This window comes from Elgaria multicarinata, chromosome 4 (assembly GCF_023053635.1).
Source record: "Elgaria multicarinata webbii isolate HBS135686 ecotype San Diego chromosome 4, rElgMul1.1.pri, whole genome shotgun sequence".
Lineage (NCBI taxonomy): Eukaryota > Metazoa > Chordata > Lepidosauria > Squamata > Anguidae > Elgaria > Elgaria multicarinata.
In genome coordinates this window covers 129,202,919-129,275,007 of record NC_086174.1, presented here as the reverse complement: position 1 = coordinate 129,275,007, position 72,089 = coordinate 129,202,919, and positions in this window count along the sequence as shown.

Sequence of the window (72,089 nt, the reverse complement as noted above, 5' to 3'; positions counted from 1 at the left end):
TGTATAGGAGGCAGGGAGAGGCCATAGCTAGACCTAAGGTTTATCCCAGGATCATCCCAGGTCCGTCCCTGCCTGAGCGCTGGATGCCCTGTGTGGCGCTTAGATTAACAGGTTTGACCCCAGGACAATTCTGGGATAAACCTTAGGTCTAGCCACGGCCAGAGAGAGAGAGAGAGAGAGAGAGAGAGAGAGAGAGAGAGAGAGAGAGAGAGAGAGAGAGAGAGAGAGATTGAATCCAACTTCAGAATATCTCCAGTTAAGGAGAAAGCTACAATGCAAGGCTCAGTTCTGATTGGATGGATGAAACCGTGAAGACAGTTCTCAAAGAGTGTATTTCCTGTGCAGATTTAGCATTACTGATTCTTGTCATTCCCTTGCTGGTAAAGGTTCCTTTACACCTTGTACACCACTCCAAAATTTTTCAATGGGGAGCGGTATATAAATATTTTAAATAAATAAATAATAACGGTTCTATGAGGTCAATCTAGAAGAGAGTTCAATGAGGACGACCCTCTCAATTAAGCAATCACTCTGTTGTCACAAATATGTCTATTGAGAAATGTTCCTACTCCATTTCAAGGTGGGTCGGTGGGACAGCTCCCTCCTTTCTTAAACTCCACGCCCCATTGAACTTGTGTGTGCATTATGCTGATGCCTTCCAAAGTACATGCATGCTGTCTCGGCTGGGAAAAGTGCAGGTATGGAAGGTTTGCCACTTGCTTTCCAAACACATGGCAGCAGGAGCTTGATCTCTTCCCAGTCACTGCCTTGGCACATTTGAAATGAATGAGTAGTGAATAATGCGTGCGTGCATATGCCCTTCCCAACTGATGCTGTGACGCATGACTTTGTACTTGGGTATCTATATCTGAATATACAACATTACATGATAAAGTGCCCTTGGGTGTTGGCCTGCTCCAAAATTCTATGAGAACATTTTTCGCCTGCTAGCTGCTCTCCAGGATCTGGTGAATGCTGCTTTTCTAGAGAGGGTAAAGGATCACAAGATCAGCAAGCAATAAGCACTTGTTCAATATTGCTATAGCTGATATATGCAAGTGCAGTACCAAAAAGTAAACAAACCCCAACTCTTCAAAAACCACTAGCTGCTTACTTAAAATAAGGACTATTAGAAGATGGAGTAACACACACACACACCCAAAAAAAGACCCACATATTTTCCAATTACAGCAGCCCTCAGGAAAACCACATCTTGCATGAACCCATGGCATCTCTGCCCTGGAACACCATTACCCAACGTGCCGTGGAGTTGGAGAGAGAGCAGGAAGTAAAGGGAAATCATCCCTCCAGAGCTTCTCTTCCTGTAATTTTCTACTGCTGCTGCTGTCACCGCATCTTGTACTTGAAAGGGAAGGGAAGGGAAGGGGGAGTGTGTTTTGCAGCGGGAGAGACTGGAAGGGAGGGGTTTGGGTAGGGTGACCATATGATATCTTTAACAGTTGTATTGAAAAGGGAATTTCAGCAGGTGTCATTTGTATGGAGAACCTGGTGAATTTCCCTCTTCATCACAACAAAGCTGCAGGTGCCTTGCCCTCTTTTAAATCCGGTCACTCTAGTATAGCTCCTGCAGCTTTAACTGTCATGATGAAGAGGGAATTTCTCCAGGTGCTGCATGCATACAAATAACACTGGCTGAAATTCCCTTGTCTATGCAACTGTTAAAGGTACAGGAGCCCTGTCCTCCTTTTCATATGGTCACCCTAGCTTTGGAGGATTGCAAGTGCTGGCAGGAGCGTTTCTTCACCTTTGAACTGGTTTGGAGAAATTATATCTAAGCTCTTTTCCCCACTTCCCAAATTGGATAAGATCTCAGCTCACCCATTTCTAGTGGCACACTCTGGACTGACCATATCTTCTCTCAGTTCAGCTGATCCTCCCCAGATCTAATTTGAGGTGCACTGGTAACTCTCCCTACAATTTCAAACGTTTAAAATTGTAAGGAGATTTAGAAGAAATATAAGTGACAGCCATGATGTGCTTTATTTCAAATAGCTGGACCTTATTGCCTAACATGAATAATTATTAATTTATATTTTCTTAATTTTTAATCTCACTTTTGTTCCACTGTGGAACTCAAGGTGGCATTCACTGATTAGGTTCCTGGCAGTCCCATCCAAATACAGACCAGAGCCAGGCTTACTTAGCTTCAGCAAGGTGCTTGCATTACTTATCTTCGGACCATGCTCCAGCACTAACCGCTATATCAAGTTAATAATTGTTAACTGATCACTGCAACAAGTACTGGCAGCAGTTTTGAAAACTGCCATCTCAAAAACAGTAGTTTACAGTGAGATGAGGTCATCACATGGATTAACATTCCCCCATTTATTGGAAATTGTACTGCAGAGACAATGGGCCTGTTCAGACAACACACTAAACCATGGTTAGGGTCGCTAACCCTTTTGCAGCAAATGTTTAGTGAGCATGGTTAAAACATGGTTATTTAGCCACCATGGTTAGGAAAAACACCACTCACATGATATGCTAAGCTATCATGGTTAGCTCAAAATGCTTAACCATCATGGTTTAGTATGTTGTCTGAACAGGGCCAATATTGTCAAAGGTGGAGATGTTCCTCCTGGCCATGCAGTAGGGCTTGAGGAATTCAGTCTTTGCAAATTCCTTCATGAAATAACCTGATCCACACCACTTGGACAAAGCCATTGACCAGATCCTACTATGCTGATTGGAACTAAGTTATGCCCTAGGTGGTGCACTTCACTAAATATTGTAGCACAATAATCAACCATTTAAAGGTATCAAAATCTGTATTTTGACAGACAATGCACATTTCAATATGTATATAAATACACATTTCAATATATATTGGGAGAGGATTTGCATGTGTATCTGCACACAAACATTTTCCTGAGAGTCGTCGACTGTAGTTAGGGGCACAGGATGAAAATGGGCATATCGTTGAGAAGCCATGCCTGAGAAAAGTAAACGATTACAAGCAAAGCTGGGATATTCACATGTATCCAGGGAGTCTTGAAATAAAATGCCAGATCAGTGCAGCTTGCTGAGTTTCTGCTACATTTCCTTATTCCAAATAGAAATAAACACAGAAATTGCATGCATGGTACAACAAGGAATTTATCCAGTCATTTATCGAGAGCCATTTTCTGGCCCATCAACTTGGTGTAATTGAAGCACGTATAGTCCATGACCTGTGGACTATAGCATCAGTGGGTGATGCTATTCAGGCATGCTATACACAGAGTTTTAAACCTCCCCACCCAGCAGCCCAGGATTGGGATGAAATTGACCACTTGACCGGTCAATTTTCATCGCCATCACAGTGCACTGGGTAGTGAGGTTAAAAAACTCTCAGTCCAGCACTCCACAATGGGGATGAAGATTGGGCCCACTCTGTTCCTCAGCTGATTAGTATGGATTGGCTGATGGGCAGAGAGGGCACAATTCTCATCTCCATCACAGGAGTGGGAAGGTTTAAGTCTCTATCAAAGTGTCAGGATCTCATCGAGCAGAGATCCTGGGGAGGCTCTTTCAGAGGAAAACAGTTTCGAATCCACTGGAACACTTTCCCTCTTGGAAGACCCTGAGGAACTGCCTTGCTGGGGACCTCCAATAAATTCTGGCCCTATTACATACTCTGCCTCAATCCCTCACTGATTTCCCTCTTCCCCCTGGGTCTCCACAATTCAAAGGCAACAGTAGATATGGTGGCAAATGCTAAACTGCTGGACATGGGATGGCTATATCACTAGGTAACCCAAGAGGAGGGGGATACTGGGGAGCTGGGGCTTACTCAGGAGTAGGGATGTGTGAATCAGCAAAACCCAAACTTGCCAAACTTTTCTGAATATCAATTTGAAGCGTGTTACGACTCAAGTCCATGTCAGATTGTGAGCATTGGTTTTTGCCCTTTTCATAGGAAGATCCATTCACATTTTTGTGTGTATTTTTTCCAAATTTATGCATCAATTGTGTGTATCTTTTAAATGCATTCTTCTCCCATTGATTAACACACATCTGCACATATTTTTCAAAAAGGAGACTTTTCTCATTTTTCAAATGTATGCATGCTGTCAAATAGGGGTTTTTTGTTGTTGTTGTTGCGAACCACATTGCAGGCTCAGGAATGTATGGACTTCATCCACAGATGGCTTCTGAGTCCATGTTTGGTCTGGACTCAGGGTCAATCCTGATCAAATACTAACTGAAACAAATTCCTCATACATTTCTACTCAGGAGGAGGACACATATTGAGCTGTGAATGATGAACCAGCAAAGGCCCAGGAAGAATAAGAGCTGTTAACAGTTCTTCTTCTACCTTTGCTAGGGTGAGTCATGGACTCCAGTGTACTGCGATGGGGATGCTGTTCATGTATGCGTGTATGAGAGAGAGAAAGAGAGACAGACAGACAGTCTATGAGTGAATGGAGTGTCTGTCTTTGTGAATAGTATGTGAAGGAGTAGGGTGACCCACTTTAGACACTGGCCATCTCCATTTGGTCCCTGAGAGCTTTCCTGGCTAACTATCTGTCCCCCAAACACAGGCTAAAAAAAGATTCCCCACTCTTGCTCTAAGGCAGCCTTTCCCAACCTGGTGTCTTCCAGATGTTTTGGACTACAAGTCCCAGTGTTCTTGACCATTGGCCACACTAGGTGGGGATTGATGGAAGTTGAAGTTCAAAACAATTAAAGGGCATTAAGTGGGGAGAAAGCTGTTTTAAAGTAACAACGATGTATTTTTTTTACCACGCAGAGATGTGGGGAGCACTTAGCCATATGTCCACATGTAGACCACTTGATGTCTATTTGATCATGTTCTCATTCCTTTCTAAATCAGGGAAATGGGCCAGTTCAAGTCAAGGAAACACTTGATTGCTAATATTATTTCAGAACTGGAAGATATGCATTAAGACTTCCTGCTGATAACGCCAGTCAATGCTCTCTTACTCTGAACTTCCTCATCTCTGATGCATCATCATCATCATCAACTTGAAAGGCCTAAGGCTTCTTTATCTTTATCAGTGCCTGCGTACAGTACTGTCTGGGGTATTTCGGATGATAATTACAAATGTGGAAAGTGTCCCCAAGGTAAATACTCTATTACTTATTGCAAATTACCCTGTGCGTGTGTTTTATTTTAGGCTTCCTTGTTTTGGTTGATCCACAGGTTAAAGGCATTTTTGAATAATTACCAATGCCATCGAAACAGAGCAGTTTGAGTGTCTTAAGTGCTTTACAGCACGTCTGATTTTTTAATTATTATTTTTAGAAGGAAGTTCTATAAGGGGGAAAGATGATTAGACTTACTACTGCTAAAATATGTTAAACGTGCCACATTATTTAAAATAAAAAGATGAAGCTAAATTAACTTTGTCACCTGATTAATGTCTAAGAGGGATGTAACGGGGAATTTGTAACCCTTGAGAGAAATACAGTTGGTTCTGATAAGAATCATATTTGTACATGCTGTTGTATGTCTAAGAAGGATCATAACGTCAAGTGTGCTTACATCTGATGAGTGCTCCATGAAACTGCCTCCCCACCCCCCCACGTATGTCAAGCCCACATTGGCTCTTGAACTGATGACTTGATGGATGTCAGGTGTGCATTACACCTGTGCACAGCCCATGCTGATCTAGTCAAATGCGGGGACTGCTAGGTGGGAATGCAGGAGAAAATGGCTGGATTTACAAATTCATATCTACTTACTCTGGCCTTAGCTAGACCTAAGGTTTATCCCGGGGCATCCTGGATCATATACATGAACAGGAATGACCCCGGGACAATCCCAGGATAAACCTTAGGTCTAGCTAAGGCCTCTGTTCACAGGCCCTGTAGATGCAGACCCAAATGCAGACCCAAACACAGTTTGGGATCAGAAATCTATACATTGGCGACTTCGTATCTAATCCATTCACAAAAAATAAAATGCACAGGAAAAACTGTGTACGTTTGAAAACAAAAATGTGCATGACAAAACATTTGAAAAAGCCCTCAAAGACACTTTAGTCAATGGAAGAAAAACAAGTACATTTTTATAATGTGCACCAAAAATGCATTCATTTAAGGGGGGGGGGGGAATACATTCAGAAATATATGCAGAGTTTAAAAAAAACCAGACACAATATCTAAATCTGATACAGACCCAAGTTAGAATAAGCTTCATAGTAGAGATTTCGAATTAAAGGAGAACTTTCACCTGGGCTCACATGGATGAAATTGTTACTTTCTGAAGACACAACAAATTCACTTGGGCTAACTTCACCGATTACTGCTTATTACTGCCCTTCCTGCAAGGTACCAAGAGGAGTGTGTCCCCCATCTAGTTACTGACAAAACCTAGACCTGGGGTAACTTCTGAAATGGAATTACACTAGGGACATTCAAATAATTCTGTGGTCTTCAGAGTCTGACAGTGAAGTGAGAAAAAGTCACTTGATTTGTTCCCATTCTGTTAAATTAAGGCATTTGAGGAATGACTCTCTGGTCCAATGCATTGCGCTTATAATTAAAGTTGCACCTGTTTGCTTTTGTGTTCTGGATTTCTCATCCTGAATACAAGCTCTTTATATCCCTGGTAAACTCTTCTGCTGACTAGGGTCAGTGCTTAGAATGTCACATGTCCAAATAGGCCTCCACAAATCCTCGCGCAAGTAAGTCACTCTAGACTACCCAACCAGTGAGTGCCTATATATCCAGTTACTGCAGTACATCTTGGCTGGTGTTGGCTATGATTCTAGGCATGCATGAAATGGAGGTGGCAAGTGTTCTGGAGAATTCCTGATTGTATATCCATTATCTCTACTTTCAATCCATCTTCCTCTGTTATCTCATGTGACAGGTTTAACCATTTGAAGGTGGCCCCTAAAGACCACTGTATTTTTTTTCAATTGGAGATGGTTCCTAAAAACATCCAATAATTTCCTATGGCCCTTCAGAAGGAATTCGCTCATTAAAATGGCTATCGAGTCTCCTTCTTTTATTATTATTATTATTATTATTATTATTATTTATTTATTTATATAGCACCATCAATGTACATGGTGCTGTACAGAGTAAAACAGTAAATAGCAAGACTCTGCTGCATAGGCTTACAATCTAATAAGTACAGCCCCTCTCTGGAGATCTGCCGCCCCCAGACTGTGGAATGGCCTACTGGGGGAGATTCGTCAGCTTTGTACTCTTTCTGAGTTTAAGACAGTCATAAAGACTAGTCTCTTCCAGCAGGCCTACCCAGATGAATTTTAAACCTAAGAATTTTAAGATGTTGTGATTGTTATTTTAATGTTGTATTGGCTTTATAGCCTCTTTTAACTAATTTTATGTATTATATTTTATTTAGTGTTGTTCCCTGCCTTGATCCAGAGGGAGAGGCAGTTAATAAATAAATTTATTATTAGTATTAGTACGTATTAGTACTATTAGTAGTATTAGTACTCCAGGAAATAAAGCCAGACTGCTCACTTGAGGGAATGGTATTAAAGGCAAAACTGAAGTACTTTGGCCACATAATGAGAAGACAGGATACCCTGGAGAAGAGGCTGATGCTAGGGAAAGTGGAAGGCAAAAGGAAGAGGGGCCGACCAAGGGCAAGATGGATGGATGATATTCTGGAGGTGACAAACTTGACCTTGGGGGAGCTAGGGGTGGCGACAGCCGACAGAAAGCTCTGGCGTGGGCTGGTCCATGAAGTCACGAAGAGTCAGAAACGACTGAACGAATAAACAACAATTAGTACGTTAGATGAAGGAAAGAAAAATGGGAATGTGCCAATCAGAGGGAAAAGAAAGAAAAAATCTCCAGGGGGCTGTCTTCACAGGGCTGTGTTGGTGCCGTTCCGCCACCAAACCTCATGGTTTCGCTGGTGTGGGAGAGTAACAAGCAGGAGCTATACTAGAGTGACCAGATACCAAAGAGGGCAGGGATCCTGCAGCTTTACCTGTTGTGATGAAGAGGAAATTTCACCAGGTGCTGCATGCATACAAACAACACCTGCTGAAATTCCCTTCTCTATACAACTGTTAAAGATACAGGAGCCCTGTCTTCATTTTCATATGGTCACCCTAGACAAAAAAACCACCCTTTTCTTATGGACCTTGAGGTTTCCTCCCTTCCTTTACCTATTTTAGATGAGATGGAAAAATGGAGACAGGAAGCACAAAATATGTGTGATGCCTGCTTCAGTATCATGTCTAGAACTGCTTATGGTCTCCTCTTTTTATTCCAGCACAAGCATTTACCACATTGTAATGGATCTTGTTTGCTCGTTTCTGAGCTATTGAATTGGGTAATGCTCAATAAAGTGTAAAATTCTTCAGGGACTCGGGAAAATGCAGATAATTCTTCTTGGCGGACTTTGGTTTAATTAAAGCAACTTTACTATGAAGAAGTACTTAGAGTGAAACCTATCCAACTCTTCCATGGCTGCTTTAGCATGTCTACTTGAGAGAGAGAGAGAGAGAGAGAGAGAGAGAGAGAGAGAGAGAGAGAGAGAGAGAGAGAGAGAGTTTTAAGCAAAACCTTGAAAGGAATTCCCCTATATTATTATAACTGCTAGAGAACCAGATTTGACTTCTAAGCGTTACACCTTCCAGTAGTTCTTCACTTCTAATACATATTGGGAAATGATCCAGTTGTAGAGTTGCTAAAATCTATGACTTAGATTTCTGACAAAATGTTAAGGGAGGCATTTTAACAGCCTAAATTCATGTGGAAGTTTTTAATTGAGAATCTGGGCCAGATCTTGATAAGGAATACCAGACATGGAGGGAAACAATGTGGAAATCTCCTCTATACATGTCATTGCTCCTGAGAAGGACAATGTGGAACTATGAGGAGGGTGTGTGTGAGGGAAGGGGCGCCATAAAAGGCAAAGCCAGCTTATTTGTCCTTATAAGTTTATATTTCATATCATTTGAAGGCAGAGAAATGCCTTCAGTGAACAACACACATGTGCACGCACGCACGCACACACACACACACACACACACACATATACACACACACACTTCATTTGGACAAATTGAGAAAAAATGGACCCAACTGTTCTTCATTTCTTTGCATTGCAACTAGTGCTATGATTACCTAAAGTACAGGAACTCTTCATTTTTTCCCAATACCTGTGTAGGCAGCCATTGGTGATACAAACCAACGAACAAGACTACAGATAATGGATAAAGAAAGTGGTGCAAAGTCAGGGGAATAATTCCCTCACACTAGTTCATCTTCCTCAGACACGTATGGTCCAGAGGACAAAGAAATGTTAAAGCTTAGAGCCAGCCGCCGTTCCTTGGCAGATAAAAGGAGCTGAGAGACTCCGTTACAAACAGCTGCATTTTAATGGTGTTCGATTTGTATAGCTTCTCCCTTCTACAATCTGACTTTTTATCTAGCATGAGCTGCCAAAGAAGAATTAAAAGGATTAGGGAGTCTGTGGCAACTCTATCAAAAAGTAAGCAATTACTCACTATGAAGATTATTTTAACCAGGACAAGAATAGAAATGTTTTATCATCTTTGATTAAATGAAACAGTGCATCTATTAGAGGGTGGTGGAACAAAGGAAACAAAACAGAGTGAGAAAAGAAATTATTTCCAGGGAGCTGAGTGCAACCAATTCACATGACATGGCTGTAGGTCATTGTGTCTACTGCTGTTCAACCAGAACACCTAGATAAGGTTGTCAAGTTTATACCTATCAGATAATATTTCACTCCAGTTTGAAAGATGATTCAACGCAGTTGGAACTAGGAGTACATCCAGGAATTTTCAGCTACTTAGATTCTCTTGAATTGTTCGTAAGTAACTGTATTTTTCTATGGAACTGCAACTTCCTTCTATATGTTATAACAAGCTTGGTAGTGTTTTCATTGATAGTTTTCAAACTGTGTTCTGGGAAACGCCATGGTTCCTTGGAAGGGATTCCTTGGAAGCTTAGTATGGAACATCAGTAATGGCAGGTGAGTTTCTCTAAAATATAGCTTACCCATCACTAGCATTTTCCCCTGCAATATGCAAATGTGGGGGGAATATTGAATAATGTAGGGTGGCCATGTGTCCTCTTTTACAGAAGATAGTCCTTTATTTGAAGGGCTGCCAGAGGATGGTCCTCTATTTTGAAGGTGTCCCCTGCAGCGACGGTGGCAGAGTCAGGTAAGTGGGGGGGCCTTACCTGGCTCCATTGTGGTCCAGGCAGCGGCTTCATCTCTAGTAAAGGGACCTAGATAAAATAGGGACACAGTCTGATTAGGTTACGATACATCTATCCCTGTTTATTTTATTATCATATTGCCCGTGTGTGTGTGTGTGTGTGTGTGTGTGTGTCACTTCAGATGTTAAAAACCTTTTTCCTATCAACTTTTTTCTTCAGTAAAATTTTAAACTTTGTAGTTTGAAGCTTTGTGGTGTCTTCTCTTTTTTGGTGTATCCACTCGACATGTTATATCCACCCCCTACACTACCTCACGTAGATACCTGAGACCCAGAGAGTTTGGTGGTTTGCTGGAGACAGCCAGAGAGAAACAAGGTTTCCACCTGGTCGCAATGGGAAAAGGTCACCGGAAAAGAAAGGCAAGAAGGAGTAAGGGCAAACCATTTTGCCTCTTTCCCCTTCCACTAACAGAACTAGGAGTTGGTAGCCCATGACAATCTCTGTAAAAAACTCTGGGGCTTCTAGTTAGATGCACACACTCTCCAAAGTACATCAGAGTTATGTAAATAATACTTCCCACTCTAGATCATCAGGATTTTCAGGTTATCTATAAACACCATTTTAAAATGTCAGATTCTCCCCCTGGTCTCTGATGTGGTAAAGATTTGCTTCTAATACCTAATTATTTTTGATTGCCCAGGCTTAATCCTTGGCACATAGCTCATTAATTGATTCAAGGCTGCATTCTTGCATGCAGACACTATAATCATCAGTCAGGCCTTGAGATGTGTGACTTGACTTTGTTTCCAGTGCACAGCATGAACATCTGCAGGGAAAGGAGATGCAAACCCCCCCTCCCCATGTACAAAAATAAAAAATAAAAAATAGGCAAGGTCTTCCCATAATGAATTCCGCATGTCAACAATGTTAGTTGCAAGGCAACATTTATCTTTGGATGTCAAATGTTGACTTTATCCACCAAGAAGGTCAAACAATAATGTATATGTGTATTCCTACCCAAATGTAGGTCGAAGACAAGGAAAAGTACAACAATTAGATTGTTGAGGCCACAGTTTATCTGCTTAAGAACATAAGAACATAAAAAGTGTCATGCTGAATCAGACCAAGGGTCCATCTAGTCCAGCACTCTGTTCACACAGTGGCCAACCAGCCATTGGCCAGGGACAAACAAGGCAGGACATGGTGCAATAGCACCCTCCCACCCATGTTCCCCAGAAATTGGTGCACACAGGCTTACTGCCTCGAATACTGGAGATAGCACACAACCATCAGGGCTAGTAGCTATTGATAGCTCCAGGAATTTATCCAACCCCCTTTTAAAGCCATCCAAATTGGTGGCTATCACTACATTTTGTGGTAGTGAGTTCTATAATTTAACTATGCACTGTGTGAAGAAATACTTCCTCTTATTTCTCCTGGGGCCCGTCTACACTTGTCTAGATGAAACGTAACAACTTGGCAGAGATGACGTCAGCAGTCACGTGATGCTGTTGTTGTTACATTTCTTCTGACTTTTAAAACCGTTCCACTTTCTGTTAAAATCGTTTTAAAACTAACAATGTGCCCCAACCTTTCGTTGTTTTTAATTGCATTTTAATTACAAAATGCAATTAAAACCCCCGTGTTTTGAGAGAGAGAGAAAAGTTTTAAAAAATATTATGTAAATATTTATTTAAATGTAAATATTTGTGCAGCTTTCAAAAAATAATCTCCAGATTGATGTTTAAACCAAACAGACCACATGGAAGTGATACACACCAAAATAATAATAATAACAATAAACTGATTCATCCATTGCTATCAGGCTGATCCACAGAAATGTAGGCACATTATTAAAGTGACACCTAGGTCAAAAGCAATAGAAGTACTAGAGCAAGCAAACCGAAATGGCAGGTAACCATATTACTTTTTTGGGGAGGGGTGTCTAAAAGCAACAAAATAATACCTTTATTAGGTCAAACTAAGCATGTTATGTTACCTTTGCTGACATATATCAGCATGTCCAATAGATGAATCTTTCCAATGCACCACTTTTGATGCAGTGATCTTCTATAATGCAATAATGTGATACTTTTAACAGCAACAGTAGAAGGTACACGCAGCAGTTCTAACATCCAGAGTAGTGGCAATTTTGTTGAAATATTTATTCAAATACTACAGATCCCATTATGTGTGCATTGAGATTTTAATTAACCCCTTTGTTGCTTGACTGAAACACTGAAATATTTCATTAGAGTTCGAGGATGGCTAAGCAAATAATAGCTGTAGCAGTCATCAGAATCATTTACATCTCAAGAGTGTCACAAAGTACTCCTTTCTCTGCAGTGGCTAAGAAGTCCTCCATGCAAAAGGAAGCAGCCAATGAGCTCTTTATTTGGAAGATGTCATCATTCATGTCATTGGATAGTCGCCGTCACTCTAGCATTTGTTCATTCATTTCATGGTGGCATTGCAAGAGAGTAGTCAAGCTCTCGCCTTCCTGACGTAGATAGCTCCTCAAGTGGAAAGCAGGCCAACCAGTTGAGCACACAATCACATATAGGCTCCTTCACATTTTTCTCCCCCTCAAATAGACAGAGGAATCTCAGCCTGGTTCACACTATGAACTCTCTGCATGGAATATGGAGGCCTCTACCATTGCATTACATAGCAGCCATCAGCCATCTTGGAGTAATTGTATGAATCAGGGTACCAATCTGGGTAATATAATGTATGGGGATACAAGATTTTGACTAGTCTTGTCCACATGGTATAACCCGATGTGAACAGAGCATTGCATGGGCAGAGTTAAAATTCGAAATTAGTACCCAAGACAGGATTAATCTCCACTTATACTCAGGACCTGGGCATCAGCTCTTCCTTCACTGTTGAACAGAGAAACCTTGCCCATTTCTGACGAATGGAATAATCTGTCCGTTTCAGTTTAGGTGAGTTTCTCATTTTCCCAACCATAAGTTCATTTTAGCCTGTTTTTGTATCAGTTTGTATATTTGCCCCCCTCCCCCCCACACACACCCCAACAATAATTCATATGCATTTTCAGGCATATTTCTCCAAATATATGATTTTTTGCACACAACTTTCCTAAGTGATTCCCCCCACCCTTCATTATATTTATATCTAGACCTGGCCTCCTGACCACACTGTGGCCACAGCTAGACCTAAGGTTTATCCTGGGATCATCCAGGATTCGCCCCTACCTGTTTACTGGATCCCCTGTGTGTCACCTAGATGAACAGGTTTGACCCCTGGATGATCCAGGGATAAACCTTAGGTCTAGCTATGGCCTCAGTCAAACCATAAGAAGCCTTTTAAAGATGACTAACTAGGTTACATGAGATGCCTGCAGGACAGCTACCCACATGGTATTGTTCTTTGGATCATGTCAATAATACACCATGGCAAATGTAGATGATACAGAATAGTGCTGTGAGTAGCCCTGATTGCAATGGAGACCATTTTTTCAGCCCCTGCCCATGGTGGGGGAAGGAATTTCAGGACGAAAATAGGGAGGAGCGTAAGCTCTCCTCTCCCAAAGCATCATTGTCCCAATCCGAATCACAGCCACACAGGCTTGCAGGAGAGTTAATAAAAGTAGCTCACATAGCGGCACTAAAGAACATTTCGTTTGGCCTTCTGTACTGCATAGAATGGCTTTCACCGATAAAGAAGCCTCCATCCAATATGCAAGAAACTTTTTTTCTGTTCTGAAAAATTCACTGCAATTTAACCAAGACCTTTAATAATTTAAAACTAACTTCCTAGGACATTTCTGAATAATGAGTAAACTTTATTATGAAGCCAATGCAGCCAGAGGAGATTGCTTTAAATGCCTATAGCATATGACATTTATTTTAACCTTTAACCTTCTACCTAGCTGTTCTGTCATAGTGCACATTTCCCAAATGCACTAGAAATTGCTATATCCATTACCTATTCCAAGTAAAGCAACACACACACACACACACCACATACGCACTGGTGGATAAAGTCAACACTGTTATTAAACTGGAATCCATTTTGATTTGCAAGATACAATTTAAGAAGTGTCAGGGCAATTTCCACTGTTAACTTGCTGGTCAGCCTCAATGCTCATAAAAGACTGGAGAATTTAGGGATTGCAAACAACATGAAAACTCTTCTGAGAAGAGGTGTTTCTCAAAGTACTTGGATGGTTGCTTTATTTTTATAGGTAGTACATGGTCAGTTGGAGTCAGCCTTATGCTTCCTCTCAAATTTAGAGTTATTCTGCAAATTATCCCCAACTCATGGAAGAAAGTGTTTGTTTTGTAGCTTGCTGGAGGGGAGAGCAGAGAAGGCCATGTCTCTGAAAATGCTATCTAAAAATTAGTTCCAGGGGATGGATAGATTTTTTGCATAATGGATGAAGGGCTTGTTCTCTAACTCTTGTTCTGCTATGTTCAGCTTTAGTCATTTATTTTTCAATTTGCATTTACCTTCCACTCCTTTGGGGTAGGCATTTAAACTGAATCACAGCAAACAGATTTTTGTGTACTTTTTATTTGACCTCGACGTAAGCAGTTAACTGTACGCCATTCCCTAATGTTGCTTATTTTTTCACAATAACTAATGTAAACTTCATAAACGTGGCATATTCTACACTAGTTTATGGTGCCACCACATAAAGTGTTCTTGTAGAACTGAATCCAGGCCATCTAGACGGATTCTGGTGCCCTAGGCAAGGTGGTATTTTGGTCCCCACATGCCCTCTCTTCTCTCTTGCGATCACCCGTGGTGGCAGCTGCTGCCACTACCACCACCACTACTCTCCTCTTCCTTGTCTTCTCCCCACCAGTCACCATTACCACCACCAGCCACCTCCTTCCTACTCACCTACCTCCTGGCCGCCACAGCCACTGTTGCCTTCTCCACCTCACCACCTCTTTGTTTTCCCATTCCCCCGTGGCTGCTTCCTCCTTGTCTCTTTCCAGTCTCCTCTTTCCTGCTTCCCACCCCCACCCCCAGACGCTGCCTGAGTGCCATGGAGTCCTTCTTAGTGAGGCATTCTGGGTGACGGTGGTCCTGGAGTATGCTGGTGCAATCTCCAAGACCACCTCCATGCCTCATTGTGAAGAAGGAGCCCTCACAGTGAGGCATTTGGGCTAATGCTGCCTGGCGACCTCTCTGAAGAGCTTCATGGGCTACTCTTCTGCTATGGAAATTTCCACAACAGGGAAGCAGCCAGTAGAGCTCCCCAAAGAGATTACTCTGTCCCACACCTAGCTTTGATGGGTTCTCAGAGTTAGGCATTTATTTATTTATTTATTTATTACATTTTTATACCACCCTATAGCTGAAGCTCTCTGGGGTTAGTGGTGCCCTGGAGAACACTGCTGGCCATTCTTCAGCAGGAGAGTGTCCTGCACAGCCCCCCAGAGGACCCAGCATGCCAATGCCTCACCTGAGAACTTCTCACAGCTACACATTGGCCTGCTGCTCCATGCATAGTCCTCCCGGCCACAGATAGGCATGGGGCTGTGGCTCCCAGTGCTTACCAGAAGGACCTGGAATGCTGCGCTGTAGATTGCACCACCCACCATCTCCACCACTGTCACTTTCAGGGGGTCATTTGCCACCCCCTTGAATTGGGCTCCCAAAACGGTTGTCCGATTCAAATCCCCACCTCAAAGACATGGTCCTGAACTCAACAATACAGGGGAAAACAAATTGGGAACATATACATAAAGGGTTGGAACCACTGAAATTAAGTATGACAAGCTCTGGATCTCTGGATCCAATCCACGGAGAAACAATGTGTAGGGTTGCTTTCTTTTCACCCAGGTACTTCAGTGACATACAGCTTGCAACCATCAAGTTCAGTTTTTTTTAGATTTGATTTTTAAAAAATGCCAATGGCCCTGCCTTCATAGTGTCAAGTTGGCACCACTCTGCTGCCCAAACCTGTGGTATCTCTGCTGCAGGGTGACAGTGAGTTATCTAGATGAAGGGAGGCAGCTGGTGGCCATTTAGCTTGCTGGGCCTGCCCCCTCCCCCTCTCCTGGATTTCATCAATCAATGGGAGGTTGCCTTCCACCAGGAGCACCTCCCAGCATGGTGCTGAAGTGAGGAAAGATGGCAGAAGTGCTGTGCTGACCTCTCTCCAGCAGGAAAAATCAGGGTAAGTAATCAATTTATTTTATTATAATTTTCAGCAAAACAAATGAACAAAACGCAAGTGTAACCACATACTCTAAACGCCCGAGTTTCAAATATTACAACATGAACAAAAAGGGGAAAGGGGGGGAAAGGAAGAGAGATTAAATTACTCATAGGCCCTTTCTACACCTAAGGATTATCCCAGGAAAATTGATAAACCTAAGGGATAATCCTTAGGTGTAGAAAGGGCCTATGAGTAATTTAATCCCTCTTCCTTTTTTCCCTTTACCCTTTTTGTTAATGTTGTAATAACCCTGCCTGCTCCCGGGATCCCCTGTGTGTCATTTCAATGCACAGGGATAATTCCGGGACGATCCCAGGAAAAAAGGCAGGTGTAGAAACAGCTATAAACTTCAGTAAATAAAGACTCAAATATCCAAATATAAGTGCATTCATGAATGGTGCCTGTATACCATTCTTTCAAATGTTGCTAGTGCTGATGTTAAGCCTTCAACTCATTGCATTATAGGCGGTTATAGTACTTACATATAACACTTTATGCGTTATAGTGCTTACATATAAGAGCACACTTGGCTCAGTCCATACCGCAAGTGACTGAGCAACTGTCACATGACATCTAACAATGCACAAATGTTCCTCTTCCCACCTCACTCAACTTCAAACAAGACTTGTAGAAGGTCACTAAAAATATCAATATGTATTTATTTATTCATTTATTTATTCAAAGGTAAGTGTTGCATTCTCTGCCATGTTATATGAGCAGCTTATATCAACACAACAAAAATACAGTTGAAAGAAACCAATAATTTCTTAATCAACAACCAACAAAGAGAATTACTAGCACAGGAAAATTCTATCAAAATTAAAAAAGTATGACCCATAGAAATTATAGGTCATCATAACCTAAAGTCCACCAAGCACTTCAGCTAGATTCTAACTACATGGGCCATTTCTACACCTGCCTTTTTCCCCAGGGCCATCCCAGGATCATCCCTGTGCATCCAAATGACACACAGAGGATCCTGGGAGCAGGCAGGGACGATCCCTCCATTTTCCTGGGATAATCCTTAGGTGTAGAAAGGGCCTCAGGGAGCAGAAACAGCTAGGTTAAGATTAAGGCTTCAGCCAAACACACATACTAAAGAGTAACTCCCACTGAACTTACTTCTGAGTAAACACACTTTGACTTGAGCTTGAAGTACCATAAAATGCATTTTTTTATATATATATAAAAAAGTTTTAAGATAAAGATGTGTCCAGGCAGATTTTCCACCATAAAGGATGAAGATGCCACCACTGAAAAGACCCTCTTCCAGGGGCAGGGAACCTCAGGCCTGGGAGTCAAATCTGCTTTTCTTGGAGTACCAATTCCACTCCTGGTCTTACTTTCCTCCAAAAATGAATTTTTGGTGGTTTCCCAGCTTTTGTGCAACTCTTTTCCCCAATCTAAAAGGTTGAAATGCTTCTTCTAATTAGTGACAGTAAGAGCTTTAAGCTAAAATAAGCTCGGGTGGGTGGGTTATTTTAAGCTCCACCCCTTTTTTGGTTGGGCCTGACCCTTTAGCCCTATGCCCCACTGAAATATGCCCCCCTAGAGCTTCTCTGAAATGGAATTCAGCCCTTGGGGTGAAAGAGGTTCCCCATCCCTGTACTACAATGCAACATGGCGGGTGAGAGGGGTGGGGTGAGGGATACCATTCCAAAACCCATATTGTAACCTGGGAGGATACTATAGCCCATGCTGGCACCATTTTGCTTCCTTTTTGAGCTCAGATGGTGATGTTCACAGTTTAAGAGATTGGGCATGATGAACGTGTCCCACAAAGGCACAAGAAGCTCTCACTCATAGGCCTTAAATCCAATGCCACATGCATGGACCTCCACTAAGACTACAAGAATTTCCCATCCTCTCTTCCCTGCTGATGTCCCTTGCACACACGCACACACACACCAAATCTGCTGTCAGGTTCCCCCAACTCTCTGGAGCTGATTTGGGGAGGGGGGAGTACAGTGGTCTGCAGGGGGGAAGGAAATCCCTTCTGCTAACAGTGTCTGTTCTGCTGGAAGAACTGTTGGATTCAAACTATGGGCTGTTGATTTATCTTATAATGGAAACGGAACCATTTCCAGAATTGAGCAATTGTTTTCGTTACATAAGGGCACTTGTCTTTCCCTTTAAAAGAAAAATAAACACAGCATCAAAAGATGCCGTGATATTTCCTTTTAACCTCTGAGGATTTTTATTTTATTTTTTTGCCGAAATAAAGCACAACTGAAAATTCACTGAGCATTCTACTTCTATGGCATGCCACATTGGTGCGATTAAGATTCTCAAGGCAAAATCCAATTCTGTAATTCCTAATTCTGTTTTCTAAGCCTCATCATCATTCAAGCGTCTTGGTATATCTCCCTCATGAAAATTAAATCAATTTCTCTAATCTTTCTCATCTTATGAAAAGCTATTAAAATATTCTCATTTCTCTCCCATCACTCATTCTCCATGTCATTCTGTGACATGTCTGCCCCAGCGCTCTTCCATGATTTCTATTTTCAGACCAAAGAGAAAATCAAAAATCAAACTTCTTTCACAATGTACTTTGCTCTTATTCCAGTACTTTAAATCCCATTGATACTGGCATTTAAAAATGTATATAATCTATATAATGAAACATACATCAACAGAAAGACCCTCACCCAATATTCATACCAAAGTGTTTCCAATAGCATTCAGTTTTTCAAATGACCTCTCTGACTTCCTGCCATGGGAGGAAGTAGAACAGGTTAAGTCAGGAGCACAGTAGCTGAGGAGGAAAGACATGGAGCTGTGCAAGACATCTGAACTTCCACCAAATGCTGTTCATATATTTTCAAGATTTAATTTGGAGAGCTTATGCCAAAGGCTCTTTGAAGAAGAAAAAACTCCTAAATTTATGAGGAGTTCTTTAAAGGAAAAGAGAGCAGTAACTCCACATGGGTGCTCTGGGAAGGAGCATAAGGGATGTCAAAAATGAACTGATGATGCTATTTAAGAGAGCAGGAGACCTTCTGAAGGCTGAGGAAGTTAAACTTGGAGAAGGTCAAGGGTTCATGATCAAGAGTACCATGGGAAATAACATTAGAAAGATATGGTTGGATGAGGCCATGGAGACCTGTAAAAGTAAAGTGGAAGGGGATAGGAAGGTGGAGGAGGAATCTGAGGGAGGCTTTCAGATGATTTGAACAAGAAAACTAAGGATGATGGAAGAAGTGTTTTAGGTAGACTATCGCATATATTATGGGTGTCAGACGAATCCGACTGAAGGAGGTGGAGATCGATGAACTTTTCTGGGCTCGGCCACTAGACTCCATTCCATTTGAGTAATGAGTTGGGCCAGCTGGTGGGATTTCCTGGGGTGGGGGGTTCTGTTGGGAGGGGGAAATTGCTCAAATTACGACATAATTTGTGCGATTTGTGTCCGGAATTTGTGCAAATGCTGCCTGTGGATGCCATCTGTGGGATTGAATTTACACAAGTGGTGCTCATGTTGGGAAAACAGAGCTTTTCAGAGGGGAGGGAGGAATGGAAAAGTTCCCAAATTTCAGGAAAAGCCTATAGCTTGGCTTGCAAAAGCAGGCTGAGCTGGGGGTTCCATGGAAATCCCATGTGCCACAAAAGGGTCAGATATCCCTGCACCAGCCATCCCCTATAGATCCCCTATCTATCCCCAATAGATAGATAGATAGATAGATAGATAGATAGATAGATAGATAGATAGATAGATAGATGATAGATAGATATCTTTGGAATAATTCAGTCCCTATTATATTCAAGGATGCCATATAGGGGGTCGGAATTGTAGCCGTCATTCCCCTCCACCATTTCCCGCCACATGTGATTATTCATGGTGGGGTGGGAAGATCTTAAATCATTGACAATTTTGCAGTATTAAAAAAGCTACCACTACAAATGCTCTTAACACTGCCTTTTCTTTTCTTTTCTTTTCATTTTTTTACAGCAGACTCTTGAATAGAACAATATAGGTATAGTGATAAATGCTTTGGAAAAACACACAAAATTGGCCTTTCATCCTTGCTTTGAATCTTGCCTACACAAACATGTACACACACACACACACACACACACACACACACACAAATAAACAATGAACCCCCAAAGCATTGCTGATTATGTTTGCAAGCCCATCTGTGAAGGAAACACAAGGAAAGAAGAAGAAATGCAGCAGTACTAGAAGTGGACATAAGGCAGTATGTTCTTTTTCTTCATTTTTTTTTTTTTGTAACATTCCTGTTTTCCATAGTTAAAGCTTAGCCTTGGAGGGAAGCCTTAGTGAAATATGTAATGATATCGTTCCATTCAACAAGACTGCAAACAAACCATTAAAATCCTATGTGAGTAAATAATCAGGCTTTGCAGTGATACACTTGGGAAATGAGCTGATACCAAAGTTCAAGCCATTGAGCTTTCTTTTTCTTTTTCTCTTCAGCAGTGGGATCACTGTTATATGCAGAGAAATGAGATGCAACCGTCTTCCATTTTCTGCTATAATTGAACTTCTGACTCTCATCAAGGACTCGGCTCTGTAGAGTATGTATCTAATATTATATCTCAATTACGGGGAAACCAGAACTGTGAAGACGGGGTGCCTGAGGGAGAATACAGATGGAGTGTCTGACCCTGTAAAGCAACGGTGGGGAAACTGTGGTCTTCCAGGTGTTGTTGGACTGCAACTCCCATCATCACTGCTAGCTGGGGCTAATGGGATCTGAAGTCCAAAAATATCTGAAAGGGCCACATGTTCTTCACCCCTACTGTAATCATGGGTTGCTTTAAGTATATCAAAAACAAGTAAGTATCTCTCCTGTTGAGCAATGACAAATCTTGATAAAATAGTTAAGAGTAGGGGTGTGCACGGACCCCCCACTCCGCTTCACTTTAAGATCCGCCATTTTCGGATCGGCCCGCTCCGCCCCGCCCCCACTCTGCCTGTGCCCACTCCGCTCCGCTCGGAGCTCCGGATCTGGATCGGAGCTCCGGTCCCCCCCCATAGGGGGGGTTACCGGGCCCTGCCGCCATCGCCGCCCATGGGCGACAGTGACAGCGGCAGGGCCCGGTAAACCCCACTTACCTTTCCTGCGGAGCTCCGGATCGAGGCGAAGGATCCGCCTTCACCTCGATCCTCTTCGCCACACTCCGCCGGCCCCCCAATCCTCTTCGCCTCCACCTTAAGGGCAGGCGAAGCCCCCCGCTCCGCTACTGCTTCTCCGGTCCGATTAGAAGCGGAGCACATCCCTAGTTAAGAGCAGAGACACCACACTGACAACAAAGGTCCGCATAGTTAAAGCAATGGTATTCCCCGTAGTAACCTATGGCTGTGAGAGCTGGACCATAAGGAAAGCTGAGCGAAGGAAGATAGATGCTTTTGAACTGTGGTGTTGGAGGAAAATTCTGAGAGTGCCTTGGACTGCAAGAAGATCAAACCAGTCCATACTCCAGGAAATAAAGCCAGACTGCTCACTTGAGGGAATGGTATTAAAGGCAAAACTGAAGTACTTTGGCCACATAATGAGAAGACAGGATACCCTGGAGAAGAGGCTGATGCTAGGGAAAGTGGAAGGCAAAAGGAAGAGGGGGCCGACCAAGGGCAAGATGGATGGATGATATTCTGGAGGTGACAGACTTGACCGTGGGGGAGCTAGGGGTGGCAACGGCCGACAAAAAGCTCTGGCGTGGGCTGGTCCATGAAGTCACGAAGAGTCGGAAATGACTGAACGAATAAACAACAACAATCTCTCCTGTTGGAGCCACAATGCTCATCCCCTCAAAACAAAGGATTTCCTCAAATTCATAAGGCAACTAGATGATGATGATGATGATGATGATGATGATGATGATGATGATTAACATTTATATACCGCCCCATAGCTGAAGCTCTCTGGGTGGTTTACAAAGATTACATATCATCCAATACTTGATACAGCCCACTTCATGGGCTTTTCTTGGCTAGGAAACAGAGTATATTTGTACGTAATATTTTAAATAAGTACGCTCAAATGTTAACACCATTTTACGTCAGTAGATAATGGCTTTACTAAAGAACATCACTCTACAAAGTATAATCTTCATCTGCAACTCATAATTCAGTTTCTTGCAAACCCTTTTCTCCACTTTGAAAGGTTCCCCAGTTTGACAATTGTTGCTCAAAAGTGAGGGGAAGTGTGTTCCCTTTGTGTGGGGGACAGCTAGAGGTCAGAGGCAATTACAGGCCAATATCTTACTGGAGGTAGAAAACTTATGACATGAACAGCAAAGATGCAGGAGATGTGGCCATCATAGCATGTGTAGCCACCACTGTGGTGTGGTGGCAGTACGCCCCTAGCACCCATTTAGGGTGCAGCCATTCTCCCCCTGCCATTCAGAATGCTTCCTGCTGCCCTGAATCTCAGTGGGCTTTGTGACATTGTCACTTAGTGAAATTTGGCTGGCTACACAGCATTGTGAAGTAATCTTGGTCACAGCATGAACAACAATTGGCTGATATGAAACTGTGAGGAAGAAGTAGCCCTGATGAAAGAGGAGGAGGAGGAGGAGGAGGAGGAAGAGGAAGAGGAGTCTCTGAAGTAGCTGCCAAGATCAAGCTGGTGAGAAAAACTAGAACTTTCAGGTACAGCTGAGCCCAAACAAATCATGAGATACTTCTCCGGAAATAAAAAATACACAGTTGCTGTTTTTGCCACTTTCAGGAATGGGGGGAGTTTTTTGTGTTTTTTTAAAGCATGAGGGGGAAATAACCTCATGGGGAAAAGATTGAATCTGTGCTGCTGCTGCTGCTGCTGCCTGCTATTGTTAATAATAAGCCCACTTTTTGGGAATTCCTCCTCCCATTAGAGAAATGGTATTTCTCCCTTCACCCATTTCCCTTGCCACAAATAGGGCAGGGAACTTTGAAAGGTCATTTGTGCACAATTCTACTCTTTCTCAGGTAACATTTGAGCCCACCTATTTGCACAAAAAGTATTGACCCCAAAACAGCTAGCCCTTCCTCATGAGTCTTTTTAAAACTGCAGTAGCATCTGCTTTTTTTATTCTTCATGTAGACTAGTAGAAAAAACCCTGCCTCATAGCTTTTCACCTTTTACACAGACGCTTCATCCTGGGGTAGCTTCAGAATAGCGGCAGGTGAGTTACATGACACAGCCGCCACTCCGAAGGGATCCCGGGGCAAAGACCCAAAGCTCCGTGCTAAAAAACTCAGGGACTTACCCCAACTTCTTTAGCTCAGAGCCAGGCTCTGCACCTCTGCGGAAGCTTTTTAAGGGAAAAAAATTAAAGGGGGCAGATGGGAGGTGGGGAGAGGAACGGAACAGCCAGAGTGAGCTCACAGGTAGCAGAGCTGGCTGCCCTGTTCCTCCCCCCTCCCTGGTGCTCCCAGCAGCATTAACTGGGGAGAGAGGAACGGGGCAGCATGGAGTCAGCTGTCGCTGCCGGGAGCACCGGAGAGGGAGGAGGAACAGGGCAGCTGGCTCCCCTACGTCTGAGCTCGCTCTGGCTGCCCTGTTCTTCTCCCCCATCCCCATTTTTTTATTTTTAATCTTTAGATGCGAAGAAACGAAACTCCCCTCCTTTTCCCTCAGTTAGCTGTAAATGTGATCCTTTGCATTTACAGCTAAACAAACTTTTCCCATTAAAAAAGCCACTTACCATATTATTTATTTATATAGCACCAACAGTGTACTTGGTGTTGTACAGAATATACAAATAAAACAGCAATACCCTGCCTAGAGGCTTACAGTCTAAAATCACATTAAAACATATGAAGAGGGGAAGGGGTTACACAAAAACAGAAATAAGGGAATAATCATAGCAATATGCACAGTAAATCAGGCTAAAATACCAAAAGCTATGGAAAACAGATGAGTTTTCCATAGAGGAGGGGGCGCAGACGCTCTGCGAGCTCAGCCACGGCGGCTGTGAACCCACATCTGCGCTCCTTCCCATTTAGACACTGGGAAGGAGTGTCAATGCAGCTGTGCCCCGGCTCGCTCTGCTGGGCACAGCAAAACCACCATCATATAGACGAGAGCCATCCCCTGCCCTAGTAATTCAACAACTGCCAAAGTTTGCTGAAGTTCAATGTTATCAGAGGAAGGCACTTTTCTTCAATCTTTTCCCCGGGTTTACTAATCTTCAGCTCTACTGTTTATGTCATAATGTATGGGGTTATTTTTATTTTTAAAATGGTAACTAGGGAGCCTAAAATAAAATATTTTCAGCTAGGGAAGCATTATTAGAACCTCAGAGGATCACTGAGAAAATGCCGGCTGTAAGTTCCCATTTGCGGATTTCTTATGCGAAATGTATCGCAATGGATGTTGTACAGAGCTTTGGCAATCAAGTCGATAACTATTGACTGCTAACGTAAGAGTTAAAGCTGGTTTACATATAACAATGCAGTCTTTTTGCCATCTTAAGAGCAGCAGGACGAAAAAGATATACAATGAACTTGGTCGGAATGCTGAACAACGCTTTAACTATAAAAATAGGTTACAAAGGTGTACTCAGCGCAGCCTCTAATAGGAGACATATTTCTATGCTGGGCAAGTAAGAACACCAGAGAAAGGGGATGTGGGAATAAAAAATGAGACAAATGAAGAGAGGATGAGAAGTGAGAATCTTTGGATATATAAGTAAAAAGAGGGGCAGTTTCTCTTACTGCAGCATGTGTGGATCTGCACACTTTGATTATGATTGCCCTTTCATTATTTGTTCTTTTCTGTTTTTTTAATGGTGAAATAATGCACCATTAAATGTGCTATGTCACAATTAAAAATGAAGGCTGGGTGGGGGCAGGAAGCAAAGCAAAGAACTTCGTATTTAAAGCCCCTTCCCCTGTGGAAAGAAAAACTGATACTGGAACAATTCCGAGAGGTTATTCAACGGGGCAAATCAGAGGCTACTAATCATTGCCGCCACCACCCCATACATACACAGAGACAGAGAGAGGGGTGTGTGTGTGGGGGGGGTGTCAACAGGAATTAATAAACTGCGCTGAGATTGCAAACAAGAGATTTTCCATTTGCATTAGAGAGGATCTTTGGTGAGTTGAACTAATTTGTGAGAGACATGAGGGATGTCGCAAGCATCTGACAGGGTCTGTGAAGGTGGCAGACCCACCCACCCCACATTCATTCATTCATTCATTCATTCCATTTATACCCCACCTTTTTTCCTCCAAGGAACCAAAGGCAGCATACATAATCATCCTCCTCTCCATTTTTATCCTCACAACAACCCTGTGAGGTAGGTTGGGCTGAGAGTCTGTGACTGGCCCAAAGTCACCCAGTGAGCTTCCATGGCCGAGCAGGGACTAGAACCCAGATCTCCCGATGCCCAGTCCAACGCTCTAGCCACTACATCACATCCGGCCCTCATGGACCCAGTTGGCAGTTCTAGGGCTCACCCGCATCAAAGTGCTTGTGAGCCCCCTGTGAGCTCTCAGCCGTGGACCTGCCCTGGCTACCAGCATTACACCCTTTCCCCCACTGTGTGAATGGCAGCTGTCATTAACAGAGCAGGGGGAAATGCATACTTTCGGTGGCTCCGGAAATTGTGTGTTTCCCAACCCCTGCTCCAATGTGGGCCTTAACGGTTTACCCTTGCATTAGACTCCCATTGGTGCGGGCAATGGAGAAACGTGACTTCCAGAGCCCCCGGAAAGTGCACACTTTCCCCCATTGCATTAATGGCAGCTGCAATTAATGCTAGAAGCTGGGGCGGGTGGTTCCCAAATGCTCATGAGCTTTGCAAGTGCTTGGTGGTGGCTCGCGTGACCCATCTTGCAGGGCTGGGCACCAGCAGCTGTAGGGAGAGTGCCCACAGGGTGAGTGCTCACTGATTTCATCCTGCCCCAATGACAGAAGGACCATGGACATGGCGAATGTCATTGTTGGATAATATAGTACTAGGGTGACCATATGAAAAGGAGGACAGGGCTCCTGTATCTTTAACAGTTGCATAGAAAAGGGAATTTCAGCAGGTGTCATTTGTATATATGGAGAACCTGGTGAAATTCCCTCTTCATCACAACGGTTAAAGTTACAGGAGCTATACTAGAGTGACCAGATTTAAAAGAAGGCAGGGCACCTGCAGCTTTAACTCCTGTGATGAAGAGGGAAATTTCACCAGGTTCCCCATATATACAAATGACACCTGCTGAAATTCCCTTTTCTATGCATCTGTTAAAGATACAGGAGCCCTGTCCTCCTTTTCATATGGTCACCCTATATAGTACAGCGGTGGGGAAGTTGTGGCTGTCTAGATGTTGGACCTCAATGCCCATCCTTTCTTGCCATTGAAAATTCTGGCTGGGGATGATGGGATCTGAAGTCCAATTACATTTAGATGGCCAGAGGTTACCCATTCCTAAATATAGGTATATTAAGTGCTTAATTTAAAATGGTTGAAATTTTAAAATTTTAAAATTTTAAATATTTAAAATGATTTTAGGATGTTTTAACAATGTATATTATGTTTTAATTCAGTTTTAAGTATTTTATATTTACTGTTGTTCCCCGCCTTGATGAGAATGGAGAGATGGGTAAGAAATAAATTAGTAGTAGTAGTAGTAGTAGTAGTAGTATTAGGGTACGGCATATTTTATGAATAAAACCTAGTTTCTGAATAATAATAATAATAATAATAATAATAATAATAATAATAATAATAATATGCATAGCGATTTCTAAAACCTAAGGATCTGCAGCTTAAATAGAGAGATGTTATGAAGGAACCTGACAGAGCTAGGCTCTTTGCTTTAAAATAGCTATATTCTTTTTCTGGTAGTATTTGGAAGACAAAGAATTAGACATGTAAATTCTTCATCATACTTACACCAGGGTTCTTCCCACCTCAACTCTACAAAAGATTATATGTAGTAAAGACCAAGGAATATTTTCAGCATAATAACAACCACTGATGCATGAACATTCTCTTCTCATGCACATTACTATGCTCATCCGCATACAAATAACCTCATTTTTTTAACCCAGGGAGGTTGACGATTTTATACATTTTACCATAATAATAAAAAAGAACATTCTCTCTTTTCCCCCCTATTTTTTCTGGCTGTGTTTACACACTGTAGCTTTATGTGCTCCCAAACACCAAGGGAAAATTGTTGTATTGAGGAAGAAGCATAGAATCAAGTGGCTTATGTCTGACATGAAAATTTGAGAAGTGCAAATCCGAAAGGCATTGCATAAATGTGACAAATATTTCAGGGGACAAGGAGAGGATAAAAGGAGGGACATGGAAATTCAGAGATGAGCAATCAAATACCAGACTGATAAATCTCTTATGCATGCAAACAAATTACAATGGTCATTAAATCTCAGCGACGCTCAGTAGATTGAAAACATTTCCAGGGGGCAGCATGGTGAAAATGGGATGAGATGGCCATATTCATCTAGGGAATGTAACACTAACAGGTTGTCTGTAGGCAGTGGCAGAAGAAAGAAGTAACCCACTAGGTGGTGCATTGGAACTTGGCTGAGGGATTGGCTACTTTCTGGCTACCCTAAATCAGCACATCACCTGGCCTTTGCTTGTTGCTGCAGTTCTTCCAAAGCAAGGCTATGCAACCTGGTACCTTCTGTTTTTTATATATATTATTTATTTATTTATTTATTTATTTATTACATTTCTATACTGCCCAATAGCCGGAGCTCTCTGGGCGGTTCACAATTTTTTTAAAAAAAACCTCTAGATGTTTAGTGCTACAGCTTCCACAATCCCTGGCCATTGACCATGCTGTCTGGGACTTATGGGAGTTGTAGACCAAAATATCTGGAGTGCACCAAGTTGCCGACCCCTGAACTAAAGAATGTTGAACTAGTTAGAAAAAGATCTGATACCATAAGGCTATCGATGACCACCCGCCATGAAGGCTATTCTATTACCTCCAGTATCAGAGGTAGTATGCCTCTGTACACCAGTTCCTGGGAACATGATTAGGAAGGTGTTATTGTGTTCATGTCCTACTTGTGGGCTTTCCATAAGCATCTGGTAGCCAGTGTAGGAAGAGAATGCTGGTCTACATAGGCCTTTGATCCATCATAGCTCTTCTTTCCATCTTATGCCAGACACTTCTTAAGTTCTTAGGCAAGAGAGCATCCTGAGGATGACTTAATGCAGATGAGTTACACTGTAACGATATCCTGAATATCAACTCTTGCTTTATAAAGTTCAAATACATTGCTAGACCATGACGATTCTATATAAAAAAGCAAAGTGTAATATACAAGAGACTGAAATTTAGCTTCTACACTTCTCCGAACCACGCCACACCAAAAGGGAAATGGGGCCACTTTTGATGTAGATGCTGTCTAATCTGGAATCCACTGCATAGCTACCTTTTCACACCAGGTCCCAGGGCACACATCATTTAACAACCTTGCAGAAGATAAGCAGGAGGGTTTTTTTTTTCTCTTTTAAACAAATCAAAACAAAAATCAGGGCTGGCAAAACAGTGTTGTTCTTCTAACATATCAGCATTGTTAGTTGTGTGTTTCATACTGAAGTAATAAATGTCCAACTAAAGGCCCCCCCCCATTACATAAGTTCATTATGTCCAGAGTCCAAAATTAACCAGCCGCATCCCTGATGGTACAATGTGTTGAGTTACATGGAAGAGAGGCAGACTCTAAATTTTATAAATCAATAAATTCTGGGAATAGCTTTTCCCAGCCTGCAGAAGAAAGCTAACTTCACACTCATCCATTCCTTCTTAACATAACATGAATAATAATATTCAGGAGATGCTCACACTTGATGCTGCATTTTCATGCTTTTTAAGCTGACATTGTTTTTTCACTTGCTTCTGAAGCTTTCACACCAAGACTTCTTCTTTTCAAAAGTGCTTTCATAAGAACATAAGAAAAGTCATACTGGATCAGACCAATAGTCCATCTAGTTCAGCACTCTGTTCAAACAGTGGCCAACCTGTTGTCAACCAGGGACCTACAAGCAAGACATGGTGCAACAGCATTCTCCCGCCCATGTCCACACCAACTAGTGTATATAGGCTTACTGCCTCTGATCCTGGAGCTAGCACCTAGGCACCAGGAGTTGTAGCCATTTCCTCAAGGAATTTATCCAACCCCCTTTTAAAACCATCCAAATTAGTGGCCATCACTACATCCTGTGGTAGCAAATTCTGTAGTTTAACTATGCACTGTGTGAAGAAGTACTTCCTTTAATCTGTCCTGAATCTCCCACCAATCAGCTTCATGGGATGACCCCAAGTTCTAGTATTATGGGAAAGGGGAACATCTTTCCCTTTCCACATTCTCCACACTGTGCATAATTTTATATACCTCTATCATGTCTCCCTTTACCCTCCATTTTTCCAAGATAAACAATCCCAGCTGTTGTAACCTTCCCTCATAGGGGAGATGCTCCAGTCCCTTGATCACTTTAGTTACACTTTTCTGTACTTTTTCCAACTCTTCAATCTCTCTCTCTCTCTCTCTCTCTCTCTCTCTCTCTCTCTCTCTCTCTCTCTCTCTCTCTCTCTCTTTTCTTTTTTTTAGGTGTAGTGACCAGAAGTGTACACATTATTATAAGTGTGCTTGAACCATAGATTTGTATAAAGCCAGTATGATACTAGCTGTTTTATTCTCAATTCCTTTTCTAATCATGCCTAACATGGAGTTTGTCTTCTTTACAGTGGCCACACACAATGGGTTGGCATTTTCATTGAGTTGGCCACCACAACCCCAAGATCTCTTTCTTGGTTGGTCACCACCAGCTCAGATCCCATCAGGTTATACTTGAAGTTGGGAATTTTTTTTTGGTCACTTTATACTTGCTTATATTGAACCGCACCTGCCATTTGGATGCCCACTTTTCCAGCTTGGAGAGATCTTTCTGGAGTTCTCACAATATCTTTTTGTTTTTACCACCCTAAATAATTTGGTGTCATATGCAAACTTGGCCACTTCAGTGCTCACTCCTAATTCCAGAACATTTATGAGCAAGTTGAATAGAATTGGTTCCAGTACTGATCCCTGTGGGATCCTACTATTTACTTCCCTCCAGTGGAAGAATTTATTTATTCCTACTCTCTGCTTTCTGTTCTTCAAGCAGTTACTGATCTATAAGAGGACTCTCCTCTTATTCCTATCATAAAGAGAAGTTACTTTCAAGAATTAAACAAGGATCTGACAAAATGGCAAGTGATCTAAAACTTGGCCTGTGTTCCCTTAGACCTGTGTTGTGTTGGCCACATGAACACTAGCTACAGATTTATTGCCACCTCTCCTGCAACACCAGGGATGCTGTCAGGTTTCCTGTGCTAGAGTTGCTTACCACCCAATGTCACCTGAGTCACTCAGGCAAGACACCTGTACAAATTCTAAGGGATGATTATAATCTTTGATCTAAATGTTGATATTTCACAGGGGTACATTGCAAAGTTCTTTTGTCGGTGCCTTTAGCAAGGCAGAAATTCAAGAGGCGTAGGTTTTTTCTCCCCCTCAGCCTCAAGAGGCAGTGCTGAGAACAGCTCCACATATTGAATTCCTGCCTATTTTAAACAGCTAGTATAGAGAGGGATGTTTCTCTAAGGGGAAAAAATTGGCCAACCTAATAATGCATAAGCTTGTGAACAAGTGCCTTTTCAATAGATCATGGAAATTGTGAAGTGTGTCAGCCAGCTTCAACATCCACTGGTATAGTATCATTGTTGAACTCTCATTCTGTGGATATGCATGAGAAAGAAAATGTCAAGCATGCCACCCATTCAAGGATGCAGTTCACAAAAAGGATATCTTTAGCTCATTGTTTGTCATCCTTTCCAAACTGCATTCTGTTACATCCCCATAAAGCAATGGTTCCCAAGGTGTGCTTGGGGGAACAGGTGGGTCATTGAGAAACCGATCAGAGGTTACACAAAGACAGGATTAGTAAAAGCAAACAAGAGGCCTTGAAAGTCAGTGTCTGTGCTATTATTGAGCTTCCCTTCCAAAGTGCAGCGGCAAGGGACTATCGCCTGCATTCCAATTTGAGTCTTCATTGAGTTGGGCCAGTGCTGAAAACACTGTAAAGTGGCCACTGACCAGCCGAAAAAAGGGGGAATGCATCACCGAAAAAGAGAACAAAAGAGAATGCCTATTTACATAAAACTGTGTGCTAATTTAGATGGATAGATGCACATTTAGATGATGATGATGATTTCAATAGAGATACAGTACATCTCACTGCAGTGTAAATGATTGTGACCAGGTGACCTGTGTTACCTGCCTTTCAGTCTGCTGTCCAGGTGCTGTTGATGGGCTCCTTCAAGGCCCAGCTCTTCCTTCTGATGGCTTTTTTTTAATGTTCAAGTAGCTCTTCCAATAGAAGATGCCTTCAAAATAGAGGACAGTAATAAGAACATAAGAACTGCCATGTTGGATCAGACCAAGGATCCATTTAGTCCAGCACTCTGTTCACACAGTGGCCAACCAGCTGTCAACCAAAGACCCACAAGCAGGATATGGGTGCAAGAGCAGGATATGGGTGCAACAGCACCCTCCCACCCATGTTACCCAGCAACTGGTGTGTATAGGTTTACTGCCTCAGATACTGGAGTAGCACATAACTATCAAGATTAGTAGCCATTGATAGCCTTCTCCTCCAGGAATTTATGCACCCCCCCCTTTAAAGCCATCTAAATTGGTGTCCATCACAACATCTTGTGATAGTGAATTCCGTAATTTTACTATGCACTGTGTGAAGAAGTACTTCCTTTTGTTTGTCCTGAGTCTCCCACCAATCAGTTTCATGGAATGACCCCAGGTTCTAGTATTTTGAGAGAGAGAGAGAGAGAGAGAGAGAGAGAGAGAGAGAGAGAGAGAAGGGGGAAGACTGTAAAAGAGGACACCTGGGCACCCATTAGGCCTAAACATAGTAACCCCTTTAGTTTTGCTTTTCCACATGACAAAGACTGTGTGGAGGCAGCGAGGGACTTCCGATCCTGGCTCCACATTCCCTGCCAGCCCTACTTCCTGTTGTCCATAGCAGTCTAAGGACATACTAGAGCCCTGTAGGCCAAGACTGATTGGATCTTTCAAATCAAGATTCAACTGCTCCCCATGCATATCTGGACTCCCTGATTGTTTATCCACCCCACTGACTCTCTGCGAAACTAACTAACAATCTCTCTCTCTCTCTCTCTCTCTCTCTCTCTCTCTCCCCCTCTCCCACACCTTTTCTCAACCACCACTTCTCTTGTAGATCCTGGAAGAGAATTAAATGGCCTGTGATAAAACTCTTCCATAAGAGGCTTGTACAAGAATGCTTATTTATTAATTTATTACATTTCTATACTGCTCAATAGCCAAAGCTCTCTGAAAATATGCTTATAAACATATGTGATGCTCTGAAGACTAGATTAGACAACTCTTTCAAGCTTTATCTCATTTTTCCTACATTAAGTTGGCTCCATCTGTTTCCTCATGAGTTTGCAAATTTGATTTTTTTAAGTTTGCACAAACATTCACACATATATTTATCTAAATGTATGCATTTTAAAAATGCACTTTTCAAAATACATGCATTTTGTTTGGATTTCTCTTATTATACACTTTCTTTGTGAGTTCCCTTGATGTATGGTTTTGTGCATTCTTGTGTGCACTTTTCTCTAGTATGTACATTTTACATGCACTTTTCTCTAATATGTGAATTTTTATATGCACTTCCCATATAATGCACATTTTTGTGTTTATTATTTTATTTATGAACTGCACTACAAACTTCAGAAAAGCATGAATATCACCATATCACTGCATTCCAGATCATTGGTAAGTTCAAGGAGCATGAATTTCTTATGCCTGCTCCCGGAATCCCCTGTGTGGCATTTGGATGCACAGGAACAATCCTGGGACGATCCCAGGATATAGGGCTGTTGTACACATGCCCAATGTTTAATTTCCTTTGCTGGATCTTATCTTGCACACAGGGAGAAAGTTTGTATGTATTAACCTTCCTTCCCTACCTCACCCCCCATGGGATTCTCAATTTAAATGTTAATAGGCATTGTTACCTGGCAAAAGTGTGATTACCCACGTTCCTGTACCTGATGTCATTCAAGACTTATTTAGCTGTAATTGGCCTCTGGCCCTGGGAATTTGAAAGACTGATCTGGTTACAAAGGTGGAATGTTTGAGGTTTATTAAAGAGGCAGAACAGTTATACAAAGTTTTGTGCACTCCCTTCTAAGGACGTGGACCATAAAGTTATCAAGCCAGACATGCCTTCTTCAAGGACGCTCTATTCCATTTTCCCTCCCCACAACAATCAAGTCAGCATTCAGCAGCCAGTGGGCAAGCTCAGATTTTATTGGACTGTATGGAAGTTTCTCCCCCACCCCTTAGGGATTCTTTTAAGGCTCCAGTCCTATGCCCACTTCCCTGGGAGTTATCTTAATGGGACTTACGTCTGAGTAAACATGTGGAAGCACTCTTACAGACTGCATAGTAACTTGCACTGTACATTTGCAGATTGCACTGTACTTCCACACAAAAAATGTGCCTTCCGCAAGGCTGCTGACATCTCCATCTTTTGTGTGGATGGTGCCGTTGTAGCTACATAAAGATCCAAATGCAAAGGATAAGTTCATTATTAAGATATAGATTAGGCATAGACACACACTTTGGATCAGACCAAGGTCCATCTCGTGAAGTACTCCATTTTGGACAGCAGCCAACTAGGAACTCATACACAAGCATGAAAATGATGTCCACCTTCTCTTCTGGTCAACAACACAGTTTGGTCTAAACACAAAAGATCTTGTACCTAAACATAGGAAACCCGATAACATTTCACTGTATCTCAATCAAAAACAACTGGATGGAAAATACGTAGTTTTTATGGCCAAGATATAGAGAAGTTGGTTCATGGAAAACAAAGGCTGTCTATCTAATACACCAGAGATACATTAATGTATTTTCACACAAAAACTGAGGTAAGACCACCACCACCATCCAGATGCCATAGGGCATGTCTACACCATGCCTTATCCTGGGGATCCTCCTGGGATCATCCCTGTGTATCCACATGACACACAGGGGATCACAGGGGCAGGGATGGATGATCCCTCCATTTCCCCGGGATAACTTGGATGGCTTTTAGCCTGATATTTCCCGCGGTCTCGGGATCATCCCGAGACCACGGGAGGTGTGGGCGGCCATCGTGGTTTCATCCCAGCTCCTTGCAACTAAACGTGCAGAGGCAGGAACCGAGCACAGGACACGGAGCTCTTCAGGCACTCTGTGCCCATTGGGGGGGGGCAGGATTGGATTTCCCCCCTCTTACATTTGATGGAGGAGCACACATGTGCTCCTCTCCTTGTTTTTTTAAAAAAAGTGGCGGCTGCAACGTCCTTCTAGGACATCGCATGGCTGTCTAGACATCCAGGGAGGATCACGGAAGCCAGTAAGTCCATGATCTTCCTGCTACACCCTTGTGGTGTAGACATGCCCATGATATGCTAAAAGCATCCTTGGGAAGGGTATATAATTTAAAAGGCATGGAACATGCTCTGACAACACACAAAGAAGGAAAAAGATCCAAGCCTAGTTGCAAGTAGACGGTGAAACTTGGCAGAGCTGTCGATAGGCATATATCTAACATCGCTTTGAATATCTGCCTCCGTTTTAAGCAAACCTCAGCACGTTAATCGCTTAACTGTGAAAACAGAATTTCTTCAATGCTTCTCCATCGGTATAAATCTTAAAGCCATTTTTAATTAATGTCTCCCTTGACTTTTGTTTGGGAGACGATATGGTGAATGTCAGTGAATGCTTATGAAGATTAAATGGACGGAGGCCTGAGCAACTGCAAGGATACCACTTCTTGCTGCAAACAATGTTATTAAGAATAAGCACATGTCACAAACGATTTCATAGATATGCCAAATTACTTATATTAGATGGAGAGAAGTGGAAAACATCAGTCTGTACTTTCCTTCATGCCAAACTTCATGCTATAATTTGCAGAAACTCTCCGGACCGAAACAGGAAATCAAATATCTGAAAATGTACAGTATGTTAATAGAAGTCCAGTTTTCACTCATAGGGCATGTCTACACCAGGTGAAATCCCTGGGATTGTCCTGGGATCATCCCTGTGCATCCACATGATGCACAGGGGATCCCAGGAGCAGGGAGGGATGATCCCTCCATTTCCCTGGGATATTGCCAAACACTTTTGTCATGGTTTTTTGCATTGTCCCCGGGATGATTCCGAGGACCTCGGGTGGTGTGGCAGGAACCCTGCCCTCTTTTGTATCTGGTCAAGAGGTCAGGGCTCCTGCAGCTTTCACTGTTGTAATGAATAGGAAAGTTCACCATGTGCTGCAGGTATACCAATGACACCTGCTGAAATACCCTCTTCTATACAACAATTAAAGATACAGGAGCCCTGTCCTCCTTTCTGTATGGTCACCCTAAGGGAAGGGAAAGGGGGGAAATGAAGTTTTTCAGCAAAACTCCCATTGTTCTCTCAATGGTGCTATGCCATGAAAAAAGCATTGCAGTGGCCGGCTGTCATTCAATCAAGTTATGCAAGCCCTTTGAGCTCTATAACGTGTGTGCGTGTGTGCTTAATGTAACAAAGTAGTATTAGCAGTGCATAAGAACATACATAAGAAGAGCCACGCTGGATCAGACCAAGGGTCCATCTAGTCCAGCACTCTCTTCACACAGATTATTGTTGTAACCACAGGATATGACACAGCCCTGGTTAGTGGCCTAACATGGTTTAGCATGTTGTCTGAACAGGCCAGGTGTGTTTAAACCATGTTTATGTAGACATCATGGTTGGGAATGGTTCACACAATACGCTAAGTCAAAATGTTTAGTTCAAAATGATTAACCACTGTGTTCTCTGAACTTGGTCATTATAAATCAAACATACATATAGAAAATGTAACCGAGCAAGAATATAAGGAGCTCTGCAGGATCAAACCAAAGGCCGATCTAATCCCGCATTCTGTTCCCACAGTGGCCATCCAGCTGTATAAAATAGTGGTGGTAGATTTAGATTATGAAGGGAGTTTACATTAATGGATTTCACAAAATAGCGAAGAAAAAAGGGATTCGCATGAAAAATCTGCTCTGATTTAATGATGATAGACCAATAAAAATATAAAATGAATCAGCACAAAATTTGATTGCATTGTGATGGCTGGATAGATTAACTATCATAAAGAGAAATTAAAATATAATGAATTGTCATACACAGGGACATTCTATGGAAAGTGTATTAAATTTTACCTGTTCCATCCAAGCATAAACAGATCTAGGGGTCTTGACCGTTTCCATTTTCTTTTATGACTGATGTAAAATACACTCTGGAGTGCATGAGCAATTAGGTCTGTACAGGAGAAAAAATAATAAAAAATGTGGGAGGACAGGTTCTCTAAGAACAAGCTTTCACACTGACAGCAACACACATGAAAAGTGATTCCCAAATGAGCAGAAAGCTGTGCTCTGGGCATTTGACTCATTTATTAAAGTACCCTGCAGTACCATTTTTAGCCCCCGCCCCCTCTCTCTCTCTCTGGCCTTAGCTAGACCTACCTTTTAATCCAGGATGGAGGAAGGAAGATCTCATGCTGTGTTTAATGCAAGATCCCTCCTCCGTTTACACGTGAGGCGCGACGACCTCAGGAGGAGAGGCGTCACGCCCGCCATTTTGTTTGTTTGTTTTTAAAGCAGCAGGAGCACAAGAGCACTCGAGTGCCGAAAGGTAAGTGTTTTTTTAAATTAAATTAATTTCCCCCCTTCCACCACCCTACCCCTGATGGGCACATAGCTTCTCAGGAGTGCTGCACCCCATGCGCAGCTCCAGGAATCACATGGAGCCGGGTCAACCCACGGCAATGGGCCACATGTTCTGTGGTCTCAAGACCACAGAAAAACCAGGCCCAAAGTGGAGGGCTCTATCCCGGGGCAAGGGAGGGATGATTCCTCCCTGATCCCAGGATCCCCTGTGCATCATGTGGACTCACAGGGACTATCCTGGGTATTTGCCCCATGATAAAGCCCTGTCTAGGTAAGGCCTCTCTCTCTCTCTCTCTCTCATATCTAAACGTGCATAGAATTGCACCCTTAATTAATATTAGATCGATAGCCCAATCCATCAGTTTTCTAAGCAGCAGGGAAGGGAACATCCAAAACCCAGAGTCCCATCTGAGACCTTACACAAACTCAAAGGGAAAGGGGGACAGAAGGCTATAATACAATGGAGACTATAGAACACAACTTTGTTAGGTTTCACCAGTCCTATGGCACCTAAGGCTTAATGTGCTTTGACTCTCATTCTTTTCTTGCTGACAGACAAGTTAAATAAGAAAAAGGCCTCCTATGTACACTTCTTTAAAGGACATGTACACTTTTTTTCTCTTTCGTTTTTTTTTCTTTAATGATTTTTATTGTTTCAAACATCATAGACATACATACCACAAAATTATTACATAAAATACAAACAGAAATACAAACAAAAATACACACTGAAATACAATAAAAAAAACATATCTAAGGTTAAGGTGTACTTTTGGTTTTCTTCATATTAGAAATGTGAACTATCTTCTCTCGTTCCTTAATTACATTTAACACAATAATCAAATTTATTTATTTCTTCTGTCTGAACTATATCTCATACATTGAATCCACAGACATGTGCACTTCTAATTGAGTGTTTTGAACCATACGTGAACTGAAACTCAGTGATGCTTTAAAATTCACACATCTCCAAATTTTGCAATGGCATTCTGCAATGAAAATATGTATACATATTAATGAAAATAATATAAATATACATTGCGTTAGGAAAATGGCTTGGAAAAATGTGTATAGCAGGCAAAATGTGCATGTTTTAGGAGAAGTGTACACAAAAATGGTTATAAATGTTTGTACCAACTTAAAATAAATAATTAAATCTCCAAGTTGAGGAGAAACCAAATTTAAGAGTAGAGCAGTTCTCAAAGTTTAAGATAAACTGAAGTTAAAAATGGGAAAATGAGTAACTGACAGAATCTACACAGTTCTTAATGTGCTGGACAGATAAGCATGTGGAGCTGGAGAAAGGGCTTTGAAGAAGTTTTTCATCATTCATAAAAGATTTTCCATTTTCTTAAACAAAAAAATAACCCCTCTTTCCCTTCCTGGGCCACCACTTCTCTAGCTCCGCCCCCTTCACTATTGGTCTCCACCCTTTACAGTTGGGCCATGCTCCTAGGCCCACCGATCAGAATGGCAACCCTGTGTCATCGCTTGAGTCCAGGCTTGGAATTCTGGAGACTTGGCAATCCTTATCATGAACAGGAAGACTATTTCCACTCTGGAAAGTGAAGCACACCTTACCAGAGCAGCATGATTGGCACTGGTCCTTGGTGGGATATCATGCCGTACTGGTAACATTTGAATAGTAGATTCACATGGGACAGACAGATCACATGGCAAATTCCTTTGGCAGTGCTTCTACTGTCACCCTGCAAAGGTGTGCTAAGTGGCAGCTTCCTGTCTGATCCATATGCTCCATATGATTCCATCACTCAAGTTGTGTTGTTGTTGTGGACATTAAGAATTAGCAACCACACCACACCACACCACACCAGCCACATATATCTATCAGGTCTTATTATGATGCCAAGTTCTCTTTGTTCATACACCCATTCATCAACATATTCAAGCATTGGCTTAAACTTTCAACCCATAATAAATCCCTATTGATGTCTTTCAATTAGGGTTTAAAATTCTACCTTATCAAGGAGCATTGGGGCCTAGCTGAGAAGTAGTTAATCCTTCGTTGGAGGGAAGCTGGCACCACTGAAATCAATAGCAAATTACAATTTACAGTTTCATTAACAATTTAATTAACAGAGCTATGCTAATTTATACTAACTGGCATGGTTGCCAAAAACCCTAGGCTGGTCCTGTGCATTTCCTTTAAAGAAACAAATTCAGCATGATAGGACAAGATTCTTGCTAAGTTCAATTCTGTTTACATGGGACATACATAGGAACTGAAGGAGGAACAGCGAAGAATCCTTTAAAAAAAATACCATACACCCACCCGTTCGCCCCCCAAAATTAAAATGTAAAGAATTTAAAAATACAGAAGAGATTCTTCCAACCCACTATCTTGGGCAGTATCCAATCTGGTGCTAGCGCTAAGGTAAATTACACTGTAGTAGTGCAAGCAACCTCTAGCTCAACACCAATAACCTTTGCTAGCATGACAGAGAAAAGCTGGACAGCTGAACAACCATCTGTCAGGAATGCTTTAAGGTGGATTCCTGCACTGAGCAGGGGGTTGGACTTGATGGCCTTATAGGCCCCTTCCAACTCTATTATTCTATGATTCAATGTTTCTATTAAGTAGAGTGGACACCTCACTCATGCTTGCAGCAGACACCCCCTATTGTCCCTCCTCCGAGAGAAATGGTGAAGGGTGGTGGTGGAAAGATTTCCCCTCTTTCCACACCTGGGAGCTTTTCCTAAGCTGGAGCCATGGAGGGAGCCTCCAGGCAGGGTTAGGGGATTTACTTTACTCAAAAGTAAATCCCATTGATGTCAACTGCTAACATGACCTGCTGCCCCTTGGTCTGTGCTTGGAGGGGAGAGAAATGGAGAGAAAGGGGGCTGGAAAGATTTCCCCTCTTTCTGCGCCCTTTTCCTAAGCACAGACCAAGGGGCAACATGTGGTGTTAGCAGTTGAAATCAATGGGATTTACTTGTGAGTGAAGTAAATCCACTAACCCTGCCTAGAGTCTCCCTCCCTGCTTGCTTTCATCTTCAAGTTCATGAACTACAGGTGTGCTGGTTCCCTTACACAGAAGTAAATCCCATTGATTTCAACTGCTAACATCACATGCTGGCTTACCTTTGAGGAAAGCCCATTCAACAGAGAGAGTCTTACTTCTGAGTAAACACATACAGAACAATGTCCATACACGGAAGGGGGGAGGGAGGTTGTGGCTGCAAAGAGGAACACGAGGCAAGAAAAAAGAAAAACGGCTGCTACTTTGGGCATGGAAACACAAAAAACATGCCCCAAGGAAGGTGATTGGCTAAGGGAAAGCATATGGGGGTGGGGGGAGGAAGGTTTCTTACGATGCAATTGGCCACATAAGAGAAAATACAATGACTTATACAGATAAGATCAGAAAATAGATGGACAGAAAGGGTAAGCGATACAACGTTACATGTGGCGAGATTAGCCTCAATACACAATAAATACGTTTATAAGCGGTATATCCAGCTTAGCGTAGATCTCCCCAGGATAAAAGTTTGTGAACAGGGTAACAAAGCTGACAGGGGCGTTTTGACACAGCCCCAACAATCACTCCTGCTACCATCAGAAACTTATCTATTGTATGAGTACTGACACATTCTAAAGTAGCCTGAACATGTAGAGCACAGCTAATAGCAAAAATCTGTTCTGTAATGCATAAAGGTCCCACAAGGCAGACATATATCTTAGTACTAACAACAGTTGCTTCTCTGCTTTTCCCTCACCCCCACCTTTTTGCTTCTCATTTTAATTCCCTTTTTTATTCATTTTTTCCCTTACTAATAAAGATTACAAGTCAGTGTTTGGATAAAATCCAGCCACTATGGAGATTGGGACATATAGGGGCACACACTGAGAAAAGAGGAAGCGAGGAGGAAGCATGAACTCACATGAGGTTATAAACTATTCCTATTTTTCATGTTTTGTACATTTGAAAGATGGATTAAAATACACATTTAGATGAATTTCCAAAAATTATGGCCATGATTTCAGTCCCAGGATGACCTAGGCAACATTTATCTGAGGTCTGATTACTCAAATGGTAGCCGTGAAGTTTCATTTCTTAAGATTCCTCCACTGAGAGGTGGAAAGAGGGCATTGTTTTAGCAAATTCATTTCATAACATCATTTCTGCCAGAAACCCGATTGCGTGATAAATGACAGTTTGATGGAATTGCTTAGCCGCTAGCTATTTTAAAAGCTCCATTGTTATGCACAATAGTGTCTTAAACTTTGTTTGATATTTCAAGCTGACTCATCCTTTACTTCCAAATAAAAATGAAACTTCATGAATCTCAATACAGAGTGACAGTTGGCAAAATACCTTCAGTCCATTTGAACAACTTCATTCCTGAAATGAAGTGACAGCATGTCAGATCCAGGGTGTTTCAGATTCATCAGAGCAGGGAAGTGAAAACTTACATATCCAGACAAAGTTTTGAGATTATATATATATGGGGGTGCGGGGACATTATTGTTTGAATACTTTACGACATTCAAGCAATGAAGCATAAAGTAGCAGAGTCTATCCCAACATTGTTGAATGATCTATGCCTGTATCTTTACCATGCATAAGAACTGGTACGTTGCTTTCAATCTAATAGGACCAACAAAATCGTGTAGAGTTTTCAGAGGTCGAGCATTACATAGATTTATGACCCCGTCTAATTGCTTCTGGATATTCCAAATTAAGTGGTTTGCCAGTATGGCATTTACTTCTTTTAAACAAATGATTAAATAATGTTTGATCAAACTGATTTCTTCGCTGGCTTCTTTCTATCTGTTTGGAAAATAATTGTTAAGAATGTCATGCATCAACAATCTGGAACAAAGAATTGACAAATAAAGCTGAAGCTCCATGAATATTTTGCAAGAAATGAAGTCTGCAGGCATTACAAATGGCAGGCCTGATACAATGGGTTGGATCCAGACTAAGGGCTCATCTACACCAAGCAGGATATTCCACTATGAAAACGATATATAAAAGGCAGGAGCCACACTACTGCTATATAGCGGTATTGAATAGGGCTGTGCAGGAACACCCTGATCCACTCTAGATCCCAATCCAGATCTTCTGGATTGGGTCTGAACCACTCCAGATTGATCCAAACCTCTTCCAAACTGATCCAGATCTGTATCCAGAGAGATCCGGAGGTCCAGATTTCCCCCCATAGACTTACATTGGAAAAGAAAAATGCCTATAGCTTTTTTAGTTTTCAAGATAGAAACATGAAAATGGGAACCTTGATAGCTTCTAAATAGATCCTCAGTCATGCCAATTTTGAAGCAAATCAGATCATCCCCTGATTTTTATGGAATTTTTAAAGTTCCCCCCATTTATAAAACTGCATTCATCTCCATCATTTTTTAAGATACACACATGTAACTGGGCACCATGATAGCTTCCACATAGGACCTTATGGATGCTGACTTTGAAGTAAATCAGATCATGCCCTGATTTTTAGCCATTTTTAAAAAGTTAAACCTCAACCAGAATCTCCATCTATATAAATAAAAATGTAAATGTTCGTTCGAAACAGACGTTATATCTCCGAAAGTTCTTCACTGATTGCTTTGAAATTTTGACACAACGTTGCATTCGAATATGCGAGCGTTGTTATGTAACTATGTTCTATATGGGGACAAAAGTTTGTCTTAAAATCGAAGAAATAGGCCTCCTCAAAACCAGTCCTGCTGATCATTGTAACATCGCCAACCAGTAGGTCAATCCACTGCCTCTGCCTTCTCTCTTATTTGCATGTTCTCTCACAATTGGCTGAGTGAATATAGATGTCACACCTGTGACAGTTACACGTTCTGAAGAAAGGTAACTGCCAGGAGTTTCCGCTAACCTCCTCACCGTAAAAACATCCTTTTTTGAAAACCAAACAATTTGCTTTACTTCATCCAAATAATGCCTCACAGAAGATCACACTTAGGTCGTCGTACTCGCAGAGCGGAAGCACTGCGACAAGAAATTGCAAATCAGACTGAGGAAGAACGGGCATCAGCAAACGAGACAAAAAGAAAAAGAATGCCTCAAATACGTGCCAAGGAACCAGGCAAGCAACGTTCAGCCAGACTTGAGGATGCACGATTGCGAGCACGGCAATCGCATTCTACAGCTTCAGATCTGCTTTGTTCTTAAATTTAATGGAGAAACAAAAGGAATGTGTTGCACTGCTGGAAAAATTAAACTGCCTCAACTTGGAGAACCACCAGAGCCATTACAAACTTTGCTTGATGGATATACCGCAGAATCAAAGCATTTCCTATCTAACGTCAGGAAATACAACTCATGCTTCCAAATGACGTCGTTCGGCGCAGAAATCATCACAGCTCCATTTATGCCAACTTTCAAAGTCAAAGGACAAATTTATCATAAAGCCGGCTCCTTCCTTCCGTTTCAAGATAGTCAACATAAATTCCTACAAATGTATTTCATTAGTGATGGCAATGATGAATTGAATGCAAGCTGCGGAATTTATACCGGCATAAAAAGGTCCATCGTTTCAAAACTGCAACAGCTACTTCACGAAAAAAACAATTTAGTACATTTGTTCAACATTGACATGATGCCATCTGATACACACAAGATTGTTATTCATGCTGACAAAACGCCTGCTGGAGAACATGTGCGAAGATTCAATGCTCCAACTATAGACGAAGTGGCAATTGTTATAGTCAGAGATCAATCTTGACAGGACCTTTCAAAGGTGAAGATGTCCTCATTCCTCGCATTCCTATGATTCCAACAGATATGCCATTTCAATTTTAGAGATTGCAATTCCCAATTCGATTGGCGTTTGCAATCACCATCAACAAAGCTCAGGGCCAATCTTTAGAATTGTGCGGTTTAGATCTAGACACAGATTGCTTCTCACATGGACAATTATATGTTGCGTGTTCTAGAGTCGGCAAACCAGACAATCTCTATATCTACACAGACAATGGAACAACTAAAAATATTGTATATCCACAAGCATTGTGAAATTAAACATATTAGAAACGTCCGCTTTGTCTTTTCTTTCTTTTCAATTTAACCAGACTGAGCCACAGCAATGCGTGGCAGGGTACAGCTAGTCAATGAATAAATATGTGTATTGGAAGAATTGAAAGTGCATCTGAGGACAACATTAGCACTTCAAAGGGAACACAGTGCACTGTGTTTGACCCAAAATGGCATCCGGAGCTCTGGATCAGTTCAGACCGATCCGGATCGATCCGAACCGATCTGAACCGATCCAGACCTCCACCGACCCGATTCGGATCCAAATTTAGGGGGTCCAGATTGGCCCTATCTGCTCCAGATCCAGGGGTCCAAAATGGAGTGGAGCACAGCCCTAGTACTGAAGTGCACTGACAAATGTCGGGGCCCATGACATACCACTTTCATAGTGCTATATCCTGCTTGGTGTAGATGTGTCAATGGGCCCCAACAGTTGTCAGTGTACTTCATTACCACTATAAAGCAGTAGCGTGGATCCTGCAGTGCACTTCAATACCGCTATAAAGCAGTAGTGTGGCTCCTGCCTTTTATATACTGCTTTCATACTGCTTTCATAGTGGAATATCCAGCTTGGTGTAGATGAGCCCACAGTCATCATTCTTAGGGAACTAAATTCAATGGGATCTAAATTTGTTATGACTATGACTAGGCCCAGTTACAACCCTATGACTTTATGTGCCTTGGGCAATCAAACTCCAACAGGGATCAAATGCAGTACACTTACAGAAATCAGTCCCACTGGTTTCAATGGGACTTATTCCCAAGCACTCCCAAACTCCCATTTACAATATGAAAAAATGGACCTTTAAGCTCAACACATACATCAATAGTACAAGTCCAACACTCTAGCCACTACACCACACTGGCTCTCAATGGCTATGTGCTACCTTGAGCCTGACTTCAGGGTTAGAGGAAGCATAACTCTACCAGTTGCTGAAGAGCAAAAGCAGGGGAAGGCTACTGCCTTCATCCCTTCCAGGAGGCATCTGATTGGCAACCATGGGAAACAGTAGGCTGAACTTTGGTCTGACCTAGCAGGGTTTTCCTTATATTCTTACCTTGCTTACTTGAAGGTGGAAGATCAGTTACATATATCAGCCTTCCCCAACCTGGGCCAGATCTACACCAAGCAGGATATGACACTTTAGTACATTTGAAAAATGGTTTGAAAGCCGAAAAATGGTTTGTCCTTGGCCCCAACAGTTGTCACTACTGTTATAAACCATTATAAAGTGTAGATCCTGCCTTGGTGCGCTCCAGATATTTTAGACTCCAACTCCCAGCACTGACCATTGGCCATGCTGGCTGGGGCTGATGGTAGTAGAAGTCCAAAACATTTGAAGGATGCCAGGTTTGGGTAGAGTGGCATATACCAACAATGTTCCACACAGCTAGGCAATCCCCAATAATGAAGGGAGAGTTCCAGTATTCAGAATACAAGCTTAGAAAACTAGACCATTGCATAACAATTTGGGCTGGGCTACTGGGCCATGTCCTCTGATGCATTGAATGTTATAGTGACCCCACCCCCAGCAATGCCTCCCTGTGGAACTTGAGCCTCTGGGCCTTGCTAGACCTACCTGTTAATCTGGTGAGGAGAAGGAGCGAGGCCGCGCTGCAGCTACCACGGGCCGTCGCCCCTTTCTACACGTGAGACGCGATGGGGTAAGGGAAAGCCCCGTCGCATCGGCCATTTTTAAAAAATCTTAAAGGGGCCATGTGCGCAGGAGCGCACCAACAACAAGGTAAGTCTTTTTTAAAAAAACGTTCCCCGCTCCCCCCTGCCCCCAATTTCCCACACACACAATGTCTGATGCCCCCCCGCTCACCCGTCCGCTCACTCGCCCCCCACTCGCCCGCTCGTTCGCCCGCCCCCCACGCTCGCTCGCCCCCCTCACTCACCCGTCCACCCCCCGCTCACCCGTCCACCCCCCTGCTCACCTGTCCACCCCCCACCTGCTCTCCATGTCCGATGCCCCCTCCGCCCCCCCGTCCGTGATCTCCACCCCCAGCCCGATGGGCACAGCGCTCCTATGGAGCGCTATGGAGTGCTGTCCCCAGTGCGCAGCTTCTCCCAGCTACTCGTGAGTAAGCAAGCAGCCGGGAAAAGCCATGCAACTAGCTAAACCTTCCACAGCCCCGGGTTCAGCCCGGAGCTGCAGAAAAACTGGCCACAAGTGGATCCAGTTATCCCGGGTCAAGGGAGGGTTTAGCCCGGCCTGACCCCGGGATCCCCTGTGCGTCGTCTGCACACACAGCAGGAAGCCTGGGCCTCGCACCAGGCTAAACCCTCGTCTAGGAAGGCCCTATGAAGGCGATGGGGGTGCATAGATTTTATTTAAAACACGGTTCCCAATCTGTAATGGAGAATTCAACATAACATTTCTCAGATGGGTGTTTTTTAAAAAATGTATGATGATACAGTGCAACTGAGATTGGCTTCACTGTGATAAAACTGAAGGTGACAGTGTATTCAAGTAACTCTTTGCACTATGTGTATTAGAAATATTTTATACATCCAACTGTAGATGTACTTACAATTCTCATTATATCTGCATGACTTGCCATAGGCTATTTTCTCAACAGTCTAATAGCAAAAGACAACCTGATAGCATTGCATTATGTAATAAAAGAGAAGCCGGTGGTAAAACTCACTGAGAAGAATTTTATCTGTTCTACTTCTTAGTTCTTTGGTAAAAGTGCACACCTTGCACTCCCTTTTTAGCAAATATTTGAAAGAAAAGTATACTATACCTTTTTGGATTTACCGCATTAAAACAAGGAGGTGGGAATGAGCCAATTTAAACTTACAAACATCATCCATTCAGGGGTGGGACATCACTTTGGGCAGGCAGGGCAGAGCTTCCCAACACGGAGAGCCTCCAATTTCTCTGCCCCCTGGTCCGCCCCCTCCCAAATCAATTGCTGCTAAGGAATTGCAGTGCCCGCACACTGCACTCTCCCTTCTCCAACGCACACAACAGTCTTCCGCCTTCCTCCTTTGTGCTTGTTCTTTGTCCTCTTCTGCTGCCACTGCACCATGCTTCCCTCAGTAGGGCTGAAGTGTAAACGGGGAGAGCAAACACCAGGCAGGACGCCCAAGGAGAGCATTGCTCTGCCTGACTGCCAAACACGGTCCAGTTATGGTTCCCTTGGGGAAAATAGGATGAAAGCTACACAAAGCTAGCAAAGCCCTCTGTTTGCAGTTTGGCCGACACTTGTTCTGTGGCAGAGAAAAGGGAGAAAAAAGACACCACCACACCAAGGGAAAGAAAAGCATCTGTTTGTTGTGTACTGGTAGACAGCAGAGACTTGGGGGCTGTCTGTACATTCTGGAAGCCCTTAGGTGGCTCCGTGGTGGCACTGCTTCAATTATATGATGCAGCAGCCACCTCAAAGCCACCACGGGGCTTTCCAGAGAAGCTGCACATTTTAAAAGTCAGAGATTTAACCTGACTTTTCAGGATAGAGCTCTTCCACCATCTGACCTTGCTCCATCCTTGATGCGGAGGCATTCCCGGGCAGAAAGGAAGCCCTGATTGGTTGCCATCCACCCAGGCAGAGGGCAGGCCGGAGAGCCGAATGGCTACCATAACACCCCTGTGCTGTCTTCAGCACAGAGATTAGCCACCACCACCCTGCAGCAGCGAAGTGCAGTGTTCTGAAAGAAGCAGCGGCAACCTGGCGAAGTCAAGGCAACTCCAGAGACTGTTCAAGGGAGTCCAGGAGAAAGAGAATCAGATGAGGTTTTTAATGTGGTTCCAGATGAGGCTTTTAATGTGCTTCCAGATGAGGCTTTTAATGTGCTTCCAGATGTGCTTCCAGATGAGGCTTTTAATGTGCTTTCAGATGTGCTTCCAGATGAGGCTTTTAATGTGCTTTCAGATGTGCTTCCAGATGAGGCTTTTAATGTGCTTCCAGATGAGGCTTTTAATGTGCTTCCAGATGAGGCTTTTAATGTGCTTCCAGATGTGCTTCCAGATGAGGCTTTAGTATACTTCCAGATGTGCTTCCCCATGAGGCTTTAATATACTTCCAGATGTGCTTCCAGATGAGGCTTTTAATGTGCTTCCAGATGTGCTTCCTCAGGAGGCTTTTTATGTGCTTCCAGATGAGGCTTAATATACTTCCAGATGTGACTTTAGTATACTTCCAGATGTGCTTCCAGATGAGGCTTTTAATGTGCTTCCAGATGTGCTTCCAGATGAGGCTTTTAATGTGCTTCCAGATGTGCTTCCAGATGAGGCTTTAGTATACTTCCAGATGTGCTTCCCCCTGAGGCTTTAATATACTTCCAGATATGCTTCCAGATGAGGCTTTTAATGTGCTTCCAGATGTGCTTCCTCAGGAGGCTTTTTATGTGCTTCCAGATGAGGCTTAATATACTTCCAGATGTGGCTTTAGTATACTTCCAGATGTGCTTCCAGATGAGGCTTTAATATACTTCCAGATGTGCTTCCACATGAGGCTTTTAATGTGCTTTCAGATGTGCTTCCACATGAGGCTTTTAATGTGCTTCCAGATGTGCTTACACATGAGGCTTTTAATGTGCAATCACCCTGCCTCATTCACAGAATTTTACAAGGGGACACTCTCCAGATGTCACTGCCTTCCCCTTGTAACTCTTCTGTGTTTTCCCACCGCTTCTTCTATCTTTTTCCATTACATCCAATTAGTTATAAACTTATTCCACAAACTCAGAGCATCATACAATGACAATTTTATATCTTAAAAAGGAAGAGAGGTGCAGAAAGATCTATGAAATGCAGATGTCCCTTATTAATTTCACAAATGGCCCTGAAATGACTGGAGCCTTTTGCTTCAGCCGCAAGAACAGTGACAGTTCGCTGGAGTTTGGGCTGGAAAGGAGAAGATGCAACCCCATGCCATTGTCAGTCTTCTAGCTGATTTGGTGGAGTTATGGCATCTTCTATCCTCTCCTCAAAGTTGGAGTGCTTGCTGAAAAGGGATACCGACTGCCATCAACTGTCTGATGCATGGGATCAGGTTATCCTACACCTTGCTCATCTTATAATTCCAGCAGCACTGACAGTTGGGATAGCTTTAGCTCGGAGAGATAGAAGCTTCCAAGGGTTGACATGCTTCTGCCAGTGAGCGGCACTAGGCTATGTTTTACTGTGAAGGGACATAGGCTTCCATAAGTTGGCAACCCTCTGGCCAGTAGTACCTTTTCACAGCTCCCATTCATTTCAGTGTGGCCTATTTATTTCTTAACTCATGTCCTTCCCTTCCATTCATATTGTATGCTCAAAAATGGGATGTAGTTACATCAGGGAAGAAGACACACATTTTTCTTCTCTATCTTTATTGAACAGTTGTGATATGACCTTGCCTTTTGTACCCCTGGCTACCACAACTTCAGGGCAGAGGGGGGAGGGGGGAGGGGATCCCATTAATTGCTTTTCTCAGTGGCTCTTCAGAAAGTGTTTTAGTCAGGGGTGGGGAGTCAGTGAAGGGAGAATCTTTCTAAAATAAGCCCTGAACAACTTATTCTAATCTTATTTCCTCAGTTGGCTAATGCTGTCTTTAAGCTGATCAAACAGAAGTAAACACAGTGGCAATGGATGCAGGAAGGCAAAATATGAATGTGGCATAAAATCAATATGCCCTGTGCTACAATTCACTACCCTTTAATTACAAGATTAGCAAAAGTGCATAGCCTCAATAGGACCACACCATTCTAGTCTGGAATAAACACACATGAACTTTCTGACTGCTGTATTATTATCCAATTCAGTGGCACAGTCAAAACACAACTAGCATCTTGGGTAAACATATTAATGCTAATGCTGACTCTTCAACACATCTGGGAAGCTGCCTGGTGTTTTGAACATGGCTTCTGGGACCTCAAAACTATTGCCCGCTCATCACTGGGCACTCAAGGATTTTCACAGTTCTCTCTCATGACGTCATCTGCCTCCTGCATGCCTCCCGTTCCTTCTAGCCTTCTCTGCACCACAAAATAAACACCCCAGTAAGTCTGACTTATTTTTAAAGATGGAAATTGCCGCTATCCCCTGCTGTGTGCAGGAGAAGCAGTGGGATCAAAATGGCCCTCTGAATGGCCCACGTGCACGTTGTTTACTTCCTCTTTCAAAACAGGAAGTAATGAGGGACAAACGTGCAGGTGGAGAAGCAACAGCAAGCAAATACAAATTCCCCCCATGTGATAATGCTCAGAGTTCAAAGCTCAGAGTTCAAAGCTCAAAGCTCAATCTTAGGGTTATTTCAGTATCTATGGCCATGGCTATAACCCTGGTACTTTGGGGCCTAGCTCCAGTTCCTCCGGTCCTCCTGATATCCCCGGAGGTTTCCAAAGTTTCCTGGGTGTGGTCAGGCTATCTATGGCCATGTTTAGACCAGGCCTATATCCCGGGATCGTCCCTGTGCATCCAAATGACACACGGGGGATCCCAGGAGCAGGCAGGGACGACCCCTCCATTTGCCTGAGATAATCCTTAGGTCTAGCTGAGGCCTAACAAAAGGGGGGCTGCTCCTATCAAATAAGAAAAAAAAGGTTCTTCAGGATTTTAAAAATAATTTTAGTGCTTCCCACCACAGTATTTGCACATTGTGGCCTTAGCTAGACCTAAGGTTTATCCCGGGATTGTCCCGGGGTCATTCCTGTTCATGTAAATGACACACAGGATATCCCAGGAGCAAGCAGGGATGACCCCGGGACTAGGGTGACCATATTTTGGAAACCAAAAAGGAGGACAACATGGTCACCCCCAAGGGGGCGTGTCCAGCACCAAGGGGGCGTGCCCACCCAAACATAGCCTTGGTCACATGTCTGATTTTACAGCACACATTTAAGACAAATCTGTTCTACATAACATCTTAATGTTAAAATCACTGAAATAAAGAACAAGTGAGAGATTCAATGTATCTGAAATTAACTTCACTCACTCCTACTTTTGTAGGTTTTGCTGCACTTTGAAGCCTTTGCTATAATCTGTGTGTTACATTCTCCCCTTCCCTCAAATATCTTTTCTGACTGTATCTTCACTCATTGCAAGCTGCTGTTGTTGTTAACAGGGTTTGCTACTGGCCCCAGATCTGTTTCAAATTTGGTATGGCTAAAGCTCTACCTAAAAGCTATCATGGTGCCAACTTTTAGCTCTTTATCTTTAAAAATGGCAGTTTAAAAAATAATAATTTTAAAACCTTATTTTTAAAAAAATTCCTAAAAAATCAATGGATGAATGGATCTGATTCAAATTTGGTGTGGCTAAAGCTCTACCTAAATCCTATCATGGTGCAAAGTTTCATCTCTTTATCTTTAAAAATGACGATTTTAAAAATAATAATTTTAAAACCTCAATTTTTAAAAAAAAATCCTAAAAAATCAATGGATGAATGGATCTGTTTCAAATTTGGGATGACCAAAGCCCTTCCTAAGAGCTATCATTGTGCCAAGTTTCATGTCTTTACCTTAAAAAATGACAGAGTTATAAGCATTTTTGTTAAATCAAAAACCCGGACAAATCCAGGCAAATCCGGTCATATGGTCACCTTACCCGGGACGATCCCGGTATAAACCTTAGGTCTAGCTAAGGCCTTTGAGTCTACTTTTATTCATTTAAAAAAAACCATAAAAAACATTTTAAAAAATATTACAGTGATGGACCAAATTCTATTTTGAGGCTAGGAAAATTGTGGCGCTGTAGACTACAACCCCCATAATCCCTGACAAGAAGGAAGGGGGGGGGGAGACAAAAGTGACTCTAGCAGCTGAATTGACGCAGTCTCCAGTTTTCAAGCATGTGGCAAAAATTCTTTTTAATGGATGTTGTTGTGCATGTTTACTAATCCGAACGTGAAGATTTATGGAAATCCAAGTTCACAATCTTCTGATACTACCTTGTGACAATATATAGAAAATTTTCATGGAGCCTTAGTATGCCCATGCAAAGTCAACGTGGACAAATGAATATTTTACCTTGTGTATCTTTATGGATTATATCAGGTGTGGGCTAACCTTAGGCTTCTGCAGGATATTTGTTTTCAACTAATTCTCCAAAGAGGACCAGATGCAGAAAATGCACACGAGAATTAAAGAAGTCTGAGCCCAGTCGATTTAGTCTGCGTACCAGAACTGAATGGAGGTCTCATTCCTTCGAAAAGAAAATCCGTACCTGGTGCCTTCCTAATTTCAGCAGTATAATTTGGACTGGGAGGGGGGAGTGTCATTTTTATTTTATTTTGCTGCTCTTTTTCAACAAGTAGAGCCAGAAGAAACCCTTGTCCATCTATTGCAAATCAACCAGCATTTTATATGGATATTCAGCTCTGGTCCAGACGTAAATATTTTTGTAACAGAGACGCAACTCACAAGTTCCATAATTTAAAATATTCATAGCCATCTTATTTTATACAAAGGAAGGATATAAATGTTACAAATAAAATAAAATGCCCAGGTTGAGTGGCTGTTCTAATAACTGGTGGCAAAATTTTGTTGAACAGAAACAGGGGGGGAAAAAACTTCATTTGATTAATGTTTCTTTTATTATTAAAGGTTTTGTTTTGTTAGATAAGTAACTGGAGCATTGTTTAAGGAATTAAGAAACAGTTATTCTTTTCAGAAACTTCTTTACATACCATTATGATTATTAAACCTCTGAAGCAATGCAGAACAAATGCAAATGATGAATTGCTGGTGTGTGGTAATTGATTTCTTTATTAATAATAGGAGATTTAATGCTCTGTGGGACGCTTTGATTTAATTCTTTACAAGAAGCTTAATAGGAAGCATCGTATGAAAAAAGGAGGAGTCATACTGGAAAATCTGTTTTTTGTGCTTATCACAGCCCTATTTGCATAGATTTACATTGTCGAACACATGTATTCACTTATTCTCTGTGGGATGTTGATCTTCGGGCCCATAACATTTAGGAAACAGACTCTATCCTGTAATTTATTTATTTATTTATTTATTGCATTTTTATACCGCCCAATAGCCGAAGCTCCCTGGGCTGTTCACAAAAATTAAAACCATTCAAAATATAAAACAAACAGTATAAAAACATGATATAAAATACAATATAAAAGCACAACCAGAATAAAATCAGCAGCAGTGCAGAAATGCAAATTTAAAATATAAATTTATAACAGCAAAGTTAAAATTAAATTTATGGACTGTTAAAATGCTGAGAAAATAAAAAGGTCTTCACCTGGCGTCTGAAAGAATAGAGTGTAGATGCCAGGCGAACCTCCTTAGGGAGTTCATTCCACAGCCAGGATGCCATAGCAGAGAAGGCCCTCCTCCTGGTAGCCACCTGCAGTAGTCTTAGAGCTTCTTTAAATGAATGATTTATAACATGCTCATTACTGGCCACTCACAAATGTTCATGGGTCATTTTGACTGTGACATCAGCTTCCTTTTTCTCAGTTTTAGCATCTCAAGACAAACGTCAGTAAGACCGACTCTTCAGAGATACGTTGGTATTTGCCAGGATTTCCTGCCGTGTGCAAGTGAAATTGCACTATGAACCGCCCACCAGAGGGCACTGTCCATTGAGCTGCATTAAGGCTATACAAGCCACGTGGTTGCTGCTCTCTTCTTCATGTAATTCTGCTCATTTCAAATGCGGAAGAGAACCATGAAGAGAGCCACGGTAAGGAAACATGATTCCCTCCCTGCCGGCATCTGAAAGGCCTCTTATTAATGTAATAACGTCTTTGCACGTGTTGGGTTCAAAGTACAGTTTCCATGTTGACATTTGCCAAAGAATTGCTGTCTGTCTGTCCTAGAACTTTGATTTGTTGCAGTGGATTCTGGGAAATGCATAGTTGAGCTTGGAATTGTCTTTCAAAAACAAAGCTGGCCAGCTGAGAGCTCCTTTGCAGTATCTTATGGCTATACACACAGACAAACCTCTGACCTCACCAGTTTGTGAGGTAGGGGAATCATAGAATCATAGAATAGTAGAGTTAGAAGGGGCCTATAAGGTAGGGTGACCATATTTTGGAAACCAAAAAGGAGGACAACATGGTCGGCCTCCAAGGGGGCGTGCCCACCCGAACATAGCCTTGGTCACGTCTGATTTTACAGCACACATTTAAGACAAATCTGTTCTACATAACATCTTAATGTTAAAATCACTGAAATAAAGAACAAGTGAGAGATTCAATGTATCTGAAATTAACTTCACTCACTCCTACTTTTGTAGGTTTTGCTGTACTTTGAAGCTTTTGCTATACTCTGTGTGTTACATTCTCCCCTTCCCTCAAATATCTTTTCTGACTGTATCTTCACTCAATGCAAGCTGCTGTTGTTGTTAACAGTAGGCATGTGCTCCGCTCCGATTAGAAGCACAGAAGCAGGAGCGAATTGGCCTGCTCCGCCTTGCCCAGAGGCGGAGTAGAAGCAGACCGCGGACCCCTAGAAGCAAGGCGAAGAGAAGCACCCATTTTCGGAGCGCTCCGGTTTCCGCGGTCTGATCCGATCACCATCTTGAAACATTTCGCCCATAGGATTGCATTGCGGAAAAGAAAGGGGGATAACTGTGTTGTTTTTGAAGCTATCTTTCTGAAAATTCTTGTGCTTGGAGAGTCATGGATGGGGGTCATTTTGAGACTACTCTCAGCTCTCTGCATGCTGCAGTTCGTGTGCTAGAATTTTTTTAAAAACCGGCAGGAAAAATACCTTTTCCAAAGGGCTGAGGGGCAGAGTCAACTCCCGGTCATGATCACATGATCCCAAAGTTGGAGGAGGGGATAGGCAAAACGGATAACTTGGGATTCTGGGAACTTCTCTTTCTTAGTCTGAACGGACTTTTCCCAGTGTTTTTTAAAACAGTAGCCCCACCAAATGCACAAACACAACCTGAAATCATATACTAAGCCAATAATAAGAGATAGAAACACAGCACAGCTACCCACCCTAACTTTGGGGAACAACTGAAAAGATGTGGTGCAAGGGGATGAGCTCCCCTAGGGCATCCCATGTGGATGTGCCCCCACTCTCTCCTGTACTTGGAGGGCAATCAGAGCCCTCCAAAGAGAGTAACCCGGTGGAGCAATGCCTATCATGAGTTGCAGTGAGAGTTCTACTCCTCAGCTCTCGTGGTGAAGCAATGGCTTTCATGAGTTGAACTGACAGCTGCTTCCCCCTCCCCTGGGCACGTCCCCCTATTGCTGGTAAAAGACAGATATAGCCTTTTTTTAAAAGTTCTTCTTGTTGTTTATTCAGCAACACTGCTGCTTTTAATTCCACCCCTCCTTTATTTATTTATTTATTCTATTTTATATGCATTACTGGCTTATCCTTGGCTCACTTCCTTATGCCCCCAGAAATGTCTGCTGCCTGCCTGCCTTCCCTCTCTCCTCCCCTGCCCGCCTCTCAGGGATGTTGTGTGTGTCTGGCTTTGACTCAGGGGAGAAGTCCTTCCTGCACTCACTTGGAGTTTTGGAAGTTCCAAATCCATTTTTCAAGTGTGGAAGAAGATTCATATAGGTTTATCTCTACTCCCCAATTCATGGCATGTTGGGATTTCCTTTGAAATGGCCCCATTGAGATGTCTGCAGGTTTAAGCCCCGCCAAAAAACAGGGGATGATGGGACTGCCTTGAGTCTGGGCGTGCATGTGTATCCCTGGATAAGCTATCATGGTGGTGAGTTTGAGGTTTTTAACGTGCAAATTGACGGAGCTATCGAAAGGGGTGTGAATGGGGTGTTGGATTTTCATAAATTCCCCAAAATTCAGGGGATGATGGGATTGCCTTGAGTCTTGGCGTGCTTGTGTATACCTCCATGAGGTGTCATGGTGCCAAACGTGAGGTTTCTAACTTTCACAGAAAAAAAGTTGTATACTTTTTAAGCTTAATGCAAGCCTATAGGGGGGAAATGGAGCTCCGATCCGGATCCGGAGCTCCGCAGCAGAGCGGAGCAGACATAGGCGGAGCGGGGGTGGAGTGAAGTGGCCCGATCCGCAAATCGCGGATCTGGAAGTGAAGCGGAGCGGGGTGTCCGTGCACACCCCTAGTTAACAGGGTTTGCTACTGCCCCCAGATCTGTTTCAAATTTGGTACGGCTAAAGTTCTACCTAAATCCTATCATGGTACAAAGTTTCATCTCTTTAACTTTAAAAATGACGATTTTAAAAATAATAATTTTAAAACCTAATTTTTTAAAAAAATTCCTAAAAAATCAATGGATGAGCGGATCTGTTTCAAATTTGGTGTGGCTAAAGCTCTACCTAGATCCTTTCATGGTGCAAAGTTTCATCTCTTTATCTTTAAAAATGACAATTTAAAAAATAATAATTTTAAAACCTCAATTTTTAAAAAATTCCTTAAAAAATCAATGGATTAACGGACCTGTTTCAAATTTGGTATGACTAAAGCCCTTCCTAAGAGCTACTATTGTTCCAAGTTTCATGTCTTTATCTTAAAAAATGATGGAGTTATAAGCATTTTTGTTAATTCCCATTAGAGCTACTCTTTGAAAAAAATCCGGATTTCCCCTCCCCCTCCCGGATTTGCCATCAAAACCTGGGCAAATCCAGGCAAATCCGGTCATATGGTCACCTAAGGCTTTCGAGAAGTTGGGAGGTACACCTGCAAGAGTTCTCCTACTCAATACTTTCTGCTTTTAGGTTCCCAAGGCGACCACATTTGGGCACCCTCCCTTTTCAAACAGAGGTATCAATAATTTGACAATTTACAAACCTGAAGCCAGTGAAGAAGAACTACAAGGCATGGCTGCCCTGTTTCTCTGCTAAGTTCATTAGGACTACTGCAATGAGTTCTTTCAATAGTACTAGCTACTTCACCTAAATGGATATTGACTAATTGTAAAAGGAAGCAGACAGTCAACAACAACTGCTTGAAAATAATATTGTGATTACACTGTTCTTTGCTTGCAGTCAGAGCTAGGTATGCCCTGGGACTAAATGAGGCAGTTTGACTTTGTAAGTTATTAAAACTGAGCAGAAAAGAGATTTAGGAAGACCACCATAGAGCAAGTTCTATTCCGGTGCACCAGTAATGGACATTTGTGTGGGTGGGTGGGTGGGGTGTTGTAAAAGTAATATTTCACCTAGTATTTGAGTGTGTGTGTTTTTTTGTTTATTGTTTTGCTTTTTGCATTGATGCAGTAGAAATGGGCTCCACGGGAATTGAACAATATATGGGGATGAAGAAACGGTCTTTGTGTGGGCAGCAATTAATTGGGTCCAGTTGGCGAGAGGAGGAGAACAAATCGACACACAGGCATAGCTGTGATAATAAATTGGCCACAATTTTATTGACTCGCTTGAATAGGCTTGGATCCTGTAATAGGGATTCAAGTATTCAAGTACCGACTCACTTGAACAGGGCGTGGATCCTGCAGTTGGCTAGCCTGCCTGCTGACCGATTCCTCTGGCTGGCATGCCAGGAGCAATGGTGGTGATTTGGAAAGGTCTGCGGCACACCACAGTGCAGACTGCTAATGTGAACTCTTTTTCCACCACCATGGATGTAGCCGGTTCGCACAGTCCTATGCTGGTCTGGTCTTGGTGCCACATTCCCTTACAGGAATCCTTACTGTGGGGAAACCAGGAACCCATTCCTGCTCTCCTTCACCAATGGATCCAGCCCAATGCCTTTCATGCTTATGTAAGTTGTGACAAATATTATAAAATGAAGCATCCACACAGACTATACTGATAGTCCAGATCAATTTATTTACAATGGAATTAATCTTGGAATGGGGAAGGCAAAAACCTTGCACAGACAATTGGTATGCTAATAGCCATCAGCCTTTGAAGAGTTTTTCTTTCTTTCTGTAACTGGAAAAATTAAACTTGTTAATTTTTCCAGTTACAAAAACTGGGTAAGACTTATAGCCACATTCTCCCCACCACCACCACCAGTGCCTCTTGTTTTTGCCACCTGAAACTAGAAGTGAGACATCAGCAGTAACAGCCCGGGTGAGGAATCCTGGCCCTGTGAGGGACTAACATTTGCTATTTGGGATCCATTACTAGGCTGGAATTATTTCCCCTGAGATCTGCCACTGCCCAGTGACTAATTAACAGAGTAGCAGCTGGGAACATCTGGGGAGGAACATGAATACACTCTTATTCTCCCTAATAACTCTTGTTTGTTTTAAATCTGTTATAAGTTGCCTTGAGAATTTCAGTTAGCAAGCAGGATATAAAGGGCTTGCATCCAATGTAATACAAGAGATAACATAAATTATGTTGCACTAAGGGATCTCTAATGGAACACCAATAGTATTAGCTGGCATGACGGGTTTTCTGGGGAATCGCATCTCACCAGCTAATACTGTTGGCGTTAAGCTAGAGATGCCTTACACTAGAGCACCATAATTTACAGTAGCGACTGTAAATAAATAAAACAATAAAAGTACACATGCAAGTGTTGTCTCAAGCATGGAGATGGCTGTGAGGTAGCCTCGTTCACATTGAGGTTGTACTGCACAAATATCTGTTGTGTTTCTCTGAAAACTCTTGCTTTCAATGGGAGGCAAATGCCGAGGCCTGCTACGTAATCCACAAAGCTTTTATTAAGCAACAAACATCTCTTCTACTTGAAGAGAGTCTACTCTATTGGAAACTTTCCCCTAGGAAAAACTATGCAAACTAAGCAAGACAATTGTCCACTCAAGAAGAATAGGAAGCCACTTCCCAAACGCCCATAACTTCAGAGAGGCTGGTGCAGAGGCAGGTTCTGGCGCAATCCTAGTCGGACCAGCTTTCTCATGCCTTCCTTCCGCTCCATGCGTTTGAGCATCAGCTAGTTTGTTGGGATGCTCTTCTCCTGAAGAAAGCTTGCTTCCCACTGAGTGTGTAGGATTTGGCCTTTAGGAGATAAGCTCTTGAGAAGGCTGACCCCCAGCTGGGGTATTGCCCATGAGAGCTTCCTCCCCCACAGGTACAGGCTGGCTGGTGTCTGGTATGGCCTCTTCTATTTCCAAACCTGATTCTGATTGATTACCTGAAACACCTTCTCCCAAAACAGGGGCAGTAGGGTTAGACATGACAATATCCTGGAAAAGATTGCATGAAGTGGCGAGAGGGGAAATGGTTATTTTATTTTATTTTATTTTATTTTATTTATTATAACATTTATATCCCACCTTTGTTCCTGCAAGAAGCCCAAGGTAGCGTACATAATCCTCCTCCTTTCCACTTTATCCTCAGAACAACAACCCTGTAAGGTGGGTTGGGCTGAGAGTCTGTGACTGGCCCAAAGTCACCCAGTGGGTTTCCATGGCTGAGTGGGGACTAGAACCTGGATCTCCTGACTCCCAGTCTGACACTCTAGCCATTACACCACACTGACTCTAGTTTACATACATCAACCAACATTATACCTTCAGGTAAACATCTAGAGAATCTGGGTGCCAAGAAAAGCTGGGCTTTGCTGCTGCTGTAATAATAGTTATGCACCTGGCTGTGTTTTCTAATAACCTGACCTCCTGGCAGGCCTATAAATGCCCAGGTAGCCCATTCCGCTATACTGAGTCATCACGGATGGCGCTCACCTCATGACTTTCCCCCTCATGTGAGCAAAGGGGCTTCATTATCATCTCACTAAGATATAATGATACATTTTCCGTTTTCATTTTTCTTCGCAACTAGAGGTGTAAAATAACCCATTTCACTCTGGTGATGGTAGGAAAATTATTATAATTAAAAACAATAAAGTCATTATCAACACCTGCAGTGTACATAGAGTACATATGCCCTCGCTCACCAGCTGGAGATTAATGGCATTTTATGGTCTTTGTTGAAAGGGAAGTTAGGGAAACAGATGGAGTTATACAGTGGTGCAGCTAGGACTGGATCTTGGTACCAAAATCTAGGGCTGCCACAGGCCAGTTAGATACCTGAAGGACAGGTGATGCAGCCAGCAGCAAACAGGCCTAGTGTTAATAGCAACTTGCCACAGCATTCTTTCTTCTGATTTTTAGAAAGATATTTTGTAGTCGAGGGATGAATGGATGGCATGGTTCCAGATGTTCACTTTATTATTTTTAGTGTGTGTGTGTGTGTGTGTGTGTGTGTGTGTGTGTGTGTGATCTTTGTTTGAACAAAATAGTATTTATTTATTTATTTATTTATTTATTGCATTTATATACCACCCCATAGCCAAAGCTCTCTGGGCAGTTTACAAAAGTTAAAAACAGTAAACATTAAAAACAAATATACAAAGTTTAAAAACATAAAAAGCATAAAAACAACAGTATCCTTATAAAAAAAAAACAGCTATTCTGGGGTCTGTTTTAAAAAAAAAAACTCAGCTCATGTTGTTAAATGCTGTTAAATGCCTGGGAGAAGAGAAAGGTCTTAACCTGGTGCCGAAAAGATAACAATGTTGGTGCCAGGTGAGCCTCGTCAGGGAGATCATTTCATAATTGGGGGGCCACCACTGAAAAGGCCCTCTCCCTTGTTGCCATCCTCCAAGCTTCCCTCAGAGTAGGCACTCGAAGGAGGACCTTATTCTGAGGAAAAAGTGTATAGCAGCAGATGCAAACTCCATTTTATTCAGAGTGGTCCTGTGATACAAGTGAGACCGAAATGTAACTCTGCGGATGGTCAGAGTATTTCTTCATTTTCTATTTGCTAACGTAACAGGAAAGTGGAAGCAGCTGTAAAGGACAGAAAGGCAGGGGAAGTGCTGATGGTGAGAGAAATGTTAGCTGCATGCTTCACAACTGAAGTAACACAAGATGGTGCTCTAAAGGGGATCATTCAGTCCAGAGTCTAAAATTACCTAGCTGCACCATTGGCCTTTGCAGGGGGAAAGCTTCTTCTCTAGATATCTTCTCTTTTTTCCTAGACAAGGGCCCATGATTTTTTTTCACGTTTTCAGCTTTCGTTGAACTGCCAACTATTTCTGAGGCGTTGAGCTGGTCACATCGTTTTGAATGATGCACACAAACAATGTACCTATGATAGGGTGACCATATTTGGGAAACCAAAAAAGAGGACACCTAGTGTGTGTGTGGGGGGAAGCAGCTTTCTGAGTCCTGCAGAAAGTACGTTATTCCCCCACCACCTTTAAGAACCCGATTGGAGTGGAGGAGGGGAAAGGATTTCATTCTGCACCACGACCATCCACTCCAATTGGGGCCTTTTCTATATTGTCCACGAATGACCCACTTTCCCCTTTAAGACCTCAATTGGAGCTCGGGGTGGGGGAATGATGTGCCTCAAGAAAGCATGTCGTTCCCTCCTGCCATGCTAATAGCAGCCTTAAAGGGGAAGGTGTGTCATTCCAGGACATTATTGAAAATTATAGAAAATCCCCCCTGACACCATGGAAAGAACAAAAACCAGGACAAATCCGGGGAAATCCTGACAGTTGGTCACCCTAGCCTATGAGTAGTAATGATTCATTTCTTTGCCATTAGCCTTTCTGCTATGCATCTCTTACTTTTTTTCTGTAACTTGCTTGCTTGCTTGGAATTAATATTCTTTTCACGCTTAAGAGCCCCTCTGGTATACTTTACTGAGATAGTAAAACCATGGTTGTTTGAATACTTACCTATACAAGAGAACTGGCAGATGTTCCTGTGAAAGATTTATTCTGTTGTTTTTATTTTTAAAAAGGTTAAAAGGATGCAAGCAAAATCACACAGAGACATTATTCTAAAGAAGGGAGAAGTTGTATTTAAAGTGAAACATCTTGATAGTCTTAAAATGTGCACATCAGTGCAATGAAAGGTTAATTATGAATGTTACATCACAGCCCACACTCCATTTAACTTTACATTTGTTTTTAGTCTTTAACTGAGTGTGGGGGTGGGGGAACAGCAAAAGCAAAATGTGTTATTTTCCATTTATTTAATACCTGGTTAAGTCACCACTTAACTAGCTGCCAGTGGCCAAGTTCCATTAAATGCTCATTGTAGGCTTCTTTATAACATCCTAATTAAGCATTAGTCATGATTCACCAAACTATTAGGTAAAATTGGTTCCCCAGGAGATGATATAAGAAAGCAACACTTTGAATAAGAACAATTCAGTACTACGGTTGAACTCGACATGGAATCATAGAGTTGGAAGGGACCTCAGGGATCGCATAGTCTGACCCCCCTGCTCAGTGGAAGCTCTTGCACTGGAGACTTCAGCTACAGCATCCCTGACAGATGGCCATCCAGTGAAGGAGAACCCACCACCTCCCAAGGTGTCTGTAACTGTCATGTCTAGCCCTGTTCCCCTTAGGTTGGAGAAAGGAGTTTCAGGCGATCAATCACAATCAGATTCTGAAGCAGAAGAGACAGCTCCAGAAACATACCTGCCTATACCATGGGTGGGTGGGTGGGTGGCTCTCACGGGTTCTTCACCAGCTGGGAATGAACCTTCTCCAGAGCTTATCTCCTCAAGTGTAAACAACACACAGTCCGTGGGAAATCAGTATTCTTCCAAGGGGGAGGGCACTGAGAGGCGAGCTGATCCTGGAGTATGATGCAGATTAAAACTGGCAGAGCTAAAGGAAGGCCCGGTTGGCATCTCATCAGAACCAGTCTGCCTGAAGTTAAAGCATTCTGGGAAAAAGCTTTCCGTTCTTCTTGAAAGGACAGTTGTCTCACTTATTTTGCATAGTTTTGCCTAGGTGAAAGTTCCTAGAGATTAGACTCTCTTCAGGTGGGAAGTGATGTTTATTGCTTGAATAAAGCTTCGTGGATCACTTGGCAGACCTCTTTATTGTCTCCCAATGAGGCGGGAGTTCTTGGGAAACATGACAGTAACAGAAGAAGCTTACTGCGTCGAACTTCATATGAATGCTGTAGATTTTCAGAAATGTAGGAAATTGTAGAGAAATGTAGAACAATAATAGAAACTCCAGGAAAGTGTTATTTGGCAATCAGTGTATAAGTTTGTTCAAAACGCCTGGCAAACCCTTCAGGCAACACAAAAGGACCACGGACACATTCAGGAAACCATGTAAACTGAGCATGCAATAGGTGCATGCTACCACCTCACACTACATGCACACTATATGCACCAGCTTGCTTATTTGTTTATTTATTTATTTATTTATTTATTTATTACATTTTTATACCGCCCAATAGCCGAAGCTCTCTGGGCAGTTTACAAAAATTAAAACCATCATAAAACAACCAACAGGTTAAAAACACAAATAAAAAATACAGTATAAAAAGCACAACCAGGATAAAACTACGCAATAAAATTGATATAAGATTAAAATACAGAGTTAGAACAGTAAAATTTAAATTTAAGTTAAAATTAAGTGTTAAAATGCTGAGAGAATAAAAAGGTCTTCAGCTGGCAACGAAAGGAGTACAGTGTAGGCGCCAGGCGGACCTCTCTGGGGAGCTCATTCCACAACCGGGGTGCCACAGCGGAGAAAGCCCTTCTCCTAGTAGCCACCTGCCTCACTTCCTTTGGCAGGGGCTCACGGAGAAGGGCCCCTGTGGATGATCTTAAGGTCCAGGCAGGTACATATGGGAGGAGGCGTTCCTTCAAATAACCTGGCCCCAAACCGTTTAGGGCTTTGAATGTCAATACCAGCACTTTGAATCAGGCCCGGACCTGGACTGGCAGCCAGTGAAGTTGTAAAAGGACTGGCGTAATGTGATCTCGCCGGCCAGTCCCTGTTAGTAAACGGGCTGCCCTGTTTTGTACCAGCTGAAGTTTCTGGACCGTTTTCAAAGACAGCCCCACGTATAACACATTGCAGTAATCCAAACGAGAGGTTATCAGAGCATGGATAACTGTAGCTAGGCTATCTCTGTCCAGATAAGGGCGTAGTTGGTATATCAGCCTAAGCTGATAAAAGGTTTCATGCATTTGACATCTAAATGGGGCATGCATGAATGGATCTGCACATCCGTACACCAGCTTTTAAAGTCATATCTACGACATGGGAGGGCTGGCCAAGAAATGTGCTCAGTTTATACCAGTCGCCAAATGGTCCTTTCTCTGCCCAGACAATCACAACGGTGGGTATGTCCATCCTAGAGCTCCTTGTTCTCAATTTGTTTGCATTCTCCCTCTTGGTTGGCTGTCAACCAATTAAGTAATTTCTAGTTGATCCGCTACCTACCTTTTAACTATTATTTATTTAATATATATGAAAAAATGACATATTAAATAAGGGGTGAAAACCTTTAAGCTGAGAGCTACATTCGCTCTATGGAAAGTAGTGGGAGCTGCCAGTATAAAGTGGTGGGCCCCATACATGCCCATTCATATTAATCTATCTGCCCCCATGCATATACTTCCATATATTCATACACATTCTCATCCATCATTGCTTAGTGTCCTGTTGCAGCTGGGTGAAGCTCAGCTCTATGGCCCATTATGGGGCAAATCCAATGGCAAGTCAGCAAACTGGCAAAAAAAAGTCAATTATGGTTGTATCAGTCCAGCAAGAACACTGTTCCAAGCAGAAGGTAAGATCAAGGTATTACCAGTCAAGAAGGAGGGTTCCAAGAGAAGAGTCTGAAGTATGTCCAAGGTCAATCACAGGTAAGCAACCCAACACAAATGCGGTCAGGGAAGCAAACTGTGACTCAAGGCCAGAAAAGCAAGGGCAGGGAACTTTAGGTACAATAATAGTGACGCCATTGCCAAAATCACAACATAAAATACTTGCTAGGGAGGATCACAACATCACCACCATCACACATAGAAGGGGGTCGTGACTTTGTATAGGCTGGTTCGGAGAATAAGCTCACTATCAAAATATGTGATAGCATTTTTTATAGCAGACTGACATTTCATGCAAGTCTATTGGGAGAATCCGGCCTATCCCTACAGGGTTTGCACTCAGTCCCCCGCCTTTTCAAACTCAATGAAAGGAAAATGATAACGGCTATGGAATAAAACAGGGAGAAACATCAGTATTATGCATGACTGAAAAGGCAAACTTTATAGAACTGGAAGACGTCACTTCCACTGCCATTAACTTGGTAGTAGATGGCTGTGGGTCGAAAACTTTAAGCAAGCACACAGCCACAGTGAAACTCTACATTTGCCCATGTTTTGAAATTCCATATTTTATGGAGTCAAAACCTCCTAATTGGTCTGTGCAGGTTCAAGCCATTTTGCTATGTGTCAGGAGCACACCTCTAGTAGGTGGCCAGAGCAATTAAGGGTGCAACCCTATGGATGTTTAGACAGAACCTACAACTCCCAGAATGCCTTAGCCTGCCATGCTGGCTGGGGAATGCTGGGATATGTAGGGGTTCCCCACTCCATCTAAACGTGCATAAGATCGCACCCTTAAATTGGTTGCCTAACATCTACTTTCCCTCCCTACCTTCAGTTTATTTTTTGCATATAAATTAGACTTCCCCAACCTCCTGCCCTCCAGGTGTTTTGGGCCACAAGTCCCATCATCCTCCAGCCAGCACTGGCTATGCTGATTGGGGGTAATGGGACTTGTAATCCAAAACATCCGGAGGGCATCAGGTTGGGGAAGGCTGGTATAGATTGTTGTATGTATTTCTTAAGGAGATTTGTAGAGCACAAAAACACCCACTGTGTACATAGTCAAACAGTTAGGCAAATAAAGAGATACCAATGAATGTCACCTTGGAGGAAGGAGAAAAGCTGAGCAAACCTTTCAGACTGTGAATGTCTATAATTATTTACATTACAATCTGTATCAGGCACATCATATTAGTCTGAAACCTTCCATTTCAGGTGGTTGAAATGTAATTATCCTTGACATTTCTTTGGATTTACTATCAATAATGTAAATTGAAATCTGTTGCAAAGATTGCTGGGAAATATATTTATGTATTTATTTATAGAGAGGGATTTTTGTTTGTTTGTTTGTTTATCCTCATCCACTTATCCCCATGCATGAAAACGTCCCAACAAAGAAAAAAAGGGTTGATGTCAGAGGGGAGGCCCAAGGCCTCGAAGTGACATCAGGGTGGGACCACAGTCCTTGACATTAGCCAGTTCTGCATCCCTGCTTTAAATCCTTTAATGGAATATGAGTCCAAGTTACTTCAAGGGCCATTTTCTCTGTACCAGCCCTCTTGCACTCAGCCATCAACAGGGGCTTTTCTTGCATGCCCAATACCAAGAGGAGTTACAAGTGTGCAGGGCCAATTTCTCAGCAGCTTTCATTAGGGTGACCCTATGAAAAGGAGGACAGGGCTCCTGTATCTTTAACAGTTGCATAGAAATGGGAATTTCAGCAGGTGTCATTTGTATACATGGAGAACCTGGTAAAATTCCTTCTTCATCACCACAGTTAAAGCTGCAGGAGCTATACTACAGTAACCAGATTGAAAAGAGGGCAGGGCACCTGCACCTTTAACTGTTGTGATGAAGAGGAAATTTCACCAGGTTCCCCATATATATATATATAAATGACACCTGCTGAAATTCCCTTTTCTATGCAACTGTTAAAGATACAGGAGCCCTGTCCTCCTTTCCATATGTTCACCCTACTTTCATGAGGTGTTCATCTGCTTGCCCACCCTTTTTTTTTTTTTTGGCAGGTCTTCAGGAAAGCTCTGAAGACCAACCCTGTTTTCACCAGACTTCTCAGACTGTCTAGGGCTGCTGGATATTATAGGTGATTTCGCTTTCTATTGGTTTTTATTGATAATTCTTTGTTTTTATGATTTTTTTAAAAAAAATTGAATATGTAGTTATTGATTTTTGTTGTCCTTTTATTTATAAAGAAATGTAAATGGTCTTTGGGCTAATTTTAAATAAACTCCAAGCCCCACTTGCTTTTGATGAGATTTGTATTATTATTGCATCCACTTTGTATGGTTTTGATCTTGCACACAACCTTGAGAGGGTTCCACTCTTAAAGGTGTCCTAGAAATAATTGTAAATAAATAATTAAATAACTGTTTTTACCCACTGGCAAAAGATAGCCAAAGAGGGCACTGTCCATGTTTCATGGCTTAAGGTGTTTCTGAATATAGCCACTGAAAGACCCCATCTTCTCAGGTGGGGCACACAGAAGGGCCTCTCCTGTTTTTAGGGAGCAGGTATTGGGAGGAGGCAACCCCACAAGTATCTGTTGCCCCACATCTCTTGAGGTTTCTGATGCCTCTTCCTTTTTCTAATTCACGAGTGCACGGAAATTCAGTATTTATTTATTTGTTTTATTACATTTATATACCTTCCCGTAGCCAAAGCTCTCTGGGCAGTTTACAAAAGTTAAACAGTGAACATTAGAAACAAATATACAAAACTTTAAAAGCATAAAAACAGCAATGTCATTTTAAACAATGAAAATAAGTCAGAGAATATGTATGAAAAATGCAAACAGATTGTCTAAAACCTAATTGTTATTGGTGGTGACGGTCAGCCCCTGCAAATCGTTCCACCGCAGAGGAGCGCCCCATTTATCATTTTTGTCATGATCTGAGACCGATTAACCACATTTTGATCTCCCCTTTTCCTGTTGTCCTCAATCTGGCCACTATTCTGTGTTCGATTCCTCCTGATGCATCATGGTTTCTCAGTTGTTGACCTGTCCAATGCTTTCTTTAGCATCCCTGTGCACCTGGACTCTCAGTACCTCCTGGCTTTCACCTTCGATGGTCTCCAATACTGGCCTTCATGTGTAGCGAGGGGCCAAAAGGAATATGTGTTAATTAATTTAAGCAGAGCACAGTTAGTGGCAAAAGGGAAAGCAGAGGCAACAACCTGGTCCCTCCTTTCTCCTCTGGCTTGCTTTTTTCTCTTTTGTTGGTTCTCACTCCAGCAGGGATGTCTAAAGGAGTGAGTATTGATGGTCTAATACTATAATAGTTACTTATTTAAAGTATTTACAGGCTGCCATTTAGGGGACACATTCCCAAAGGCAGCAGACAAAATTTAAACCATAAAACACAATAAAGCAATGATAGCACAATCATTATCAACAACAACTGCTACAAGATTTTAACTATTAAAATCAGCAAGGGCCAACTAGACAATGGCACCCAATAAACCAGCTCAATTATAGACCAAGATGAAAATGTAAGTCTTTAGGGCCCGCTTGAAGGTTTGTTAGGATGACGCTTAGTGGACATCAACTGGAACAGAGTTCCACAAGTGCACTACCAGGAAGGGGATACCTCATGCCTACCATCTTAACTGCTTGTACCGGTGGGCATTCAAGCAGAGTTCCAATGCTAATCTCAGAATGTGGACAGGTTGTTACAGATTAAGGCAGTCCTTCAAGGACCTGAAGCATTTAGGGCTTCAAAAGCTAATTCCAGGACTTTAAATTGGGTCTAAAACACATGGGATAAGCAGCTCTGCAGAACAATGTCTCCTCATAGTTAACTGCATATCTACATTTTTGCATGGTAGCCATGAAGCTGATGGTAAGCTGTGAGTGTTGTTAGCTCCTATCAAGATCAAGTCCCCCCACCCTGATTCCAGATGAAAGGATCAGGGTTTTTCACCAATTAGAACGCTTTGACCACTGGGAAGAAAAGTATATGTGTGTCTATAATAAAATAAATAAAATAAACAATTTTGAAGCACTTTTACCAAATAGACCTGGGCACCTTAAGCTTGTTATCTCCCTGCTATATAAAATGGTGGGTCCTTGGTGGAATAATTGTAATCTTATATCAAAGTTTAGAATAGAGATCTCCAGACTGAAGTAGAACAAAAGGTGTGGGGGAAATATGGACTTCTAAACCTCTCAAATCCACATCCTTGAATATTAGAGAGCTTGTTTTTAAACTGGTTGGTATAAAGATGATATCTAATACCTCAAAGAATTTCATTTATGAATATGCACCTAGAGGAATATTGTGGGAAAGTACATTCATTGTTAGTGGGGATATCCTAAGATACAAAGTTATTTGTCAAGTATACTTTCACATATTAAGAAACAATGGATAAGATCTCACATTAGTTAAAATCTAATGCTAATCGCAAATTGAATGACAGTTTTATGGAAAAATGGTGTCCAGTTCTAAATGTATATCAACTCAGCCAATTGGAAATACAAAAGACCACTCAGGTTCACTTCAATAGTACTTTACTGGTCACAAGATATTTATTCATTTATTTATTTAAAACATTTATATCCTGCCCTATATCAATAAGATCTCAGGGCAGCATACAGATAAAAACATACAGTATAAAACAGTAAATATACACAGCTTAAAAGCAAATTAAACCATAAACCAAGTTAAAACAATATATAATTTAAAAGCAGTAAAACTATTAAAACAGTTAAAACAAAGTGCCAACTTAGTGAATTCAACCATTAAAAGCTTTGTTAAAAAGTCATGTTTTCACTTGGCGCCGGAATAAAATCAGCGTTGTTATTTTTTTTTGTACAGGTATCCAAATACACCTTTGTTAAATGTTTTACTATTCCTGTTTATTCTGATTTTCTTTGATGTGGATTTGTTCATTTAAATAAATAACAGTATATTTACGTATATACTGCTATTCTATGTCTCACATTAGAGGTTCTGTGTTTTAATTTCAAAACATAGCAATATATAAAGAACATTATAAAAGAAAATTCAATATTTTAATTTTCTTTTCTTTTTTTCTTTTTCTTTACTTGTTTTTTGTATAATACAGATTTGGTCTGTATTATACAGATCTGTTTCTGCCTACTAGTATGTATTCCAGTTATTGCTGAATATAATGGTTGCTGTCACTGCGATTTTGTGCTTTATAAAATAAAATTATTCATCCAAGGATGAGTAGCCTCAGCATTCTGTTTTGCTGTTATTTGTGACAGAATACGATACCATTAAACTTAGCAGGTAATGAATAGGTGTGCTGAATACAGAATGAAAAGCCATTTGGCTCAGATTTTCTTGTTACATTTAGCAGCTATTGCAGACACAAGAATCATGCATGCTTCTGAATATCATTAAGCACCAGCACACAAATCTCTCTCTCTTTCTCTTTCTCTTGTGGTTTGGGACATGCCATAAAATGTAACTTGCAGCACACAGATTTGGCAGTTGAAAGTCACGTGTCAGCAATTTCTATGCAGCAGTTAATTTACACATCTGTAATTGTCGCTAATATTGTAACATCCACATCAAACCTCTGATTGGCATTTTTTTTAAAAAAAAAATGGAAGATAGTATTTATAATCATAAGAACTAAATATACCATTTATACAGCACTTTCTCAATATTCTTACAGCAATCCTGCAAAGTAAGTATTGTTATTCCCATATTGCAGGTGGAAGTTAAGGTTGAGAGATAGTAGCCACCTAGTGAGTTTAGGTCTGATTTTCACTGGAGACGTCTCAGCTCACAGTTGATTAGACTCCAGAACTCTAAGATCACATACAGTATAACTGATTAAGTACATACAGTACAACTAAAAATGTCCAAGTGGAGAATGTGGATAGGCAGACATTTTTCTCCCTCTCCCATAATACTAGGGACTCGAAGTCATCCCATGAAGCTGGTTGGTGGTAGATTCAGGACAGATAAAAGGAAGCACTTTTTCACACAGCACATAGTTAAATTATGGAATTTGCTACCACAAGAGGTAGGGTTTTAAATGGGGGTTGAATAAATTCCTGGAGGGGAAGGCTATCGCTACTAGTCCTGATGGCTATGTGCTGCTGCCTACAGTATCTGAGTCCATGTCCCTATGTACACCAGTTGCTGAGGAACATGGGCAGGAGGGTGCTGTTGCTCCTGTGAGTTCCTGGTTGACAACTGGTTGGCCATTGTTTGAAGAGAATGCTGGACTAGTTGGACTCTTGGTCTGATCCATCATGGCTCTTCTTATGCTCTTAACAAGGGTGGGCAATCTGTGGCCATGCAGATGTTATTAGTCTACAAGCCCCATCATTGCTGACCATTGACCATGCTGGCTGGGGCTGGTGGGAGTTACAGTCCAACAATATCATACCCTGATTCATATTTCTTTTCAGCCAGTACAAGCATTACAGAATGAGAGAGCATTCCACAACTGACAGCAGTAGAGCTTCAGGAACTCATAGCATCCCCTTCTGAGGCTAAATAAATTCTACAGTGTTGGCTGGACATTCCTTCCCATCCACCTGCCCAGTTCTATAGTCAGATATGGAATTATGCTTCCCTTTCCTCAACAAAATAGGCATCGAAAGTGCAAGCCGATGAGAATGTTGCTCTTTAGATGGCAGGCTTTGAGCCCTCTCCTCATTCAAAGCTGTGCCAGCATGAGCAAGGCAGGGTGGAGGAAACATCAGATGTGGATACACCTCCTGTTCCATCTTTTTAAAAATAATAATCTACATCTAGCTGACTTACCTCTTGGTGGGTGGAATGGGTGAGGAAGAGGCTCTTGGATTGAGTGGATCTGAACCTCTTCCCATCAGTACACCTCCTTTCCATCCTCCCCATCCTTTTCCAAGGTCACTGTTGCAGTCTTGGAAAGTGGAGCCACCATAGAGATTTCCACAGCAACTGGGGGAGGGGGAGGGAAGGAATGGAGGAATATCCACAATCAAATCTCCACAGAGTCAGACCATGGATCCACTGAGTCACATCATGGATCCATCTAGCCCAGTACTGTCGACATTGAAAGCAGCTCTCCAGGGTTTCAAGCACTTTTTCCAACCCTACCCGAAGAAGCTGGGGATGGAACCTTGGGTCTTCTGCCTACAAAGCTCTACCATTGAGCTGTGGCCCTTCCTCATAGCCCCGTCTATAGGCATGGAAGAGGAGATCAGCAGCCAACTATGGCAGCCTAGACATGGCCTACGGACCATGAAATTGCTCTGTAAGTTGAAATATTCCTCTACTTCAGTTTATGAGATTTTCATAAAATATAAACTTATTTACTTCAAGCACAGCATTCAAAAGAAAAGCTGCCCTGCATCTTTGAAAAACAGCTAGATCTTTTGTTACTGGTATAGAAATAACAAAGCAAAAGATTTTGAGTCAGGCCTACTTGTGAGGTACATGGAACATTATCTTGCTTATTTAATGACATGAGTTTAGACACTTTATCGGGTGCAGTGGTTTGGCAATAAGAGATGGC